We start from the raw sequence: 61,796 nt of genomic DNA on the forward strand, positions 1-61,796 counted from the left end.
TGCTGTCACAATACACCACAACCAGAGTGTCCAGATTTAGCGATTTCACGCCCTTTTGGCGGGTTGTGCGATTATATTATAACAAGATCTCATTTTTTAAATAAAAAATTTGTTGAATCTATTTCATGAATTTTATATTAAAAAAAAATCGAGATTTTTGGCGATTTTTTCCAGAAATTGCGTTTTTTTTAACAATCTGGACACCCTGACCACAACTACTATTCAGCGGCTGCGTCGGCAGCGACAGCGTTCGATAGCTTGAGAACAGGGTAGCCAACTCATTTTTGAGAATTCCGCCGAAATTTCGTAAAATCCTTATTTACAAAAAAAAATTAGTGACATATTGCTGGGCTGTGTTTTCTTTTTTTAATGCAATTCAGCTATTTATGTATTAATAGGCCAAACCAAAATTTTACAATGTTGGTCAACAAATAAAGAAAAAAATGTACATATATGTAATGTTTACACACATACAGTGGTCGAGAAAGTTTCAGTCACGCCAAATTGTGTATATTTTTTTGTTATTAATTTGATTCATTTTTTTTTTTTTTAATATAGTTAATTCTTTTACAAAAACAGTACAAATTTCAAACTTTGTGTGATATTAAAAAAAAATTCTACAAACTTTCGTAAAAATTTGAGCTTTTTAATTTGATAATCTAGAAAGATTTTAAATATGCAGCTTTGTAGCCCACTCAAATCTACTAAGTGCAAGTTTCAAGTGGCGAAAAATTTTTGTTTTATTTTTTTCCCGAAAGTGTTGCGGTTTTCTTCCACATAAAAAAGGTGTGTTTATTCGTTATTCGACAAAAAAAAATCTAAATCAACGGTAATATGTATAATTTGTAGAATTACATAATCAGTACTTTTAGTTGCAGTTGCATTTCTTATGCGACTTTTTTACCTCATTATACAGTCAGTGAAGCAAAAAAGAATAAATTAGTTAACACCTAATTCCTCATAAAAAGCAGTTCATCTCCCGATCTGCACGTAAACTGAAATTCCCCACAAAAAACGGTCTATTCCCCGATTCCCCACGCAAACTCAATTTCCCCTCAAATCCCCAAGAGTTGGCTTCCATGCTTGAGGGTAGTCTTGGTAATGATAATTTTTAACCGACTTCCAAAAAAGGAGGAGGTTATCAGTTCGTCGGAATATTTTTTTTTTTTTCTTTTTATGTATGTTACCGCATAACTTTGGACCACGTCAACCGATAATTCTTTCTGCATCGGAAAGGTAGTGTCTCAGAGGTGGTCCCATAATAATCTGGTTGAGATCCGCTCAGTGGATCATGAGATATATATATATATATTTTTTTTTTATATGGGAGTTGAAGTCGGTTTTTTTTGCTAAAAATTACTTGTTGAATTCTGTAAGTTGCAATTGTTCTATTGTTCTATTTTTCTCTTTTCTTTTTACTCTCCTGTTCTCTACTTTTCCTCTTTCTACTACTTATTCATTTCTTTTTTTCTCTAGCTTAAGATGTCTCCTAGCATTAATTCTAATTTAAGATTAAATGTAATATTTATGTAAATTTGTTTTTCTAAATTTATTGTATTTTTCTTGTTTACTGCTAGTATTAATTTCATCTAAAACATAAATACTGTACATGTATCACGCTCGATGCACTATAAAAAGACATTGTCTTAGATGTGCAATACATTGTTTTCTAATAATAATAATAATAATAATTAGGAGTTAAGAAAGGTACTTATAGATCAGCACATATATGTATTTATATATAAATACCTTCAATATGCCGGTTTTGCTACAAACCCTGCTCAAAGGACCTCTGGGGCCACCCAATCGATCCCCGAACAAGGTGAATTTCTTTATGGCCACTTTTCACGACAAATCCAAGCATCAGAACCAATAAAATATTTTTTTACGGCTAGCCGGTGGCCCACTGTGCGACGCCCAGCAAATATATAAAACTCCAGTTTTAACAAACAGGTTTTTATAATTATTTTTTACGCTTTTTTTATGGAAACGAATCTAACTTGAATTTGCCGAAAATATAAATATAATAATACTAATTCCCTCACAAAATTTATGATATATGTATATTGCGTCCATACATTTTTGCGATAATTTTTCAAGTTTATTGTTTTGTTTTAAGTAAAACTGTATTAAAAGATGTTATGTCCCGGTTGTCAAAGCTTTAAGTTCACTAAGCTACGGGAACGGTATTGCCATAATACCATGGGACTTCGGTAACCCAAAAGCTCACTTAGAAGGTACAATCTAAAATGATACAGGTTACAGGAGAAACTAAGGATCATTACAGGCACTTGTACTATGTATTTAGGAATCTGGTCTAGTGACCTATGTCGCTTCTGTGACGCTGCCAAGGAGACTCCATTACACCTCCTTCTGGTGTGTGAGACCGTCGCTCATAGGGGAGAGGAGCATAGGGCATTTAAGACCAAGGGTAGTAGTGCACTTTACGGGAACCAGGGTTATTAGGATTTTTGATTAATTTACGAGTTATTCGCAAAAAAACACTTGCACTTTGCACTTTTCGCGCCATGTTTTGATGAATTTGATGCAAATAAATGCAGTAAATGAAATTTGTTCTCTGGAAAAGGTATTCAGCCCACTTCTTCGGCAACATAGAAAGGAGAATTCTACTGCCTGAGGGTTATAATCCCTAAGTGCGGCTGAAGGCCGCCTATGCAAAAAGCAGTTGGACGCCTGGTTCCGCTAGAGTGCACTTTTGCCCAAGAAAACACTAATTATTCACTTTCCATACAAAAGTTTCGCATACGTCCTCAGATGTGTTTTCTTTATAAAAAAAAACACTTCAAGAACTAAACACACGTTTTTTGTCTGCAACATATTGGAGTTTTAAAACGAGTTAAATTATACATAATTTATTTACCGCTTGTACACAATTTTGCAATCTTTCCACTCCAAGAATGAGCACATTTTAGGCTTCCGTGCCAGTATGGTAGTTACTAATTCACGAGTTATCTTCTTCTTTACCTTATCGGGATAAGCCATGTACCACTTTTGCAATCGTAATTTGCCTTGTCGGCTAAATAGCAACATAAACAGCATCTAAAAATATAATTCATTGATAAACTAATAACAATAAGGTGACATAAACAGAATCTAAAAATTAATTTCTTTAATATACCGATAACAATGGAAAAGGAGGTGTCTTTGTCTTTTCGGCCATTTATTATTTGGGGTGCGAAAACACAACTTACCATACTTAAAAAGTTCACAAATTTTTCGAAATACCAGTGTAAAAATAATTATATTGAGTACGCGATGGATAAAGTTATTTTTCCATTTGATGCCATGGATAACTCGTATTAAATGGAATGTGAAAAATAATTTCGTATAAAAGTGTCATCGATATTCGATATATCGATATTTCATCAAAAACGTAGAGGACATCAGGGATGGAATTCCAAATTTTAAGAAGGGCCAAAAAGGTGTTCGCACGCATGAACCAATTAGAACAGTAGCTCGTTTCTGTAACTTTTCTCTACCGATTATTTCTCTACTAGTAGAGAATATACGTCATTCTCTACTACTCATTAGCCAAGGCGAATTTATATAAGGTGGTGTTACTAGATCATCTGATTTTGTGTATGTGTTTCGCCGCACGGCGTCTGATGCCAAATTAAAAAATTTTGTTTGAGTTTCTACACACACTCTAACTGATTTGGACAGTTTATGCCGCCAAAGCAAAAACAAAATACATGTAAATTTTTGTTTTTGTACTACTGCTATCACCTTATATTAATTCGCCTTGTCATTAGCAGTAGAGAACAGGGCGGCGAATTCATATCTCAATTCGCCTTGGTAGAGAATTGTTACAGAAAAGAGCTACAGATTTCACCGGTCGAGAAACAGCCATTTGTGATAGCATTTGAGACAAAAAGTTTGTGACGTTCGCAATTTTGAAGTTTGCCATTTCTGTTTTGCTTCTTTCTTAGGCTTTCTGCACATTGGTCGTCCAACCATAAGCCCTGTTCGCGTCGCACTATCCAGTAAATCCAGTACTAAATTTACTGGTTTTTTACTGGATGTCGTTTTCGTACGCAAAAACTTGCAAGAAACTAGCAAAAGAGGGGAAATTGAGAGAGCGAAAATGACAGCTGAACTTGCAAGTTTTACTGGAGCAACTATTTGCTAGTAAGAAAAACACTGATGGCATGATGCTTATTGTAAATCACATTAAGAAAATAATTGTTTGTGGTGATTTTAGATTTGCAGTTGACAAATAAACCTACTTTAATATATAATAAGATGGAAAACACTAGTTTTCTAAGAAAATTGCATCGGAAAATAACAATTAATCAGCTGTTCATAAAACTAGCAACTTCTAGCTGGTTTTGCGTTTTCGTACTTTCTTGTATATTTCACTCATTGGGAGTAAATATTGGGGGTACTCTTTATGAATTTGTACAACGATTTTGGATTATCTCCGAAATTTGGTTATTGGCAAGTTACTGGATATTTTTTGCAGGAGAATACGAAACACAACTATAGTTACTTCGTCACAATCATGATGCAACGATTACATGACGACTACATTTTCTCACACTCGGTCGTGATATTTCAATTCATTTGGCGTCTAAAAATGGACTTGGAGCAGGTATTTTCTGTTTTTCTGGTTAATATTTTCGCGAAATATTTACAAAAACCTGCAGTTTTTAAAATATGGACTGTGCTGCAACAATTCTAGACATAATTTTTCAGTAATATCTCCTCTTTTCTTTTCCTGAAATGTATTTTGTGCATGCACACAGAGACTCTTTACAATTTCGTAATATTTCATAGTTAAAACGCTCGTATTTATTGAATTTTATTGCAATTATCCACTTTTTAATAATTTCGACAGATTTTATGCCAAAAAGGGTTTTATTCAAATATTAACTTTTTCACTAATTTTACCCCATAAAATGTAAACAAACAATGCGTGCACAACGATTAGCAAACGACAGTGCCGTACTTATCCGTTTCTGCATCTTCTACGATTTGCCGATAACGGCAAATGTGCAAATCTCCTTTGAAATGCATGTGCTCTGCTCAAAATTTCAGGGAGGGACGATAACGCAACTATGATTGGACGACAAGTTTGCAGATAGCCTTAGAGTTGGTTGTTCAATGTCTGATTAGCACAAATCAAAGGTAGAAGATCCGGTTAAATACAAGGACTGCTTTATCGATCTTATGTTATATTCATGATGTCGAAGACGTGGATAATGATGTTTAACCGGCAAGTAGTGATAACTAGCCATTGAACAACCGGCCCTTAATGTGTATTTTGTCGGTGGTTTATTTCAGTGATTTTTAAGCGATTTTCAATAACTTTTTTGTGCAAATGTAATTAAAAAGAAGTGCGCGGTGATTGGGAGCAAAAACACGTACAAAAATAATAAATTGGTTAGCACAAACATGTGCTACAACATTGCTTGCATTTTTGGCTTTATGCTTCGTCTTCATATTCTTTGTTTATTTTTCATAGAAAATAGCATGGCGGCGAAATTACAAACGTTTCACAGTTTCTCATATAACAGGTTGGCCAAAATATTGAGCTAAGTTACGGAAATTAAGTCTAGGCTAACGGAGCTTTGACAGAAACAAGCAAGTAAACAGCTGATCTATTTAACTATTGAAAATATTTGGCGCGAATTTTTGTTTATCCAGTTTGACAGATGCTAGTTTCTGCTAAAAAAAAATTTTACTAGCAGAAATTAGCAGGAGAGCCAAACAATATAATAGCCTAAGAACGGGAGAGAGCTGATAGTTTCTGCTAGTTTTTTTTGGTTAAGAAACGCCTTCCAGCAGAGATTAGTGATAATTCGTGATACTTATCTGATAAGGAACAAAGCTTATGTTAGCATTTTTGTGTGCGTACGCAAAGCATTCGTATGACGGATGTGGCATATTACGCATTTAAAATTAGTTTTTATTCTATAATTTTGAAAGATATTTTAATTCTCTATCTTTTCATGTCTCAACTATAGCAAAAAGTTGAGTAATAACGAAGATATTGGTCAAAATAAAAAACTGACACTCACGCTCGCATTGAACTGTATATCAGGCTTAAAGCCGCTTTACTATACATTCTTTCCGATTCTGCTAATAGGTTCATTCCTTATCTTTTTGGACTAAAGTCTGAAAAGTGTCAAAATGCCAGAGCGTAAGCAAAATGCGCTCACTAAAAGAGAGTAACAGGAAAAGTAAAGGAACGCAAAAAACCAAATTTTTAGTCCAAAGAATGGCAACAACAAAACTAACGTCAAATAAGAACAGAAATGTATGTACAAAACACATTCACACAAGCACAAGCACAATAAACACTTGCTATATCAATTATTTTTTGCCTCCTTCCAATTTCAATTCATTTCTTTTACTTTTTAGATTATTCTCACTTTTTGCGTATTCTTTAATTTCCGTTAATTTAAATTCAGTTGAGTTTGACACTTTTCAGGATTTTGCCGGAAAAAATTCTTCTGACTAAATCTGACTACTTCGGACTGATGAGAGTCGCTCTCACTGACTGTTGCTCTCTCATTTTTGCTGTCATTTCCGAGTTAAGGAACGCTTTTTGGACTAAATCTGACTACTTCGGACTTTTTCTGACTATTTCTGGGAGATAAGGAACGCGCATAATGACTTTAGGCCAACATAGTTGCCATAAATTCGTTTGAATAAAAGTATTGCCGCTATATATAATAAACATTCATCATATTTGTGACTTTTATTAATTTTGTAATATTTTCGATAGTGATAATGCTCGATAGTTTTTCAAAAAAAAAAACAAACATCGATAGTATCAATAGTGACATTTATAGCTTGTCACTTCCACATGAATCTACGATATCTGTCTTTTGGTGTGGCAAATTAAACGTCACTTGGGTCTAGATAATTTCATCAGATTTTGCTCCATCCTTGATTTTTCGATATTGATACCAAGTTAAAATGAAAATTAAACTAACAGCTAACATTAATAATCCACCGATAAGTAAGTGTTATGTATATTTAGCATATTGTGTCTTTGGTAATTTTACTCTTGAAGCCAAATCTGATTAGATTTCTATCTATATATGGCATTGCATTAGCTTTTCACATCTTGCAGAAATCGGACTAAAATTAGAATTTTTGTAATTAAAGGTGGCTTGGCAACTGCTCATCTTATCAACGAAACCGTACCAATTGAAATAGTGTGGGGCAACGAAACTTCTTTGAAGTTCCCGGACAATCGACACCTTTTTTGTCACTCAAACAATGATGTGCTGCGGGCACTGGCACGTGCTGCACCGGAATATCAACTATATGGAAAAACTGCCATCGAAAGAACACAAATTGACCACTGGTTATCATTTTCACTGACATGTGAAGACGACATCTCCTGGGCGTTTTCATTTCTCGACAAGTCAATTGCACCTGTAACTTATTTGGTAGCTAACAAATTAACTATAGCAGATTTTGCCCTATTTAACGAGATGCATGCACGTTATGAGTTCCTTTCAAAGAAAGGTATTCCACAGCATGTACAGCGATGGTATGATCTCATAAATGCGCAGCCATTAATCCAGAAAGTCTTGCAGACTTTGCCCGAAGAGGCTCGTACAGCAGCAAAACATGCTAAACGCAGCAATGGTGTTAAACTAAGCGATTGCGAAAATTCAGTTCTGCCTGGGTCAACGAAAACGAATGAGCGCAAACAAGAGGGTAAATTCATTGAATTACCTGGTGCAGAGATGGGAAAAGTTGTTGTGCGTTTTCCACCGGAAGCGTCTGGCTATCTGCATATTGGACACGCTAAAGCAGCATTATTAAACCAATACTATGCTTTGAACTTCAACGGAAAACTAATAATGCGATTCGACGATACAAATCCTGCTAAGGAAACGGTTGAGTTTGAAGAAGTCATTTTAGGAGATGTCGAACTATTGCAAATCAAACCGAATCTCTTTACTCATACGTCCAACTACTTTGATTTAATGTTGCAATATTGCGAGCAGATGATTACAGAGGGAAAAGCATATGTAGACGATACACCTGCGGAACAAATGAAACTTGAGCGGGAACAGCGAATTGAATCAATCAATCGTTCAAATGGTACGTTGCTTAATAATGTTATTATTGTGAGTTGTCTAGTAATGCCTTTAACAAACCATTTTTTGGCCATTTTTTTCGCAGATGTTGAAAAAAATCTATTACTGTGGCAGGAAATGAAAAATGGCACTGAAATTGGACAAAAATGCTGCGTTCGTGCAAAAATTGACATGTCTTCACCAAATGGTTGTATGCGGGATCCAACAATATATAGATGTAAGAACGAACCTCATCCACGCACGGGAACAAAATACAAGTAAATGCCAAATAAGATAGTTGAAAATTATATTCAAATATTTTTTATATACAGAGTGTATCCGACTTACGATTTCGCATGTCCAATTGTCGATTCCATTGAAGGCGTTACGCACACATTGCGTACCATGGAATACCACGATCGTGATGACCAATTCTATTGGTTTATTGACGCGCTTAAACTTCGCAAACCGTACATCTGGGAATACAGCCGCCTTAATATGACAAATACTGTGTTGTCTAAGCGTAAGCTGACTTGGTTTGTCGAATCAGGATTAGTCGATGGATGGTAATAATGGTATATATTGTTTTTGATATTAACTAAACAAAATATTTATAGGGATGACCCACGTTTTCCGACAGTGCGAGGCATCATTCGCCGGGGAATGACTGTTGAAGGTTTACGAGAATTCATAATAGCTCAAGGATCTAGTAAATCAGTAGTCTTTATGAATTGGGATAAAATATGGGCATTCAATAAAAAAGTAATTGACCCAATTGCACCTCGGTACACGGCTCTCAATTATGAGAACCGTGTAGTCATAAATGTTGAGGGCGCAAAAAAAGAAACTGTTGAAGTACCTGTGCATCCGAAAAACGAAAGTCTTGGAAAAAAAACTGTCACATTTGGTCCCCGCGTATACATTGATTATGAGGACGCTGTTACCTTGAAAGAAGGTGAAAATGCTACATTTATAAATTGGGGAAATTTGTTAATCAAAAAGGTGTACAGAGATAGCAATGAAAAAGTAACAAAGGTTGATGCCACTTTAAATTTGGACAATAAAGATTTCAAAAAAACATTAAAACTTACTTGGTTGGCTGAGGAAGACGACGAGTCTGCATATCCACCTACATACTGCGTTTACTTTGATAACATTATTAGTAAGGCGGTTTTGGGCAAAGATGAAGATTTCAAACAGCACATTGGTCACAAAACCAGAGTAAGTCCCAAATCCCACTTAAGATTTGTCTAAAATCTTTACAATAATTTAACAAATAACAGGAGGAATTGAAAATGCTGGGTGATCCTGAACTCAAAAAATGTAAAAAAGGTGATATCATTCAGCTTCAACGGCGTGGTTTCTTCAAAGTTGACGTCGCTTATGCTCCAGCCAGTCCTTTTTCAAATGCTATTACACCAGTCATTTTGTTCTCAATACCAGACGGTCACACCAAAGATATGCCTTCATCAGGATTGAAAATAAACGCTAACTCAAAAGACGTCCGCAAAAATGTGAGTATGACAATTAGGTCAAATCGCGAAATAGACAAATATTATCCGAAGGGTCCGTTATCAATTACTTTCCGCTTTATAGCAGAATTGGATTGCTGGAACTAAGAATAGGAATTTCATGTGAACAAAAGTGCTCAAAATTACAAATCTTCCCAGTTTGTTTTTGTTTTGCTTGTAAATTTTTGTGAACAACAATTTATTCACATGGAATTAGTGAAATGCCAATAGTTTGGGTTTCTTTAGTTTTTGCTTTTAGATTTCTTATAAACATTTTTTATCGAAACACGCTGAAAAAAAAAAATAACATGCTGGCCGCTGTGGTGTAGCGGTTAGCAGTGCGCGCTACAACGACAGTCGGGTCTACGTAACCGGAACGACCCAGATGGATATATATCTGGCCAAGGACTGCCACCACTCCAGCAACACTCCCCAAAATCTCTTTGGGGAATTTGTATGCTGTTACAACAACAACAAAAACCATTCAAGCCCGGTTCAACCCAAAATCCAAGAAATAAAATAACAAAAAAGCTTTTTCCTAATAGCGGTAGCCTATCGGCAGGCAATTGCAGACCTCCGAGTGTACTTCTGTCATGAAAAACAGCTTGGCATAAAAATACAATAAAATAATTGTAATAATGTTGTATCTCGTAAACTTTAAACGGTTAAATAAATGTTTAGAGGATTTGGAACCGCAACCAACTATTTTTAGCAGTGTGAAAATTTACAATATGACTTTTATAGCATGTACCTTGCGAATCTTATAAATATATTTTAACCGTATAAAGTTTACTATAAACAACAATACGCCACCTACGGCTCCAATAGCTACTTGGATTTGCAGTTATGGATAAGCTCCTAATGTCTCGCTAGGACAAAAAAAAGTAAATACGCAGAGTTTATGCCCTTTATTTGCTCAGTTCCGCGCAATGGCAGAGAAGTTTTTGGACTAGATAAAGACGAACTTCGTCTGCAGTAGTCTTTCCATGATCCATGGTTAATATCCCTTGATTTCACAATGGCCAGGGACCCAGATAATTTTTATGCGGAATGTATAACCATATATTTAAGAGTTCGGCGGCATTGAACAACTCTTGAAGTCAGTGATATTTTCGCGATTTTCAATGGCGCATGGTGCCAATTTTATCTACAATAATTTGAATGAAATAAGTTTGTTAAATTTAAAAATATATATCGCTCCTTTGCACTAATAACGCCATATCTAAAAAACCAAAACATCGAGAAAAACGACTTTAAAGTATTGAATTTACGTATGGGCCTTCCAGAGAAGACGACACAACAGTTATTACAAAATTAGTTACATAGATTCTTAAATTATTCTTTAGAAATAGATTTTGATCGATTGATTTTTCACTATTTTCTATTGTTTTTTATAAACATTGCCATAGTGCAACATTCTCTGATATAATATATATTTCATCAAGTTGTTAAGGCATTCCCTATTAAAGGTAATAATGCAAAAAATAATTTTCCCAAGAGAAAGTACAATTCGTGGACCTTAACACGGTGGTTGTTGTTGCTGTTGTTATAGCGGCTACTAAGCCCCGTTCGGGGCGGTTCATCCATCAACGTTGTTGTTGTTGCAGCGGCTACTAAGCCCCGTTCTGGGCGGTTCATCCATCAACGTTGTCGTCAATTTCAGCTAGGGGGAGGCCCAGGAATTGTGCTACTTCCACAGGGGCTGTCCATAGGGACAGGGGCGCTAGCTGAGTGGGGTTCTCAGGGCATGTGAAGAGGAGCGGTGAGTCATGTGGCGACTCTCCACATGCCGGGCATTGCTTGGGCACATCCTCGTTGATTCTGCTCAAGTAGGAGTTAAGCCTGCTGCAATAGCCAGAGCGAAGTTGGGCTATTGTAGTGCGGGTCTCCCGAGGCAGACAAAGTTCTGTCCCGTCCACGTCCGGTGGTTGTGCGCCTAGAACGGCATTCACAGGGCGGGAGTCTACATAACTTGAGACTGATTCCCTGTGAATGCCGTTCAGGGCCTGTCGGTAGGTTGACGGGTCCAGAGGTTGTTTGATAAACCTCTGGACATCGTCCGTCAGTTCGTAAAGATGCCTCCTGACGTGCCGTGGCGAGGGCTCTTCCGCGAGCAGCTGTCCGCTGGGATGGCCACGTCTGAGTCCCTGTGGGAGTGAGGAGGCCTCTATATCTTCTAGTAGCGTTGAATGACTGACAGTGTCGAACGCCTTGGACAGGTCCAACGCTTCTAGAATAGTTCTCTCACAGGGGCGGTTTCGGTTAGGCCAAGAGTTATCTGAGTGTTTATGGCGTTAAGTGCTGTTGTTGTGCTATGCACTTTACGGAACCCATGTTGATACTTCGCTGGGGTCAGGTGGTTCGTAAAGTACGGGATCAGCAGGGCCTCGAGTGTCTTCGCTACCGGGGAAAGGAGAGTTATCGGGCGATAAGACTCTCCTTTATTGGCTGGTTTCCCCGGTTTGAGCAGTGGGACCACTCTCCCCATTTTCCAGATGTCTGGAATGACGAGAGTGGACATAAACAGGTTGAGGACCTCGTTAGGTACGCTACTCCCGCAGGACCCAAATTTTTCAGCATCAATATGCATATTCCGTCGAGTCCAATGGCTTTGGAGGCTTTCGCCTTCCCGATGGCTACCCTTACCTCACCGCTGGTGAAAACAAGAGGCGCACTAGGTTTTGGCATTTTGTGCAGGCTTCTGGTCACTCGACGTTTGGCTTTATCCACCGGAGGATGCAGAATGAACTGCCGGCTAAAATATATCGCGCATCTCTCCGGGTCCGACGAAGCGTGGTCACCAAAGTCTATCTCGAATCTGTCGTCGCGTTTCGTTGGGTTGGACAACGACCTTACGGTTGACCGAAGCTTGCTCTCACCAGAGGCGAAGTTGCAGGTCTTTAAATGCTCTTCCCATTTCTTCCGCTTATGTACGTTCACAAGTTGCCAAATCTCCGAATTGAGATCCCTAATACGGGGATTTCCGGGATCTGCCTGACGAAGGTTGTCGCGCTCATCAGCTAGAACAGCCGCTTCGACAGGAGAATTCGGACGTGAATCCTTAATACATCCTGCTGGGAAGACCCGAGCTGCAGCAGCGGTGACAACCCTGCGGAACTTACGTTCACCTACATGAACGTCGGTTGGTATGGGTAGTGCAGTGAAGGCGCCCTCAGTAACATCCATGAAGCCTTTCCTGTCAGTTTTGGAAAAGTTGACATAAGTCCGGTGATCCACGGAAGCAAAGTCGGCAGGTTTATCAATCGAGATGGCTATGGACAGTTGGTCTGATGCTAGAGTCAGCACAGGTCGCCATGATACGCTGTTTATCAGACCAGCGCTGACAATTGTTACATCTGGCGAGCTGCAGCAGCTGCCCATAATCCTGGTGGGTGCGTCGTCGTTCATTGTGCAGAATGTCGAATCGTCTATCTGCTCAGCCAGATGTATTCCCCTACGATCGTTTGACAGGCTTGAGTGCCAAAGATCGTGGTGCGCGTTAAAGTCGCCAACTACCATACGGTTTTCACCTCTGAGTAGCGCACCTATTTCAGGGTGATATCCTGCCGGGCAGCTGGTGACAGGGTGTATGTATACGTTAAATATTTCGAGCCCAACATCGCCTGACCGGATAGCAATACCCTGACATTCTAGGATGGTATCCCTGCGGTCGATGTCTGCTTCAATGAGACGATACTGCACGGTGTGGTGCGTGATGAACGCTAAACCTCCACCATTATCACGCTCGCGATCTCGACGGTGCACGTTGTATCCGGCGCAATTCAACAGGGTTGAATTGCCGTGCAACTTCGTCTCTTAGACCGCAGCTATTAATATTCCATGCTTTCCCATAAAGACAGTTATCTCCTCGATCTTGCTCTGGAGTCCGTTACAGTTAAATTGTAGTACCTTTGTGTGCCTTGGGAGACCGATTGTGATGTGTGGTGTTAAAGAGTTGTGTTGCCTGCCGGCCCCCTGCTGTACGTGCTGCCTTGTGGTGGTGGTTGGTGGCGTCGCGTGGGAGGGATGCGACGGGGCAGCACAGCACGGGCCCACATAGTCACTCGTCCAATCTCGCGTGTTGCGAAGTCCTGAGTTCGCCCCCTTAAGTGGCATCAGCCGAGGCAAGAGTTGCACTTGACTGATGTCACGTTACGGTATATTCTGGACTGACAAACAGAGCAGATTGTCGGAGGGACTGGGAGCTGCAGGCGGCGGCGGTGTGTGGGTGCTATTGTGTTTGTTTGTGTGTCTATTGTTGTGTTGTGTTGGGGTGTGTTGATTGTGTGCTGCCCAGGCGGGTGGTGGTTTGCCGTGGAGTCGGTCCGGTTCGCACAGCATGGGGCCACGAACGACGTGGTCCATTGCCGGTGCGTACGTAGGCCCGAGCAGTTACGGAGGTGACTCCACCCGTCACAGGCATTGCACCTGACCGAGGTGGAGTTTGTATGCAGTCGTCTCTGGCATACGCAGCAGGTGTAGATTTCTGGCCCTGGGTTTGACTCTATGCCAGCCCTGAGCAGAAGGGTGCGGAGAAGGTGTAGCCCTAGAATCGAGCAACGTTTGATGGATTTCGCCGACCTAAACGGGGTTAGATCGCCGAAACAACAGCCCTTGGTCGGGTAAAATCCCGAGTCATTCCGGTACGTAGAACCGGCTGTTGTGGGAATGTAACACGGTGGTTTATGCGTTCAATGAATTGATTATTGGATGTCCTATCCGTCACAGTAAAACACATATTTTTTAACGTAATATACAAATACTTAAGCTTTTCATTATTCAAATAAGCCCCCCTTATTAAAAATATAATAAACATTCAAATCAAATCAGCAGTGTTCATTTTACTCACGTGCTACATATGTGTGTAATACACACTGTGTATAATAATGCCATCAAAGCATAAAATGGACCTTAACATTCTAACAGTTACATTCCAGAAAACCGCTATGAACGAACGAAATATTTATAGTTTGCCTAACCACGAATGTTGAAACTACTCCAAAAACTCAGAGAATTGGGTATCATCATTGTCCCACCCGTCACTCTTGCAAAAGATCAATTTTCTGTGCGCCAAATATAATTAATTTGCGTACTTTATTGGTTTTGTATTAAGTTGAGTTCTGACTTCAAGTGTTAGCAGTTTCAGAATTGTCAAATTTATGATTAAAGAGAAATTACTTATAATTTGAATAAAACCCAGTTGAATTGTCTCACCCGTCACGTTACGCAGCATACAAAGCTGCAGCGAGCTGCTAGGCGGGCGACAGTTGAGCGATATCTGGAGAAGAAGGGAGAGGTGTATATTTTGAAGAAACGGGAGGCAGAAAGGGGGAGTGCGAAGAGTTGGAAAAGCTGGCGGACAGGAATGTTCAGAAAATATTGAGAAATGGAGGAAACACACCCCAACCAATGTCAGTAGCCAAATTTCTGAAACTATGCCTAAATTTTCTCCCCATGGTGGAAACATGCAATAAAGTACGAAAACGCAAAACTAGCAAAAAAAATGCAAATTTTATGCACAGTCACTACCAAAAATGTATCCAGTAAAAATCCATTAAAACTTGGAAATTCAGTTGTCATTATCGTACAGTTTCCTAAGTGAAAACACTATCAGCTGATTGCCAAAAAATGCCCTTATCTTACACAATTTCTCTCATTTCTATTACAATTTCTGTTATTTCTATTACAATTTATTCAAAATACACTAGCTTTGTTCCTTAACAGATAATTATCTCTTATTTCTGTTAGGAAACGTTTCTTAACTCAAAAAACTAGCAGAAACTACCTTCTCTGCCTCGTTCTTATGCTCTTCTTTTTTTTTGGCTCTCCTGCTAGTAAAATTTTTACTAGCTGAAACCAGCAGCTGTCAAAATGAATAAACAAAAATACACCGATCAGCTGTTTACTTGCTAGATTCTGCTGGTATTGCGTTTCCTTGCTATTTCTTTATTTCGCTCTCTGTAAGCGTAATTCTCCCATTATTCTTCTTCTAGATAATTATCTGCTAGAAAAGAAAAGAAACAAAGCCACTAAAAGTATGTTCCCATATGAATATCAGATTCATGTGTATATGTATATTAGAGTTTTTAGAGTATATTGCGTTTTAAGAATATTTTCAAGAAATATGAATACTGTAGCTGTCTAAAATTTTAAACAACCGCAAGAAAAAGGCTACAAAACTAATAGCCATATTTTAGTTGCCTTCCTTATCTCCCAGAAAAAGTCCGAAGTAGTCAGATTTACTCCAAAGAGCGCTCCTTAACTCGAAAATGACAGCAAAAATGAGAGAGCAACACTCAGTGAGAGTGACTCTCTTTAGTCCGAAGTAGTCAGATTTAGTCAGAAGAATTTTTGCTGGCAAAAAATTGAAAAGTGTCAAACTGAATTTAAATTAACGGAAATTAAAGAATAATTAAAAAGTGAGAATAATCTAAAAGGTAAAAAAAGTGAATTGGAATTGGAAGGAGGCAAAAAATAATTGATATAGTAGGTGTTTATCGTGCTTGTGCTTGGGTGAATGTGTTTTGTATATACATTTCTATTCTTATTTGACGTTAATTTTGTTGTTGCCATTGTTTGGACTAAAAATTTGGTTTTTTGTGTTCCTTTACTTTTTCCTTTTATTCTCTTTTAATGAATGCTTACGCTCTGACATTCTGACACTTTTCAGATTTTAGTCCAAAAAGATAGGGAATGAACCTTTTGCGTGTGCTTTTGGAAATTTATTAGGGGTATTCACGATCCGGTGCATATGGTCTAGCATGGGGCATAGATAGCATAAATAGCATGATTGTGGCTGTTTCATGTATTCAAACAACAACAAAATTAGTCAGTCATGCAATCTACGCACCTTTCTGGACAGTACGCACCGAAGGGCAAATTTTATTTTTGAGAAAAGAAAATGCTATAAGTGTGGCAACGTTAAAGGCCCTACAGTCTCATTGATTTATCTGCGAAATAAGCCGCATGTAGGCAAGTTGGTCAACCTTTAGGAAATGAAAACTGTTTACCTAAAACTTTACGGACTTTTGAAAACTGTCATTTAGTTGGTGCCTTGGTGCCTGCTGAGCGCCTTTTTTCAAAAGTTGGTGCCACAGCCACCAAGAAACGCAACCGCTTAACAACAAAACGCTTTCCAAAATTTTAATACTAATAGTAGGACTGGTCTCTCTTTTCTGTTATTCATGACTAATTAGTAATTTTTGCAGTCTGAGGTGAATAATAAACTTCTAAAGTAATCTTTGTGTGCACTTCTTCATAGAACTATAATAGCTTAGAAAATAAATGAGTACACAAAAAGCTTAATTAAAACTTAAGTAGTACATCAAATATTTAGAAAATGTCAATCAATTAGAGAAACTTCCAATGAAATAAATTTGTATTCATTATATCGTCACCTAAAATTCAAAATCACGTATGACATGTTACTTTTAGTCCTTAAAAAATGGAAAATAATTTTAATATATCTACATATATTTTTTCATATTTTCAAAATATCAGAAATAGACGCCATTTGTTTTTTTTTTATCCGAGCGCACTTGTGCACCAGGGTATATTAACTTTGTTCACATAACGGGTTTTGTAACAGCCAAAACGAATCGAGATGGATATAGACAAATTTATGCATAAATGTTAGAATGAAAAAAGAAGTCGATTAAGCCATGTATGTCCGCCCGTCTGTCCGTCCGTCCGTGTACACGATAACTCGAGTAAAAATTGAGATATCTCAACGAAATTCGATATGTAGGTTTCCCTTTATCCAAGGTAGGTTGGTATGGGCGAAATCAGACTGTAACCACGCCCACTTCCCATAGAACGGTATTTTCGAAAAATGCAAAAACTGTGATATTTCAGTAAATGCTAAATGCAAATTGATGAAAATTAGTATGTGGAGTAGAATTGTGGTGCAAAATAGTATTATGAAATTTTTGGAAAATGGGCGTGACCCCGCCCACTTATGATGTATCTCAGTAGCCGCTTCACCAATCTGTATGAACCTTGAAATCGGGCAATAACTACGCCCACCTATCATATAACGGTAATATACAGAAACCCTAAAATTGCGATAAATCAGTAACTACTGAGTCTAATTAACTCAAAATCGATAAATACAATAACCGCTTAGCAGCCAATTATATTATTATAAATTTTTGGATAACAGGCCTGGCGCCGCCCCCTCTTATGATCACAAATGAGTATCTCGGTAACCGTTTTATCAATTTCTACCAAACTCGGCGCACTCAATACCCTTAGTACAGGGTGGCGCCGAATGAGCTACAGTGAAACCCGCTTAAGTAACTAACATTTTTGGATACCATGCATTTTTTAATGTATTTGAAGATAATCCCTCTCTTAAGTACCTCCCCGCTTATGTACCCAACCCGTCTTAGTACCTCAATTTTTCATGCCCCATTTACAATTTTACTTATAATTTTCCCGTTTTAAGTCCTCTTTTAAAATTCCTTAAAATATTTATGTATTGTGAAACTGAGTAGCCTTCGGTAAAAAAAATTGTAAAAAATCAACGGTAACTTTTAGTCACTTGAAACTTGCACATTATTGCACTAAAATTGAATGTGTTATAAAACTGTATACCCAAAAAACACTTCTGAGAAAAAAGTTTGGAATTATGATGATTTTTTTTAAGTGTTCTACAAAATCTTAAGCTTAGGTTTATATGGTATTTGTTAGGGAATGAACTGCATTTTAGTTGATTGAAAAATCTTAAAAATTAATAAATAAACATAAGGGGCAAACAATATTATTGTGAATTTGGTACAAAATGATATGTCCAACTTTGACTTTTTAAACAATTTAATTCTTGTAAAAATGATATACCATTGCACTAAATATTTTTCTTTAAGAAAGTTTTTCTTTACATGTTTATGTATTTACATAATGCTACGATTTTGGTTTTAAACTATGTATACTTCATTAAATGTTGTTATTCAAGTATTTATGTAAGTTAACAAGAAGATGTAACTACATCAGTAATTATGTCCGCTTAAGTACCCGCATTAAGGTACTTAAGCGGGTTCTTTTAAGTACCCAACCCGCCTAAGTACCTTAAAAAGCGTGAGCGGGTTTTACTGTATATGGTTTAAATGGTTTATAACTTTTTTATTTATGCGATTATTATAATTTTTTTGTTTTAATTCAGTATATTATTGGGGCATTTTTTGCAATTAGCTTTGAAAAATTATATCCTGTACGTGATGTCCCTTTTCTGCTTCGCACATACGTGCTCTTTTCAGCATATTTTCCATAACTTTTCGCAGAATTTCGGGTGTAATGGCCATGATTTCATTTCGAATGTTGGTTTGGAGTTGGAGAATGGTTCTTGGTTTGTTAATGTTCACTCTTTCATTCAAATATCCCCCAAAGAAAACTGTTAAAAAGAATTCAAACCATAAAGCTCATTCGGCGCCACCCAGTATTATAACCAAAAATTTGAGGTTTTTTTGGCCGAAATTACGATTTTTTCAAGGTAAAATGACGGTTTTCAGCAAAAGCATTCGACAACGCTGCCGGCAGGTCATTTCCAGGCGTGGATCCCGTTGGCATAGAGTAAAAAAAAACTGTTATCAAGAATTCAAACCATATAGCTCATTCGGCGCCACCCAGTACAAGAAAGAAATTCGTTGAAAATTATTCAGATCGGACTAAAAGTACACCCACTTAAATTTAAGACATCCGAAAACTCCGATATTTCCCTAATTTACGCCAAGTTAATAGTTAGTCTCCGTGGCACCGCCCACTTTATAAGCTCGGTTTCGCCCGAACTTATACTTATTTACTTGTCTTTGTTTAGAATATATGTAATAAATACCATTAAAAATAAAAAATATGTTAATAGGTCTGATTCCGAATATCATAATGGTTTCTCTGGGTCAGACCTAGTTCCTGAGATATCGGTGAAAATATGAAAAAACCCATAGTTGCGACACATTACGTCACATATGTGCATCGAAAAGTTGTATTTGTCATCCCATCGGTTTTATATCTGAGAGAGATTTGTAAAGGAGACTCCAATAAAAGTTGTTTGTCTTTATAGTTATAAATCACACAAGTGGTTTGGTCACTATAGAAAAAAACATAGAGAAAATGTAAAAAAAATCGTTATTTTTTATAAAGTTTCAGATACGACCGCCTGAAATCAGAAAAAGTGTTCGGACGAAACAACCTATGCTAAAGAGCATTGCATGTATTTTCGATTTTATACTTTTGATTTTCTACATTGCGGAAAATTCAAAAATCAAAAAACTACCATAATTTTTAAGAAACAGCTTAGCAGGGGCGAGGTTAAAACTGAGATATACTACACATACATAAATGTGCAAAAAAAAATTAGGATTTACCATTGAGATTTTATCAATTTCATGACATCCACCAAAATATTTTGGCTAAACTAGCAGTTAATCGTGAGTTGGACCGCGTAGAAAATGTATCTGAAAATTGTTATTTTTTACAGAAGAAAATTTAAATTTCAAAGTTTTCCGTATCGCTAGTGGAAAAAGTTTAAATCTACTTAAAAACTGTATGTTTAAAATAATGATATTTCAAATGCAATTTTACGAAAATTTCGTAACCCAGTTGCCGCGAAAATTGAAATAACTCAGCTTATTAACAACACATATTTGTTATCAATTAATTTTTTGGTGAACTAATCCATTCACATGCCATAAGGTGGAATTGTATCAATGCTTAAAATATTAAAAAAAAAAAAAATAAATTAAATAAGTGCATTCTAATTTAGTACGGAAAACTTGACGAAGACATTTCAGGGATTTCGGACAAAAATACGTGAAACAAACCTAGCGAAATACAAAAAAGTAGTTAAAGATAGCCACATTCTTCACTATTTCCAATCACGCCGAAATCGTCCAATATTATTTGTTTTTAAATTTGTTCAGCAGCATAACATCTTTCACCCTGTTCATCTCTCTTGCACGGTGCACGGTTTGCAAAGCTGTCCCATAGGAAACCCGGTTTTAAAGCTCCGTGTATACCCCTATTATGGATATCATGGCACTGCAAAACATTTTAATGATTTCTCGGTAGTAGGTAGGTATTATAATAAAGTTCACTCAAAATCGGTACGCATGAAACGGGTTATATCTTTTTAATGGGTTTTCATGTTAAAATAAAGGGAAAACATTCCGTTATAGATACATGTTAGCGGTAGTTTCATATTTTGCTTGGATAAATAAATAAGAGACAATTTCTTTGATAATGATAAAATTTTTCTGAACAGCCGTTCTAGAGACTTGTGTAGTCAACTTGCTCTACTAAACTATCTTTAGTTTATGTTTTTTCACAGCTCGCATATCTCTACTAATTCTGTATGGATGGTTAGAATACTTGTGGTGTAGTGGTAAGCAGAGCGCGCTAAAATTCCGCAGGGTCTGGATTCCGAGCAACATAAAAAAAAACACGAAAAAAAGCTTTTTCTAATAGCGGTCGCCTCATGGCAGGCAATGGCAAACCTGCGAGTGTATTTCTGCCATGAAAACATCTTCCCATAAAAATATAATCGCCGTTCGGAGTCGGCGTGAAACTTTAGGTCCCTCCACTTTGTGTGACAACATCAAGGCGCACGCCACTCTTATTTATCCAAATTTTTAGGTAATAATAAAAAATGTTCAGTTTAAATGTTAATTTTCGTCGTAGTCGTTTTTTCAAATGTATGGCTACTACTCATATGGGTTTTGCCTAAATATCCCAGAATTTTATTTAAAATGAGAACTGTTAACTTTGAGGTGGCATAAAATGAAAAAAATACCAATAATTTTTTTTGGTATAATACGTGTCTTCTTATTTTTCATAACCTATCAGAAACATACTATGAGACCTCAGGGATTGAACATTTTTTTCCATTTTGTTGCACTGTGTCATCTTTCCAAACGAACTTCGCGCCTCATTAGTACACCGTAAACGATCGGCTTTCTTTCTTATATTTATTAAAAGCTCTTGCTCAAGCTTTTATGCTTTTATTGCCATAGCTTAGGCTAACAACTATTCCCCAGTTCAGGTTAGTTTTAAAATTTGCTTCGTAAATAGTATAGTAAAAAAGTGACGCGGAAGAAAAAGCAAAGGAGAACGAATAACCAACTGATCGTTGTTTTTGTAGCAAACCAGTTGGTGGATATACGCAATGACATGCTGACGTTGACTTAGCACAATACATTGCTTGGATTTGTATCTACGTGTACATATTCATATACATACATACATATGTACAGAGATACAGTATTGGCCAATACAATAGCACCCCCATTTCAAAGTCATATTGTTTGCCACTCATGTTTATTTATTTATTTTTAAGAATTTTCAATTAAAATACAGTTCATTCTCTCACAAATCTCACATAAACTCAAGTTTAAAACTTTTTAAAAGACCGCAAAAAAGTGCAACAAATTTTCACCCAAATATCAAACTTTTTTCTCAGAAGCGGTAGAATTTTTTTGAATACACAGTTTTATAGCCCATTCAATTTTAGTCTAATAATGTGCAAGTTCCAAGTGGCTAAAAATTACCGTTGATTTTTTAGAATTTTTTTCGCCGAGGATGTTGCGGGTTTCTGCCATATAAAAATAAATTGTGTTTAGTCGTTATATGGAAGCAAATGAGACAAACAAAATTCTAAAAAAATCAACGGTAATCTTTAGCGACTTGAAACTTGCACATTATTGGACTAAAATTGAATGCGCTATAAAACTGTGTACCGAAAAAAATTCTAGAGCTTCTAAGAAAGAAGTTTGAAATTTAAGGGAAAGTTTGTTGCGCTTTTTTGCGGTCTTTTAAAAAGTTTAAAACATGGGTTTATATGGGTTTTGTTAGATAATGAACTGTATTTTAATTGAAAATTCTTAAAAACAAATAACTAAACATAAGTGGCAAACAATATCGCTTTGAAAGGGGGGTGCTATAGATATATCCAATACTGTATATTTCTTGCGTACATACTTGGGAAATAATTTTGGATTTATTTTTGTTATATTTACAGAACGATGTTTTATCTGCAGTCCGGACCGACGACGCCTCTACATTAGATCAACAGATTATAAAGCAAGGTGAAAAAGTACGCGATCTTAAAGCCAAGAAAGTTTCCAAAGATAAAATCGATCCAGAAATACAAAAGCTTATAGCTCTTAAAGCTGATTACAAAGTAGCTACAGGCACAGAATGGAAACCAGGTCAAACAGCGGCTGTAAACATTGCTAATACAGGTTGTACTGTTGAGAAATCAGTCAGTGAAGATATTGTCAAGCTAGGAAATCTGATACGTGATTTAAAAACGAAGAAGGCGTCAAAGGCTGAAATAGACACTCAAGTTAAGGTGCTTCTTGATTTAAAGGCCAAATTCAAAGCATTAACTGGTAACGAGTGGAAGCCAGTTAATGTAGTTTCACCTTCTGCTCCACAATCAAAAGACAGTTCAGGTGTTGAGGAAGTACTCAAAAAAAATTAATACACAAGGCGATAAAGTGCGCCAACTTAAATCACAAAAAGCTGACAAAGTGGTGGTTGAAGCGGAAGTAAAAACGCTACTAGCTCTTAAAACCGAATATAAAGAACTTACAGGAAGCGATTGGAAGCCAGGTGTTGTAGCACCAGCGACTATTAAGAAGGAGAAGTCTCCAGATCCACCATCAACTGTTGCAGTTAGAGATTTGCTAACGAAAATCAATGCTCAAGGGGATAAAGTGCGCAGACTAAAGAACACTAAAGCGGAAAAAAATTTAATAGAAGATGAAGTCAAGCTGTTATTAGCACTCAAAACAGACTATAAGAGTCTTACAGGACAAGATTGGAAACCTGGGACAGCGCTTCCTCTTACAGCAGCTGATGGTCCCGTTAAAATTGACTTAACGCGCGACGAAAGCCCAGACGCCAATGCACTTCTAATACGAATTCAAGTTCAGGGCGAAAAGATACGAAAATTAAAATCCGAAAAATATCCAAAGCAAACGATTGACGCTGAAGTGCAGTCGTTATTAGCACTAAAGGCGGCTTATAAGCAACAAACCGGTACAGATTGGACACCCAACACCAAAGTTCAACCTAACGCAATTTCTGTCGCCCAAAAATCTCCAGTAACTATGTCTTCTTCACCAGAAAAAGAGCTACTCACAAAGGAGATCAATGAACAGGGAGATAAAGTACGTGCCGCCAAATCTAATAACCTTCCTAAGGAGATGATTGATGCTGAAGTGAAAAAATTGCTGGCGCTCAAAGCGAAATACAAAGAAGTTACTGGAACTGACTTCCCAACCGCTGGCGGACGTGGCAGTAGCAGCTCCTCAAAGAAAGGAAGTGAAAAAAAAGGCTCCAGCTACAAAGAAGGAAACAACAACATCAAAAGAAGAGACTGTTGCGAATGTGGCGGGGCTTAAAAAACAAACCCGTTTGGGACTTGAAGCTACGAAAGAGGAGAATCTTCCCGACTGGTACTCACAAGTATGTAATGCTTTGTTTTTTTTTATATGTATATGTAAACACAGCACATCGTTCAGTCCTAAAGCTCTAACCAAAATTGCAGCGGACGATAGTAAAGCAGCCGACGGTTAACCGCTGTCTATTCTGTTCGCTATGCCAAAAACTTGTACAAGTTGGTACCAATTGTTACTAAATCGCGTTCGTACAATTTTGACCTTTCATTTAGAGGAAAAGCTGGAAATTCGTGGTGGGAAAATATTTGGCAGCAAGAATTTGCAAGCAAGATTGTGGCCCAAGGTTGTATTTTTGTTACCAATAATTGGAATCAACAAGTTCGTTAAATTTAAAAATAAACAATCTTGCCGCGGTTTAGTATTGAAAGAAGTATGTAAATTTTGTTGTCGACACCACTGTCGATGTAGGAAATCCGACAGTGATTACAACAAAGAAATTCAAACGTATGTTGAAGAAGTCCGAATAAGAAGAAATATACAGGCCGTAGAGCTGGCCGAGTAATTGACGAAACTGTTTTCAAAATTTTTCTAACACCCTCAATTTCTTAACTTATTCTTAAAAAACCATTTTCGCATGACTTTCGGCACTAAAAAGTTTTTAGATCGGTTATTTTTGAACCAATTTTGAGTTTTTTTTCTTTTTAAGGAAATATAAAGTTTGGTAAGTGCATTCTAATTATATGAAAAATTTGTCGAATCAATATAAAATTTGCACTAATTTTTATTATTTTTCCCACTTCCACAACATTTTTTGCCAAAATTTCAAAAGAAAGTAGTCTCTTTTAGTCATTACTTTTAAAAGAATGTTTAATTCCGAGTAAAACTAGATACCATTCATTAAAATCAATAAACAGATTATACAGTTATGACATTTTTTTAAAGAGAAAAATTCAATTTAAATTTTTCTGTATAATTACATCGAAGTGATTTTGGAAAAATCTTGAAAAAATTCATAACATCCGAAATTGTTTATTGATTTTTTTAAACGGTACCTAGTTTTACTCGGAATCGAACATTCTTTTCGAAGTAATGACTGAAAGAGACTACTTCATTTTAAAATGTTGGAAAAAAAATAATGTCGAAGTGGGAAAAGTAATAAAAAGTTGTGTTAACTTGAGACTTAATCCAAAAATTTTCCACACATTTACAATGTACTCACAAAACTTATTATTTCTTTAAATATTACAAATATTCTTCTTTCCAAAGCTATATAAAAACTTAAAATTGGGTAAATAATAACAGAGCTAAAAATGGTTTAATGCGGGAAGTCATGTGAAATTGGTTTTTTTAAGAATAAGGTGAGAATTTGAGGGTGTTACACAAACTTAAAACGCAGTTTCGTGAATTACGCGACCAGCCCTACGACCATGGAATATAAACATATTTTTGTATGTACGATATCTTAACACTTACATATTGCTTTGCAAAAACATTAAATTAGAAAGCTTGTTTGATTTTAAAAACGTTCTACGCCAATATTTTGCCTGCCCCTAACAAAAAAAATCGTTTGCAAAGAATTGAAGCAGCAACAATGCAAAAGCGTTTTAAAGCGTATCTGTAAAGACCGGTTTTTACGTCACACGTTTGTGCCAAGAATATTTGGATCGCAATCCAAAATAAGAAATAGTAGCACTGACAAATTTAGTTCAATGAAAAGACCGAACTAGTGCACTAGTTTATTGAAATGAGCTAGTTCTTTAGTTCATTTAGTTCAAGAACTACCCAAGCCTAGCCCACTGTATTTTTGCGCAGAATTTCTTTCTCCGTAGGCGGCCCACAGTGTGGAAATTGAACTTTTTCGTGACGAAATCTAATACCTGACAACCAGAATAGGTAACCAAATAACGGTAGCGGTATTTTAAAGAATTTGAGACGCAGAATTCAGAAAAAATTGTCTCTTTGACCTTTAAAACATTGCACTGAAGGAAACTTTATAACCCTGGAAATAGGCTTATTGACTCAAAAAAAAAAAAAATGGTTACAACCTTTTGAAAAGTTCATTCCACATTTTTTTCAGTTAAAAAACAAGCCCGCCGACCGTCCCTTTAACCATAGCCCATATAGAAAAGCCAACCCAATTAATCTTCAAACTGAATATAAGGATTATTATAACGAAGAGAAAAAACGAACAATCGGCAAAGCGGATCACGGTTGCATTTTAATATTGAGAAACATTTCCGGAAATTTATTCCCTGTGTGAACCGCCAAAAAGTCTTCAGAGATTTCGCCTTTCGGAAAATAAAAACCTCTTTCGAAAGATACTTTGCATGCAAGGTGTGACTCCTCATGTTTTCTGATATTTCGCATTTTGACAGCGTTTACGAAATATATTAGTTCTGTTCGCTATGCAAAAGCCAGTAACAAAATTTAGAGAATAAGGTATCTTTCCCTCCCAAAGGGAGAAACTTGCTAAATTTTGCGTGAGCAGGAACTAGCAAACATTTGCAAGCTCCAGTGCCAGCTGGCGTCCACGGTTTCACTACGAACATAATATTTTTTTTAATTATTTCAAGTGGAAAACAAAACAGGACTTTCTTTCAGGTTTTTTTCTTTTTCTGACTTTCTTCAACATACGCTTTAATTACTTCGCGGAAGTCACTATCGGATTTCCTGTATCAACAGTGGTGTGGACTGCGTTAATTAAATTAATTGAATATACAAATATTTATATATGTAGCTACTTCTTTCATTAGTAAATCGCAGCAAGATTGTTCATTTTTAAATTTAACGAATTTGTTGATTCAAATTATTGTTGACAAAAATGCAACGGTGTGCCACAATCCTGCTTGCAAATTCTTCTCAGCACGAATTTGCAGCTTCCCCTCCAAATGAAATGTCAAAGTTGTTCACTCTCCTTGCAAGTTTTACCGGTTTTTTTGCCAAACGAACACGATTTGGTAACAATTGGTACCAATTGCCGCGTCAGACACGCTCTATACGTGTGAGCAAATTGAAAGCAATTTTTTTAACTTGTTGAACGCAAAGTCTCGTTTGTTTTGTTTTACTTGGACTCTACAAGCAGGGTTGCCACTGACGAAAAAAAATACTTACCATCCACTTGAAGAAAAAAAACCAAATCTGGAAAATATCTACCAATAACGATTTTTTAGTTAATTTAATAAAAACTATAGTTTTGTTATTTTTTAGTTGTTTCAATAAAAATGAAAATTGTTTTTAAGGAACTTTTAATTTAACTAGTTATACACAACACAACAAAAAGCGAAAGTGATGAAACTACAGGCAACAACGAAACTTCATCATTTGAAAAAAATTCAACTGGAGTTTTTATAGACAAATACAGTGACTCAAAAAACGCTTGGTGATTTTTTTATATTCACAATGTTTTTCATGTAAAAATCAAGAATTCAAGCTAAATACAACATTTAGAAAAATTAAAAAAAAATGCAGGAGGAGCATAATTCCTTTTAAACTTGCTTAAATATTCTTTACCATACGTATGACCTGTCATGAAACGATTAATCAATTTGATGTCATAAACATTTAAAACGCATTTTTTATCCCTAACCCATGATGGATTTTTAATGCCTTCAATGTTATCCGCAAAAAATCTCCCTTTCGTAGTACTTAGCACAGTGAACTCATTTTCGCATTCCAACCAAATTTGCTTACGGATTTTGCATAAAACTTCCCCCAATGTTAATTCATCTTTACAATCGACTCATTTCCAACAACGGCCTTAGCATGGAAATCGGCTTTTTCATTTAGACCAATGCCTTTATGACTTGGCACCCACATAACCCTGGCACATTCACAAACTGAATTTGCAATCCTGCTGTGAATTGCAGCCATAATGAAATTAGATGTCATACTCTTATCTAGTAGTTTAATAGAAGCCATACTGCTGATGTTATTGGCACCGTCTCACAGTGTATCATTTCCATATTCTAGAGAAGATTAATTCCATTATTTTGTGTCGCCAAATTTGAAAACAACGTAAAGAATGTTTTTAGAAATGCCTGATAAATACGAAACAATGACAACTAAACAATTTTAATTAAAGTGTATGGCGTGACGGGGTTTGATTTGGAAAATTACCGAGCACAATAATATTTAAACTTTTATATTTGAAACCGAATCTCAATGTTTATTTTGTCGGTGTTATGTGATTTATGCAACAATTACTAAAATACCATTTTGGTCTTATTTGCTTGGGTATGTTCTTTTTAATGAATATACATTTTTGGGATTTTAGTAAACTAGGACTGAGTATTCCATGTTAAAGTAAAACGATGTTAACTTAAATTTATTTTTAGCAATTTATTAATTTCATTAGACCCGCAAACTCGTTATCCGTCACTATTCGTTCGTAAAGTTTGTATCTCAGTTTATTTGCCACTCCTCTTAGACTTTAAACAACATATACTACGTTTATACGCACAGAATAATCGACTTAATTTAAAGCGCATTGACACCGTACATATTTCGCTCTAGTGTTTATACTTACGGCTTTATTACTACGTTTATACGCACAGATTAATAGACTTAATTGAAAGCGCATTAACACCGTACACATTTCGCTCTAGTGTTTATACTTACGGCTTTATATCGGCATCAAAGTAACCGTCTTCAAAAGCAAACAAAATAAGCTGTTTTCATTTGACATTTTATAAGTTAACATAACGGAAAGTGATAAAAATCTAGTTTTATTCGGCATTATAAAATCGTGGCAAAGAAAAAGAACGATTATTATTAATCAGCTTTTAAATACTGATGCGATTATTTGGAATTTGAGCGGAACAGCTGATCTCCCATTCGCTTTGAGTGAGAGCGGTGTTTATACACTCTTTCTAACTGTCTGAAAAATAAACTACCGATTTGAAATGGAGTGTGAGCCAAAACACTTCGCTCTTTCAAAGCGAATTGAAATTCAGTTTATACATATGTTTTGAATCGCGGCGAAATGAACTAAAGCGACTTATGCATGCGTATAAACGTAGTAATAATTTTAGCTGCTGGAAAGTGCAGGTTTTGATGAAATTTTCTTTTTTCTGGCCTACTGGGAATTTCATTTTCTTCGAGTAATTCATTTGCATTTTATCTCGACCGAGACAAATTCTTATATTTTCGTTTTGAATAGAGAAAGCCTGATTCATTACCTTTCCAATGGTATCCCATTTTTTGTAAATAGAGTAAGAAATATTGAACTTATAACGGAATTTTGTTGACCCAACTTGACTTTTTTATCGATATTTTCCACGCCCATAATTAAAAAAAATATATATTTATTTTTAAGTCCATTTCTGTCAGTTTATAATATCTTGTTATAGGGAAATTCTAAATATCAATTTTGGGCATTTTATCCTTTGTAGTTAGTTAAATATTTCAGTTTTTGCATTTTTAAAAATTGCAGTTATATAATAGGGTGGCATGACAGTAACTATAAATTACCAATTTTTTGTAAAAAGCTTCGCCTATCTTATGACGTACCTTGGGCAAAATTTCATTAATATATCTTCAATAGATTTCGAATTACAGAATTAAAAGCAGCTAGATGGGTCAAATCTTACACTGTGCGTCTGAGGGAATCATTGAGGATACCTTGCATTTTTTTGTTAAAACCAACAGGAGCATCAGCGTAGGTTGTATCAGAATATTTAGCTTTGCTTCTCACTTATGACTTGTAAAAATTTATCGGCTTTTTAGGCTCCAAACCCCCCTTAATTGTAGTTAACTTTTTAACTAGATTAATACTTGACGACGCAGTGCTCTTGACATTGACATGTTCCTTAATGGAACCGTTTGCACTTATGACTCTACCAAGCCACTTCAACCATCTAACCTGTAGGATATCCCTGCGACTAAACCTAAGATTGAGCTCATTGTTTGCAAAATAGGTCAAACACATATATTTAATTTTGTTTACGTTAATCCGCAAATTTAGTCCCTCAGACTACCTTCCAATCCATGGACAGCATCTTTCATACGATCAAATTGCATGTCCCAGATTCTAATTTTTAACTTAGTGCGAACATTTCTGTGATGACCTCAGAAAACGGCTGATTATCCAACATCGTGCTTTCTTTCTCGTAAGCCTGCTGCATTTTACGAGTTGGTTTAGCATTATATGAGCCTACAGCCTATTTGACTCTGGCGATTTCCATAATCTATGATTAACTTCTTATAATCTTTTCCTTTGATATGGCTTTATTATATTTTCCTTTAATAGGACTTGCGGCTACAGAAGTAGATGCAGAAGCTTCTAAAGATTCACCCCTCGCCCTTCCTTACCTCACATCACTTAATTCTTCTGTTTTCACTCAATTGCTTTCGTACACCCATCCTGAGTATTGAGAAGTCGCGAGTGGGTTCTGTGGTTTCGGCCTCACGACTGTTACTGTTACGGATATCCATTACGGCGTCGTTGAGCTTATTTGCCCTGTCTTCTAACTCCAATCACAGAAATACATAAGTTACTTTGTTTATAAAGTTAACTTTTAGAATACATCAAACATTTTATTTCGCTCCTCATTTTTTAGGTCATTACAAAAGGGGAATTAATCGAATACTACGATGTCTCTGGTTGTTATATACTACGTCATTGGTCATTTGCAATTTGGAAGTTCATAAAATCGTGGTTCGATGCTGAGATCACCAAAATGGGTGTGAAAGAGTGTTATTTTCCTATTTTCGTTTCGCGAGCGGCACTCGAAAGGGAGAAGACTCATATCGACGATTTTGCGCCAGAAGTCGCATGGGTGACGAAATCCGGCGACTCTGACTTAGCTGAACCAATTGCTGTGCGACCTACCTCCGAAACCGTTATGTATCCGGCTTACGCAAAATGGATTCAATCCTACCGCGACTTGCCTCTTCGCCTAAACCAATGGAACAACGTTGTGGTAAGATTATTCTAGTATTAATACAAGTTTTTTTTTTTTTTGTTATAATCTATATAGTATAAATTATTTATATTTTTGCGACTCAAATTGAACGTTATTTTCAGATTTTAATTGCGAGATTATAAATAATTTTAAGCGATCACAAGAGCGTAATACTATGTTCACGTTGAAAAATTAACTCGAGTTTAACGTTTTGAGTTTATGAACAACTGTCAAGTGTTCTCATTTTGGTGTTTAACAAACTTAGAATTTAATTTGACATTTGATTGTTTACTTTTTCTTATTCACATTTAGCCTTTTCCCGTACTCCAGTGGCCGTGGTGTAGAATACCTACCGTTTAGCCAAAAAATAAAAAATAAAAATTGTGACTCGATAGAAATTTTCATGCTGATTTCAACCATACCAAGATTATTTGGCAAAAATAAAAACCAAATCCAATAAAAGGGTTGAAGTTAAAATTTTCTATTTTACAACGCTTTTATCAACTTGCAATGTTGTGTGTCCAGCAGAGTTGTGAAAATTGCATTAATTTTTTAATGCATTAATGGTATTTAAAGCAATAATGTTAATGTAAAAAATTAGTGCGTTAATTTATGAAATTTAATGCAAATGAATATTTCATGCATTAATTCTGAAAAATGTAATGCTAGTGAAATTTTTTTTTTCATTAAATTATCCAAGCTAATGCTAATGAAAAAATTTTAATGCACTAAAATGCTTAATACTTTTGCTCGTTTGCATTATTAAAAACCATTAATTTTTTTTTCTAGTAAAATATAAATAACCCATTTTGGAAGGACTTGGAATAATTACTAATAGTTTTTTCAGCTTCATTATATTATGTGTATTTGTAGAAAGATTCTTCTAAACATTGTTAGATGTTTTTTTGAAAATGAAAGCCAATGTGCATTCAACGCAGAGTGCTTTTATAGATTTTTATGTTGATTGTTGATGCATACCGATTACATATATTAAATATAAGCCAAAAACGGACAGATAGCCAGTTTAGCAGCGCATGTACACGACTGAGCACCTACTCTGATCTAAATCAATCAATAACCCGTTTTTTAGTTCCATTTGATAATGTGATTTTACGTTTTTAACGACAAATTCCATCGAACTTGACACAGTGATAACCAGCCTTAACGTCCGTCACTATCTTTTTTGATCTTAAAATTCTACCCTCAACGTCAGCAAAGAGTTTTTACTTTCAAAATAAAATTAAAATGGGTTTTTAATGATTATTATAATTTTAGTGCAATAAATTATTGCAATAGCATTCATTTACACATTTTAATGTTAATACAAAAAAAAATCATTATCATTATTTCTTCGGAATTAATGCATTGCAATTTTCATTTACATTAAATATCAAAAATTAATGCATTAATCTTTTTCATTTACATTAAAATGCTATGCATTAAAAAATTTAATGCATTTTTCACAACTCTGGTGTCCAGACAGCTATAAAACCTTTGCTTTGCAAAGTTCCTATAAAAAGAGTCCAGACATAAACTTCGTCGGTTCAGAGGTAGATGTCGCCCTATGCACTACGTACGCTACAGCGGAAATGGACGACACGGCATTTCTTTAAATGAAATTAATTGGTGCTCGTATGTATGTACATTAGACTGCATCACTCCCCATACAAAAAAAAATCGGCACTGTTTTTCCATTGGAATTTTAGAATCTATTATATTTTAAGACCTCCACCTATATATTTCGGAAAAATATTAGGATTTAAGCGAGCTGGACCGATTTGAAAACACCTCCAAAAATTGAGTTTTTTATGAATAAAAATAGTTTCTTAAAGATGTTTTTTGAAAAAAATGCTCTCCAATGACAAAACGGTTTAAGCTTCAAAAATTACATTACATTACATAAAAATATTAAAAAAAAAATATTTCAACGGCATAAGAAACACTTGAATAACTGAACCTAAACTCTTCCGATTTAGACTTGTGAGGTAAAAGTATTTTCTCACTCTTTTTATTTCTTTGCTAATAAGCTCATTCAAAGGATGAAAGATAAAGGTAGGATGAACGAACATCATTCAAAGTTTAATTAAGATGTGTTGGTATTTGAAAAAAAAAATGGGACACAAATGACTTTTTTTTGCACATAAATAAAAATAGTGGGAAAATACCTTTCTACCGAGATCCCATAAGTCTAAATCAGAATAGTTTCGGCCCAGTTATTTAAGTTTTTCGTAGATCAATCTTTGAAAAAGGTAAAAAAAACAGCATCAAATATCTCATTATTACGATTCCGTTGAAAAGATTTTTAAATATTTGTATGCAGATTTTTTAAGCCTAGTCTGTTTCGTCATCTGAGGTGACTCTTTTCATAAAGTTCTTTAAGAAACTATTTTCATTCATATATATATATCCATTTATAGAGTTATTTTCAAATCGGTTCAGCCCGCTTAAATCTTAATATTTTTCCGAAATATCTTGGTACATTTTCGAGATTCTCGAATATCATGACGAAATAAAAAATAGGTGTCTTCTGTTTTTCGATAAAGAATGTAAAAAAATATATTTCACCCCAAAAAAAATATTAAGGTGTAAATATTGTATGGAATGACCCATATGTATGTATGTATGTGGATATATGAATAACGGCCGCTTAAAATTGTTTATAATGACTTGCTAAAATTTCAAAATCAAAAGTTATCAAAACAAATTGTATGGCATTGAAAAATATTATTTTCTACTTTTTAGTCCAATTATAAAAAAAGCGTTATTTATTAAATTTTTTTTTTATATTATTTATTTTATATACTTATAATATCTCTCACCGATCACAAAGGTATTGAAGCTATTTAAAGATAATTTAAATACCTTTAACGCGACGGATATAGTATAACCCTTTTTAAAACAAATTTTAAATAAACGCCATTTAAAAAAAAAAATATATATTAATATATAAGTTTTTTGGTAGTTAGGTGTTTCTGGCTTAAAAATATAAACAAAAGGAAAAAAATATGCCCACTACGTGAAATACCCCCTAATTACCTTTATTTCGACGTCATTGGTTTTTAATAGGTTATGTTGTTCAGAATATATTAATATTTAAACATCTCTAAACAACACCACTCTGTGACTGCCAAAATGTAAATCAGAGAGCTGTTTTGAGTATGATCGAGCCTTTTTGATAATGTGTGTAACTAATGAAACGGATACTCGAACAGTGTTGCCACGGACAATTTTTTTTTCCTACCAAGACCAACCATACCTACCAAAAATGTGTTTAAGGTTTTAAATTGTTTTTACCAATGCCAAGTTTATTACAAATGTAGACAACATAACATTTAGTAAAACTAAAACACAGCTAGTAGAATAAAACAAATTGACTACGTATAACAATTAATTTTACTGTACAGACTTACACAAATGTTTATCTCTTTACAGATACATATTATTATTAGTATTATTATTATTAAGTCGAGGATGCTCGCGCTGCGACCTAAGAAGATCTATTGTGCTTAACCCTACCCCAGACTATTTAAGAAGTCAGGAGGAGGACGCCATGTTTCAAATTTTGAATAAAGAAGACAATCGTCCCCTAGTCTGCTATCTATGATACGTGGACAGTCACATAGAATATGCTCTGGGGTTTCCTCACAAAAGGCTAGGGACCATGCAAGCGCATTTGGGCTCCACGCTTTGCGAGACACTCAGCCTTTTCGTTGCCTTCAAACCCTTCATGTTCCGGAACCCACCAAAGCCTTAACTATTGTGGATTTCCAAGCAGTTCAAAAGAGCTTTTCAGCTGTCCACAACCCTGGTGCCGTTTTAAAAGAGTGTAAGGCCTTTAACCTGCCTGACTATCCGACATAATATTTATTTTGGACAAATGGGGTTCTTTACATAGACTTTGATTGCGAACACTTCCGCCTGGAATATAGTTGGGTATGTGCCAATTGGCAGAATTTTCTGGAATCTTGATCCAAATACGCCTGCCACAATACCCCGAAGATCTCCAATTTTATTTCTGGTCATATTGGGCAGTCGTTAGTAGAGCGCTCCAGCAGGCCTCTTTTTCAAACCAAATAGAAAAACGAGGAGGAATGCCTTAAATGAAACCAAGGGCATCCGTTGGATAGGTGCCCTTAGCTTCTATGATAGGCCCGCGGACCAGTCGCAGCCGTCCATTCGAACGACATGACCAAGCCAGCGGAGCCGCTGCATTTTAATTCGCTGCACTATGTCCATATCGTTGTAAAGCTCATACAGCTCATCGTTCCATCGTCTGCGGTACTCGCCGTCGCCAACGCGTAAAGGCCCTTAAATCTTCCGCAAAATCTTTCTCTCAAACACTTCAAGAGCCGCCTCATCGGATGTTGTCATTGTCCATGCCTCCGCGCCATACACCAGCACAGGCATGATGAGTGACTTATAGATCGTGGTTTTCGTACGTCGAGAGAGGACTTTACTCCTGAATTGCCTACTCAGTCTAAAGTAGCACTTGTTGGCAAGAGTGATTCTGCGTTGGATATCAATGCTGACATCATTATCGATGTTAATGCTGGTTCCCAAGTAAACGAAATTCTCTACTTTCTCGAAATTGTAACTGTCAACAGTGACGTGGGTGCCAAGGCACGAATGTGCTGACTGTTTGCTTGATGACAGGAGATACTTCGTCTTGTCCTCGTTTACCACCAGACCCATTCGCTTTGCTTCCCTATCCAACTTGGAAAAGGCAGAACAGACTTCGCGGTTTTTGTTACGGATGATGTCGATGTCATCCGCATACGCCAGCAATTGCACGCTCTTATAGTAAATTGTTCCTGAGCGGTTCAGTTCTGCAGCTCTTTGTATCTTCTCCAACATCAGATTAAAGAAGTCAGATGAAAGGGAGTCGCCCTGTCTGAAACCCCATTTTGTGGCGAACGGCTCGGAGAGGTCTTTTCCAATTCTGACGGAGCTGGTGGTATTGCTCAACGTCATTTTACACAGACGTATGAGTTTTGAGGGGATGCCAAATTCAGACATAGCGGCGTATAGGCAACTCCTTTTAGTGCTGTCAAAAGCGGCTTTAAAGTCGACAAATAGATGGTAAGTGTCGATCCTTTTCTCGCGGGTCTTTTCCAAGATTTGGCGTACTGTGAATACCTGGTCTATGGTGGATTTGCCAGGTCTAAAGCCACACTGATAAGGCCCAATCAGTTCATTGACGGTGGGCTTCAGTCTTTCTCACAATACGCTCGATAAGACCTTGTAACCTATGCTTAGAAGGCTGACCCCGCGGTAGTTGTCGCGAATGGCGAGGTCACCTTTCTTGTGTTGGCTAAAGGGATCCTTTAAGAAGCGAAAACCGTTCACAGTAATGGCGTGCACCCCAAGTTCCTTCTTTATTTTCAGACGGAATTTGGCCTTCGCCCATGCACAACATTAAGGTAGATTCAAAGGGAAAAGTTATAAACGTTTAAAAGTACTTTGAGTAAAGGAAATCCAACAAAACCAAATGGAATCTACGTCTGAACGGTAGTAAAATACGTAAACATTTTTGTGAATATCAACACTGTAACCCATATATGTAATACTTCTATATTGCTAGAACAATATGATCGCAATGAGTTTTCCATTCGATATCAAAGAAAGACAGCCTACGAAAATTTTTGTGATTGTGGAAGTATACGTGTGTATTTGTAAACTACTACATCCCACTGGGAAAATAGGTAAGCACCTTACGAGGTAAGCCATGTTTTCTTTCAGTTTTTAGTACCAAAATTGTCATCATGGCCAATGTCATCTACTAGTAAAGCACAAAATGAACACCTCCAACGACACATTACGTTGTCAGTTGCAAAGTAACGTGCAGCCGAAGTTATCTCCAAGCGCCGAACTACTCCGAGCGACTTCTCTGCATTACACGTAACTTACTTTGTAAAGCGGCTCAGAAGTATGTCTGATACCAAATGTACATTCTAAATTCCTACTTACATAAGGCGGCCATGCCTTTGTAAAAGTAAGGGACGTTCGGCAGGGAAATGGCAATGACTGCCAGGTGAAGAGTAAGTTGCTAATAAGGTATTATTACGTGCTCCTAATTCCCACTGGGATAGAATGAAGTGCCATATCATAACAGGGCCGGTTCAGGAAATTCAACAAACAAACACAAATTTGACGGTCTCATGTTTCCTTCAAATGTATATCGAGCCCTAGCCGCGAAAATGAAGTAAGACAACTTTTTTCAAAATTTAATTTTCATGCATAAATGCCTCTTAGAGCACCTGCATCAAAAAGTAAAAAAAAAAAATATATATATATACATTATTTTAGCGGTTAGGGCTCGGTATGACGAATTTCTCCGATACTACACGATATTTGGAAATCTGAAAAATTGGAAGATAGAAGATCTTTTCCTATATATATGTTATATGTTGGCCGAATCCAATAAAGCACGTTATTCGATTGCCTTCTATGGTGATTGACGCCAATTGGAAATGCCAACTGATGCCAAGTCCTTCTCTAACTGGTATTTTTATCCTCTGCCACCACCAACGGCCGCAGCGCTTCTCATAGATTTACAAACATTTTTTTTTTGTTAATTTTTCATAAGAGTTGTTTTTAAATAAAAATTTGTGAAACCGCTCCTGAATTTTGAAAAGTAAAATTGTCATTCTGAGTACATTCTCTTATCGAATACTAGCAATATAGAAGTACTACATATATGCTGTAACCGAGTTTTTTTTAGAAATAGAAATATAATGTTTTTTTTTGTTTTTTTTTTTAACCAAATTTGTGTTGTTAAATGAAACAGTAATAACACGCTGTCGGATGCAGCCTTTAAACCTATTGGAGCTTCCTTAGGAAAGTATTAGCTACTGAATAAAAAAAAATCAGCTGCTCAAATCTCCCATTGAAATTTTAATATATTTTTTTAACATGCTTTTATTAGCTTCACCCGTATGTAAAAGTTTTGAGCTTTTTAATCAAGGCCTTGTTTTTAATTATGTAGATTTCACAGAAATATTCCGAGTATGCAGTTTTGTGGCAAAAACCAAAACATCAATTATTCTTGATAAACAAGTAATTTTTAAGCAAAAAACAAAATCGACTTCAATTCTCATATAAAATTTAAGCGGTTCGTTAATTTCTTCATAATCCAATTATTCCTACGAATTGATAACCTCCTCATTTTTTTGAAGTCGGTTAAAAATCATAAAATCCTCATACCAAATAAAATTAAAATCCATACATACATACATACATACATATGTATGTAAACATTTGCGGTTTCTTTGTTTTTAATGACTTCACTAATTCATAATTTCTAAATTTAGCGCTGGGAATTCAAACATCCTCAACCATTCCTGCGTACGCGCGAATTTCTCTGGCAAGAGGGTCACACAGCTTTCGCCACTAAAGCAGAAGCCGATCAAGAAGTCTTAGAAATTCTAGATCGTTATGCGCAAATCTACACAAACCTCCTTGCGATCCCTGTAGTCAAAGGTCGTAAAACTGAGAAGGAGAAGTTCGCCGGTGCAGACTATACCACGACTGTAGAGGCTTTTATTTCGGCATCAGGCCGTGCTATTCAAGGCGGTACCAGCCACCACTTGGGTCAGAATTTCTCGAAAATGTTCGAAATTGTGTATGAGGACCCGGAAACGCAGCAAAAGCAATTCGTATACCAAAACTCGTGGGGTATAACAACACGCACTATAGGCGTTATGATTATGGTACATGGAGACAATCAGGGATTGGTATTGCCGCCACGTGTTGCTTGCATTCAAGCCATTATTGTGCCTTGTGGTATAACGGTTAACACTAAGGAAGAAGAACGTGAACAACTGCTGCAAGCATGTAAAAAAATCGAAAACCAGTTGAACACAAAAGGCATCCGCTGTGAAGGAGACTATCGGGACAATTATTCCCCCGGGTGGAAGTTCAACCACTGGGAATTGAAGGGAGTACCACTGCGCATTGAACTTGGTCCGAAAGATATGAAAGCCAATCAGTTAGTGGCAGTACGTCGTGACACGGGTGAGAAACTGATTTTGGCTTTGGAAGATGTTGAGTCTAAGATCAGCCAACTGCTAGAAACAATTCACGATAGCATGCTGGCGAAAGCGAAAAAGGATATGGTTGATCATACGAAAATTACAAAGATTTGGATAGATTTCTGCAAATTTTTGGACGCTAAACACATTCTCCTTTCACCATTCTGTGGCGAAATCGGATGCGAAGAAAAAATCAAGGCTGATAGTGCAAGGTTAGTAAAAAAAAATTGTTTTGTCGCTCCTAGTTTCTCTACACCATAAAATACTTTGCAGAGACGAGGAGTCCGAGCCCGGAGCACCAGCTATGGGCGCTAAATCGCTCTGTATTCCTTTTGACCAACCAGCGACAATCACTCCGGCCGACAAGTGTATCCATCCAAGTTGCACTAACAAACCTAAGTTCTATACGCTATTTGGCCGCAGTTACTAAACACAAATTGAAATCTAGACAAACTTATAAGAAAACGCTCAATGAAAGAATTGAATAAATATTATTACGAATTGTTTACTTTACTTTATCTATAATACATATAATACACATGTGGTCCCTAAAGTGAATATACGTATATGAGACATTCTTTTTCATATCGGACACCAAATTTGGCTTCAAATTTTTTTATGGGCTCTATACATGAAATAAGCTAACACGAGTTCGAGGATTTTTTTTATTTCATAAAGAAAAATATTTTAAAAATAGTTCTTGAAAACCCCCAATTTTTTTAGCTGCGTTTTTTATAGAGAATTAAACAAGGATTACGATGGTATAATTTTAAATCCCTGATTCACTGGTCTTCACTATGCAAATCAATTTCAAAAAGTTCAACTGTTAATAGCTAAGTTAGATTTAGGACAATCTTGACCATCTTTTTTATTGAAATGTTAAGCCAGTTTCTTAGCTTTGAAATGACGTTAAGATGAAGTCTTTACGATCAGCAGAACCCGAGATATAACGATTTGAAGAAGTACATGATTAGTCAGAATCAGGAAAAAATGCAAACTTTGACAGATCATAGCTCCGAAGAAAAAAAACCAAAAAAATTCCTCGAACACGTGTTAGCTTATTTCATGTATAGAACCCACAAAAAATTTTAAGGGAATCGGAGACATGACATAATTTTTTTTACGAAATCCGTCCGACTTAAAAAAGAATGGCTCATATATATATAAACAAACTCTGATCGTTTAGAGTAGTTCTGGGCATTCTCTTGATGTTGTCGTGGGCCTGTCGGGTTGTCGTTCAATCGTTGTCGTCAAGCTTAACTAACGAAGACGGTTACTAGCTGAATGGGTTTAAGGGCCTGTTACTCAATGTCTGGTTAACGCTAATCTGCGGTTAAACATAGTTATCGTTAATCCGGATCAGCGCTTCCGTCTATTTAAGCTTTAAGATAGCCCTTGAAATTCTCAGGTTATTAGCCGTCGGTGTTGGTGCGGCGGTGAAGGTTCCCGCTCCTTAGGGCTATCTGAGAAACGAGGTAGAAAACTGCAATATGAGCAGTGGCGAATCGCTTAAGCTTCTTCATGGTGGTCATTTTCCTTGCAACCCTTCCCAAGAGGAAGTATACGTTGGGACAATGTATGTAGATTGCGCTTCCTCCCTCGACCTTCGGGATGATAGTAACCTTGCTTGGGCGGTAAACTCAAGTCCCCGGAACTCAATGGCGTCATACTTGCACGGCTCAAAAGACTTTGGAAGCATCGTGAATTACTTAAGGGCCATTAGGTACATCCCCAAGGCTTGGTGAAGAGTGAATTGGGGCACCTAGCACGTTCCCACGACAGTCAGGTCTACGTAACCCAGATTTATGTACTATATGTACCAGAAATGTGAAAAATTCATTAATTTTTTAATGCATAGCATTTTAATGTTAATGTAAAAAATTAATGCATTAATTTTTGAAATTTAATGTAAATGAAAATTTAAGTGCATTAATCGCGAAAAAATAAAGCAAATGAATTTTTTTTTTGCATTAACATTAAAATTAAAAAAAAATGGTATTGTAATTATTGATTGACATGCGGTGCCTCTTCCGAGACTTGAAGTATACTTGCAACCAATGCGGTGTAAGTATGTCCGGTGATTATGCATTTTAAATTAGTTTTTATTCTATAATCCTGAAAGATATTTTAATTCTCTATCTTTTCATGTCTCAACTATAGCAAAAAGTTGAGTAATAACGAAGATATTGGTCAAAATAAAAAGCTCACGCTCACGCTCGCATTGAACTGTATATCAGCCAGCAAGCATTTCAGTAAATGTTTTTAAAAATAACTTAAAGTAAGTTTGCTATAATAAGCGTTAAATAAGCATGTTTAATTAATTAAGCTTATTAAAAATTTTTTCAAATAAACCTTTAATAAGTTTTGAGATCGAATGTTTATAAATAACTTAAACTTATAAATGAAATGCAAATGCCAACGACATGAAGTAGTAAATATAACATTTTTTTTCAATCGTAAGTGACGTGTTTACGTTTTTTAAAATATATTATTTAAAGAAAAAATTAAATAAAACCGATGCGGTAAAAAAAAATCCAATCCAGGACCCGCAGCGCTAATCGGTGGAGCATTCGAGTCTTCAAATGATGAGTTCTCCTTATCCTTTCTTAGTTTAAAAATGTATTAAATTTTTTTCAGAAAAGTTCATCAATGAGAATGGCGGCGAGAAGCGGAATATATATGTAGCTGCATCGATGTCGTTTTCCCAATTTGCCAATAACCGCATGTAATTGAAAGCACGCAACAAGATGTAATAATTAACTTACTTTTCCTTAAATTTTGTGTGTTATCATGAATTTGTATGCTAAAATATCTATTCCCTATTTATATTTTCGAGACTGTAGATGAGTCCGCGAAAATGCGCATTTCTTTTAGTTTCTAGATGTTAAGCAATCTATGTATGAGTTTTTAATGAAATATCTTTAAATAAAGGGTTATAAAAATGTTTATAAAAAGCATTATTTTGAAAATTTTTAGTAAGTTTATATTCATACGCTTATAAACAACTTTTAATCTGTTCCAATAGCAGTCCGGTTTACAGGATTTAGTCAGGAAGTCGTTCCTATTGACATAAAACCTGTAGGTGGGAACACTTTTGAGAGAGTAACTGAGCAACTGTTCCTAGTCAGAAGTTGCAGGATTTAGTCCGGATTTTTTTTCCTGTTCATGAAAAGTGTCATGAAAAGTGTCAAACGATCAGCTGATTTACATGTGCAAACAAAAACAGAAAGCGGTGAAAGCAAAGAACCTTATATTTGTTAAAAAATGGAAGTAAACAACGAAATATTTGAATATTTATAGATATAGAAATATTTGAATATGTATAGATTTTTATAATTATTTAGTGATATTTCAGCCAAATCAGTGTTGTACCAATGACATGTAAACAAACGACTGACGTTTTTACAGGAAATAGTGCTTTTTGCGTTCCTATGCACTTATGCATCTGTTCTCCTTTTACTCTCACTTGAGAGAGTAAAATTGTAGTTTGACAGTTCCACAGGTTTTAGTCCGAAGTTCACAGATGCAGAAGTGCATAGGAACGCAAAAAGCACTATTTCCTGTAAAAACGTCAGTCGGTTTGTTTACATGTCATTTGTACAACACTGATTTAGCTGAAATATCACTAAATAATTATTAAAATCTATACATATTCAAACATTTCGTTGTTTAATTTCATTTTTTTACAAATATAAGGTACTTTGCTTTCACCGCTGTTAGTTTTTGCTTGCACATGCAAATCAGCTGATCGTTTGACACTTTTCATGAACTTACAGGAAAAGAAACTCCGGACTAAATCCTGTAACTTCTGACTAGGAACAGTTGCTCAGTTACTCTCTAAAATGTGTTCCCACTTACAGGTTTTATGTCAATAGGAACGACTTCCTGTAAGTTCTGACTAAATCCTGTAAACCGGACTGCTATTGGAACAGACTACTAATCTTCGCGGCTTGCGTTTTGGTACGCATGCCGTCGAATTTGATTTTTTGCGTCACCCGAAATTGACTTGCATGCGTTTGCATTTGATTTCATTGAGCGAAACGTCAAATCAAAATGTCACGCAGAACAAAAATTGGAAATTGAGTTAGCTTCATACGCACGCCGTTCAATTTCGGTTGATCTCATACAAGTTGCATGTGCATGAGAAATTTTTGACAATAAATTGGCGGCGTGCGTGAATATTAGGCACTCGGCACATTACGCGCCTAATCAAAGTAGAGTAATCGTTTCATCATACCGAAACGAATGCATGACGACTCGACTTCTGCACACTTGCACGCCCTGCATAAGTCACCAGCTAATAAACACTTAAACATAACAAAGTTTTTGGCCTTCTTTCGCAACACGCACTTCCGCAAATTATTCCGCTCCGAAATATTGCATAAACGCTTGTGGCTTAATGCCATTTGCACGAATTTTAGCACGAAATCGTTCATTTCCAATTATTTTCTATTGAATTGACAAATAAATTTTATTTCCAACACAAAAAAGTAAACAAATGACGATTTCAAAACTGCAAGCGCCTTACAATGTTGGGCGCTTCGATTCATGAAGCTTTAATGATTAGGCGCAAACATGATTTTGAATCGTAATCTACAGAGCTTCATTGAAATACATGGGTTCGGCATAAATGCTTTATACTTTAGTATGCCGAAACGATTACACTACTGTGATTAGGAGCTTAATGTGCGGACTGCCTTAGGTTAGCCTGTAAGTGGCATTTTTGGCGAAATGGCACTGTTGCGAACAAAGTTGTATGAACGATCTATCGCAACTCCGGATTGCACATGTAAATTTTTTCGAAAGAAAAAATTAAAAGTAAAATTTTTACAACTATACTTTGAAGCTGCCTTAACTGATATACTTTTTCTTGGAGTATTTTAAGACAATAAAACAACATGTGTTTCGCGGGTTTGACTTTGCAATGATTACCAGCTCAAATACTGTGGCAATGTCGCAATTTTGTCACAAGAAAGTTTGCATACAAAAGTAATCAGCTGTGTCGCAAGGTGGCAAATTTCGCGACAAATGCGACATTTGCAGCAACTTAGTGACGTTTCATTAATCCCACTACTGTTAAAAATTATTTCCCAACGTTTCGATGTTCGAAAAAAATATCATCGATACTTCGATATTTAAGCGATGAAAACATCAATAGTTGCGTTTATTTGGGTTATCCAGCTCAGTATCACGATCATTTCTCACGGAAACGGTCTGGATATTTTGTATATTACTAGCACGAGGAAGACGAAATTATAAAAATGAACTCTCTAAATGGGGAAAATTACATTTAAACTTAAACAAGTATTTAACATAAAGGAAATTTATTTGAAGCAGGTTATAAGAAGCAATGGCAGAGTATTCGTTTGAGTATACATTCATTTGTCAGTGCTACCAAACTGTACTGCCATATTATCAGTGACATAAACGAAAAAGAGCGGATCATAAAGTGAACCTGATCTCTATCAGGATCATATCATGGCTGTTGCATTTGTGTTCAAGTTTCTTATACGGATCCTGATCATTGTCCACGAAACACAGCAAATGTTTTCGATACATCGATGAATCATTAGAATCCTATTTACATGCCGATATCGAAAAGCTATCAATACTGTCGATAAACCAGGAAAGCAAAAATTCAATTAAAGGCAACTCTACTGAACAATAAATCGCCGCACAAAAACTAAAAAAGAAAATTGGCGGAAAGAGAAATCATACTAAACAAACGCGTGGAAGTGAATTTTATATATTTGATTCAGAAATTAAAAATTTACTCTACTAAAAAGCATAATGGGAAAGGAAAAGAAACAATTTAATATTGGCGACTTGGTATTCGCTAAGGTGAAGGGCTACCCAGCATGGCCAGCAAAGATTACTAAGTACAACAATAAAAAGTACAGCGTGTACTTTTACGGAACGGGAGAGACTGCAAACATCAAAGTGGAGGATCTTTTCCTATATGCGGGAAGTAAAGAAAAGTTTGCTACCGACAAAAATCTTAAGCGTTCAAACTTTCGTGAGGCTATTGAGCAGATAGAGGCGGCATTAAACGGAGAAGATTCGGCTCCTATCGATTTACCGGGTGCTGCAGCGTTGGGAGACGAAACCTTAGATGATGGCACTGAGGCATTCGCGGATATCACGGCTGAAGATTGCCAAATGGATGAAAGTGCCATAGTTGTCGGAATAGAAGAAGGGAAAGATGTAGCAAATCAAATTGATGAACAATTGAGGGCACATAAAATAAAAGAAGATAAACAAGTGCCACTAGTAACGTCTACGACGGATAACCCGGAATTAGTCAGCCGCAGTGGTCGCAAAATTAAAACAAAGCGATACATTGATGAAGTACAGGATGGACCCTCTTTATCTCATTCACCACCTTCGAAGAAAAAAGTACCAGCAGAAGGTAAGTGCGTGTATATCATGGAATTTAACGTGCGCGTTCGTTGGTGTGGCATGAAGGAACACAATGGAAATAGAACAACGTAGTTTTCTTAACACTTACACTGGCGATTAAAAGTGAGTGCATTGTGTTTCTTCTCAAAAATTTTAAGTACGCGGATAGATCGTGTTGAATGATCTCTTTATTGCGTATGGCTTCTGGCACTATTTAGGGATGGGCTTTAGTAGTCAGCCGCACCTTGTGTTTTAAGAAAACCAGGTGGAATTAACAAATGAAACTTGGTCAGGATGTTAAGGGAGGTATGCTCTAAACCGTGTATAACTAAAAAATATAAATTATATGTTTTATTGTCCGATCAGTTCGTAATTTATTAAATATTATGTTACCAGGCTAGTCTGATCTATGTTTTTAGTGACAATAAAACTACATTATTCCACTTTCTGGCCCAACGTTTCGTTAAAACATTTTTAGCATCTTCAGGGGCAATCCAGCTTTATTAAATCTGCCACAAACCAAAAATACAAAGGCACATTGTAATTAAAAATTAATGAATATAGCATACAAACATACATATACATATATGGAATTAAAAATTATAAACAACAATTTGAGGACAAAAAACTCACAATGTTTAAGAACTTTGATTAACACCTAAATACAGCGCATCTGTACCATCTTTTGTGGTAGCTTTGTCAATACTAAAATAATAAACATTTTTATTTGTAATCATAAACAAGAAATGTAAGCGGCCGCAATGTTGTCCGTATCTTCTTTTCTGATCATTGTCTTTTTCCTTCTTTGCATTATCCTAAGGCTTTCTAGTGTATATCGGGTTGACTCCCTTCTCTTCCACTTGATTTCCTTATCAAAGAGTGCATTTGTCACATACTTTCATGTATATAAATGCACATAACACTACCTAATAGGTTACACACTTTTATCTTATTTTATCTTGTATATAATTCACTTTAATCCAACTTGTATTAACTTGTAATTACATTACATTGCACCCATATTTACAATCATAGTTGCGATCCCGTACGAGTCCGGATTAGTCAGAATCAGTCAGATTTTACTGGAAATCGATCCCGTACTCGGTTCTCTGACTACTGAGAGGACAAAACAGAGAGTAAATACGGTTCTCTCTCTGTCAGAAGGTACCAGTTTTAGTCCGAGAATTTTTTGCTGGTAAATTCTGGTAAATATGTCAAACGATCAGCTGTAGTGTGTTTGGCAACCAAATTGTAAACAAAAGAAAAGTGCACTCTGCTAATTCATGTTGAAAAGAATTTAATTACTTGTTTAAGTGGATTCTAATGAATTTGAAAGTATTTTTGGTTATTTACATGTGTGAGCTGAGTGTGTTTACATACAAAATAAGCAAAAATTTACAACCAAAATTTGGAGGTTATGTTGAAGTTGTCAGAAGTTACCATTTTTTACTAGAAAGCGATCCCGTACTTTTCAATGTTACTCTCTCGCTCTGAGCGAATTTTTATTTTTTGACAGTTTTCTAGTCCGAGTCCGAGGAAAACGGGATTGTACCTCATGATACAATAAGTCCCCTTTCAGACACGTCAAGTCTTGAAAGCAATTTTTTCGCATTCTCTTTTGTGTTTTCTATTTGCTTCCACACGCGTCAACTTTAATTGAATTCAAGTCCTTGGTTCTTTAAATGGGAAGCAACGAAAAGAACAAAAGAGACAAGAAAACTTGAAACGAATTGACGGTACGGAGGTATCTGTACTCTTCCCCTCTCTTCTCACCTCCTTCGCCTACGAACGAGCAGACTTGAAAGCAAGACTTTACGTGTCTGAAAGGGGACTAACACACAGTATACAGTAAACCAGCCATTGACAATATACTTATTTGAAAATTAATACATGAAATATTGGGCATGTATAGGATTCTTTTGTCATTAACCCATAGGCAATGACTGGTGCAAAAGTACCCAGAAAAGTTTGTTGATATATTTGAAATGTAAATTTTGACAGCGAAACTCGTAAAAAAAAAATAATAAAACAAAAATATTGTTGATTACTACATGGGAGGTGGTGGTGGTGGTTATTGACAGGTTTCGCAAAAATTTAATACTAACCTAAATTATACCAAAGGCAACTTTGGCACCGACTTTCGTTAAAATATCTACATAAATTTTGTTCGAGTTAGCGTGTTTACAAACAGACACGACTGAACCAATTCATTTCGTCATTCTGAATATTTTGATAAATATGTATGTAAGAATACATATGTGTATATACATTTTATACGGTTGAAAAACGGCCTCGCTAATCTGACTAAACCTTTTTTATTTGCATTAACTCATGCGTTATCCTTTTCAAATGAGAATAAGCGGCAGAACAAGTGCATACAAATTTGTTCGAACGTCGATATATAACTTTGTGTACATATTTCATTACCTTTAAGTTAAGTAATACTTGTTTTACCCCCTAATTTATGGGACCATTTTCCAAAGTCAGCCCACCGTTATTCACTCAAAGTTGTATTCGGAACACGATATGACTTATGTAGGAACGGCAACCGGTTATAATCGCTTACGCTGCAAGCCTGATTTGCTTTGAATTTTGTTTTTCTCGTTGTTTTATTTTATGTGACTTGAAAATAATTTTCACTATAAGAAAATATTGAAATTCATTTCATTTGGGTTAAAGAAAACGACAACTGTGAAAAAATATCAACCAATACATTCAAATAAATTGTCAAATAAGGATACCCACCATGCAAAACACGAGAAATAGGCAACAATCGTCAATGGCAACAAATTGGCGACTCACCGATTTATTGCTGTGGTGACAAATCGGCAACATCACTTCGTTCATGACAATTTTGAATAAAAAAGTTCTCAAAAATTCCGAAACTTATGAATATGGCGTCAATATTATTGGCCAAAAGCATCTAAATTATGCCCAAGAACAAGATTGAAGAAATAGGAAGCCTCACAGCGAGAAAATGAATTAATTCCGATTGTAAGTTGCGATTTGGTATACAAAAAAAATAAATGAAGCCTTAAAAAGAATAAAATTATTCCAAATATCGCCTGAAGCGATAAGAAAAGGACTCATTCAGGTAATAAGAAAACGACTCGCCCATGCGAGTTGCCTTCGGCGGACTTCGGGCTTCGATTCGATGGCAATATTACCGGCAATAAATTTGTTTCCGAGGGCGCCACGTTTTCTTATTGCCGGCAACAGAAATTGTTTGGTGGGTATTTACATTTTTTGTTTTGCCTATTTGGATTACTGTATACTGTGCAATAACACATTGTTGCGAACTGACACATAAGATGTGTTGCCATACCGTACAAAACAATACAATAGAAAGAATTCTACGTAGTGAGGGTTATAATCCCTAAGTGCGGCCGCAGGCCGCCTACGCAGAAAAGTGTTCTCTGAAAAAGTTGTTCGGCCCCCTTTTTTCGGCAACACAGAAAATTCAAAAAATTTAAAAAATGGTAGAAGTGATAGCTATTACTAGCACTTAATACGGCCTCGAGCTCATAAAAATTGTTGAATATAATTGTTATAAAGCCATAAAAATAACAAAAACAAATAACTTAAGGACGAGCACACCTAAAAGTTAAACATTCTAATAATAGAAATATTAACAAAAACCAACAACCACATGATCAAGTGAATTGCGCTTGATTGTAGTTGGCTTAGCAAAGTGAAATAGTGGAAAATAAGGAACAAGAATTAACAAGACAAACTTAGCACAGTGCGTAGGCAACTGGCTGGGTCAGTGGTGATCGTCGGTTCGAATCCTACTGAAAGAAGTCTGATGAGGAAATGTGGTGATTTCAGAAATAGCTACCACTTCTACCATTTTTTCAAATTATTGTTGCTTTTCCACAATAAATTTGCACTTAATACGGCCTCGAGCTCATAAAAATTGTTGAATATAATTGTTATAAGGCCATAAAAATAACAAAAACAAATAACTTAAGGTCGTGCTAGTAGTATAAAGTTAGTGATACTGAGGTCTATAACCAAAGAAAACACGACTATTGTCGCATGTGTAAACGGAAAGATAGTGTGGGTCGTTCATGTAACAGAGTGCGTAAACGTATAAGATTATCTGCTTGAAATAGTTATCGGTTTGGATGAATACCACTAATAAAATGTGAATAAAAAGAATGAATTGCATCCACTAACTTTACAAATATGGGTTTTCTGCTAATTTTTGGCATTTTCAATTTTATTTTAGCCAATGGAGACAAGAAGGCGGGTTGTTAGGGAAAATACTACGAAACAAAAACTATTTCACAAAATCTTGGTTGATCTGTCAAACAGTCACTTTACGCACCTGTTTACACATTTTGCTATAAAAGCCTCGTAAACTTACCGAGTTTTACACAGTTTACGACTTCACGAGTTTAAGGAATCCTATAATTTTGTTGTATTGTGTTGTGATGTGTTGTTTCATGTTGTGTTGTATCGTATTGATTTGTGTGTTGTTGTTGTTGTAGCGGCTACAACAACCCCGCCCAGATCGGTTGATATCTCAGTCGATGTCGTCAAGTTTCACTAACGGCAGACCTAGGAAGCGTGCAGCCTCTATCGGGTCGGTCCACAGGGACAAAGCCGTTAGGGTTGTCGGGTTTCCCGGACATGCAAAGAGATGTTTCGAGTCATTGAATCTACTCAGGTATGAGTTTAACCTGCTGCAGTAGCCAGAGCGATGTTGGGCTATTGTTGATCGTGTCTAGAGTCTACATAACTCCAGACTGACTCCCTGTGAATGCCGTTCAGGGCCAGTCGGTAAGCTGACGGGTCCAGACGAACCTCTGGACTTCGTCCGTCAGTTCATATAGATGCCTCTTGACGTGCCTAAGCGAGGGGGTCCTCTGCAAGCAGCTGTCTGTTCGGGTGGCTCCCGATCAGAAACTGCTTGTGTGGTGTTGTGTTATGTTATTTTATGTTATGTTATGTTGTTATGTTCTTTTATTTTATGTTATGTTATGTTCTGTTATAACATGTTGTTCAACGCATTTCACCTCAATTCACTTCACCTCCACTCAACTAAACTCTACTCGGCTCAGGCCAGCCCCCCTCAACTCCCCTTAATTTAAAAGCTTGAATTACAAACGCTAGGCGAACACTAGTATGCTAAATAGGGGAAAATTTTAGTAGACGGACGGCAAATTCTAGAAAAAGGGGGGAAGAGGGGGATAGAATAGGACCCCCCGATTTCAAAAATACCCCCCTTTTTTCTAGCAACCCTATAGTTCTTATATAATTTATTGTTAAAGCTTTCATATAAACGATGAATAAGATAGTAAAATAACATAAAACTTGGTGCTGCCAGACTGAAATTCTGAATAATAAAAGCGGATTTTTAATTCGAAATTTTCCTTTAGTAGAATTACTCCTTTATTGCTCGTTCGGGAGGAATATGGGATGTTTTCTATGTGCACTCCCTTGTTGTCTTTTCTGGGAGGTAACTATGGGAGTACTCCCGATTGCTCGTTTAGGAGGTAAAAGGGATTACTCCCCCTCCTACGACATCCAATGTTAAAGGAAGTATACAAAATTACATGCTTATAAACAGAAGCATAGGGAGCAATGGGGAGCATTCGTATACTCCCAAAGGAGTACTCACCGAGCAATCGTACGATGCTCCCAAGTTCTACTGGCAATGTATCGTCACACACACAATGGAAACTAAATTAAAGTTAAGTCTTAGTCTGTAAGAATATATACTCTGTAGACGAACTGAATTGAAATAAATAAATAAATAAATATTATACTTAACCTACATTTTGTTCATAAATAACACATAATTATGTATATTTTATCCTCGGAATGAACTTTTTCTAATCATGAGGCGAAATTCCCCACAGTAAGTGTTGCCGTGCGCGCAAAACGAAAGCGCTGCACACATCCCAAAAGTACTCCTCGGGGACCAAATGGTGAAAAACTGCGAAAAGGTTTATTACTGTATATACTGTGATTGCGCCGTCCTGGTCGGTGACATTTGTGTACCACAAGTAAACAAAGAATAGAGAGAAAAGAAGAACGAATTGAAACTGCCAAAACAGTTCACTTTACAGCGAAGAACGTGGTTTAATTTTGCTAAAGCGAAAATATTGCATTTTCACATAATAGGTGCGTTCGACAAGTCAAAAATTTGTAATAGTTTTCCAAATTTTTATTGGATGGCGTTCGATCCAACACACAAAAATTTTGATGCAAGAGAAGCGTTCATTTGTACTGGCAAAATTTTAGTCAGCAAAAATTATCCAACACGAAAACATATGATCACAAAACATATGGTTGCAATTTTTGTAAACAAACGAAATTGCATTTTTCGAGTTTTGGTATTTATATGCTTTCTGGCTGCCTGCTATGTGATTTTATGATAGCGCCAACTAGATTTTACTTCTAGAAATGTTCCTGGCGAACATTGAACGTTCACTTTCCTTTTTCTTCTATGGAGGCAAGATGAATTTCAGTTTGTTTACAAATAAAACATAAACAAAGTCAGCTGGTGTGTCTCTTCTTCCGGTTTTTGCAAGTAATGGCTAATTTCCTGTTCGTTCGTTCGTTTTTTGCTTTTTCATCTCTTTGGGAGAGAATTTTCGCTTACTCTCTTGATTTTGATTGTTGGCTGGTGTTGGCTAATTTTGTTATCGAACGCAACTAATCTCGTAGAGAATAGTGAACGTTAGTGCACTCGATTGCTTTGCAATCGAAGCTGCTCCAGCAAACGCTTTAGTGCACTCCATTGCTTTAGCCATTCAATTTTTTTTTCGAGCAAACCTACGTGAATTGAACCCAAAAGTTGAACGCAAAATCGCCTGGTGCGAACGGCCTTTTAGGGAACGCAACTATTATTTTGCAAATTTGGATTCATTAAGTACTAACTACATATTCTATATTAAGAACTTATTTAAAAAAGGAAATATGAAAATAATTTAATAATTAATATTTCCAGGTGTATCTTCTGATGCGAAAAAATCTGCCAAGAAATCGGGCAGCTCCTCTAAGCCAACAGCTACCATTACGCCCACCGTTAAGCCCTCTGGCGGCAATAAGAGTGAATTATTTAACAATTTATTACTAGCTTTTGTGCCGCCAGCCAAATGTGTTGGAATCAAGTTGGACTTCGGGAAACCGGAGTCATTTCCAAGTACGGCTGAGCGAACTAAATGGGAAGAGAAAGCTCGAAAAGATGCTGAAGAATTAAAGGAGAAGCTAGAGATTGGCCAAATTAAACTAGAAGCTGTAAAGGATCGTGTGATCATAAATCCTCCTCGAGCAAAGATTCATCAAGATGCTGCAAATAGATTCACCAATCAGATGATAGAGCAGGAGGATGCGCTTTTCGTTGAGCGCGACTTTATACAAATATCACAGCAATTGCGTGAAAGCTTGGGATTGAAAAGTGCTGACGTAAATCGTTGTGTGGACCTACTCAAGCAATATAAAGATTTCGAATTAACACAGTTAATGTTGTTACGTAATCCAGATTGTGTGGACATCATAAGGCGCTTACGCCGCTATGTTGGAAATTTGAAAGAATGGTCACTGAGCGCCGACGAAGAAATTGAATTCAAAGCCAAGGCGGAAACCATACGCAACGAAGCAGTTATTATATACAACTACTTTAAAAAACTGTTTAAAATTTCAGGCGATCAGCAGTTTTGGGAACCTTTCTGTGATCAAGTAAAAACGTACAAAGAATGCACGAAACATATTAGTGAGCAAAATCGCATCACAATGAGTGAGAAAGCGTATATGAATATTTGTGCTAATCGCAATAGAGATGAGAAAAACTCAGAAAATAAAGAAATAGGGTCAAAAAGTACTGTTGAGAAGGAACACTTGAACGAAGAATCGGGCATAACGATGGAAAGTCAGAAACAAGGGTCAGGAATGATGGAAGGCAATGCTGAATTGGGTACGGAAGATTCCCTCGTCATCGCTGAAAGCAACGTACTTGAAACGCGCGTGGAATCCTAAATCTCTCCTTAAAAAAGTCAAATATTCAAAGAAATTACACGATTTATTGGCTTCAATTTTCAAACTTTGCGTTACTAATTCCATGGTGGCACAGAATATGTAAAAAACAAATACCAAAACACGAGTTTATATACATATATATGTTTAATGTATGTATGTATGCTTAGGTACTGATTAACTAAACAGAAAACATGCTACTGGTATAATTGATATACATACATATGTATGTATATACATATTTGTATATTGTTTTTTTTTTTTATATTGTGTTTATGCCAAAACCATTACGAGGTGTGTACAATAAATATAAAGTATTTTTCGTTTAAATTCGCACTTGTTTTTGGAAAGTGTTTTAACCCAAAATTTACCATTTGTCAGGAAGCACAAAGCCTACTTTTTGCAAAAATTACAAAAAAAATAAAATATTGCCTTAGCTTTTGTTTACAGGTAAATGTCTGGACCCTTCTAAATAAAAAATTTTTTGTAATGTTTACAGTTTGTACATTTACTTCTAACAAAAGCAATAAATATATCGGCCCTATCGCGAATTTCACATATTCCCAAAAATTATAAGCAAAACAAAAACAAAAAATTGGCGATAGGGCTGATATAAAAAAAAAAAATTAGTGTGCTACAAAAAACCAACATCAGGCGGTTGCAGCGACCTAGAATAGGTCAATTCTTCAATCGACGTCAATCTAAACTAACGGTATGCCTAGGAATGTACTGTATCACAAGGTCCGACCTTTTCAATTGACCCCTTGATGGGGTTTGTTTTTTAGTGTTTTCTGATAACTAGAAAATTTTGTTAATACAATTTCGAATAACGAGTACGATATACACGTGTATAGGTTATTTTTCCTACTAAAATTGCATCACTTAACACGATTCAGTTTGAATTTTGTTTACTGGTTAACTGCATTTGTGAAACAAGAACACCAACCAAACTATCTATGTCCCATATGTACATACATGGCTCATGAACACTTATAAGCGATCGAATTAGTTTGTATAAATTTAAACGCTGCGAATGCACATACATTTCTAGTTGGTCATTTTCAGCAGTACATACATACAATAAATCTATTCATATCCGTAAAATTCCACGTATACGTAGAATGCAAAAATTCAAACGCCAATGCTTTTAATTTGTGCATATCATCGTGTCCTTGTTTTTATTACTAATAGGTAAACATAATATCTATATATACTATCTTAAATTGATCAACTTAGCCTATTCAAGAACGCATTCATTTGCTCTATTCTTTTGCATCGCCGATTCCATCGGGCAATATTGCAAATGTAGCTTCACTCTCGGGTAGGCATGGTGAATCATATATTTTGCAAATCCGCGTTTCCCCGCGTCCTTTTCGGAAATAAAGTCTCGTCGTGGAGGCATGCGCGATAATGTTGCCGCCAATGGGTTTCTTGGTATCTGCTGCGAACATGGCAGGTCCAGTATCTACATTGGCGACCACCTGATTCGTTATGATTACAGCGACACCAAACTAAAAATTAATATATATACTAAAATATGAACACATGAATTTACTAATGTTGAATACCTCATCTGCTAATCGCAACAAAAGGCGCAGAAATCGTGCAAGGTGCATCTGGCGTGCTGACAACTCACCACGACCTGTATAATCTGTCCGGTAAAGTGCTGTTGCACTATCAACTACTAAAAGTGCATACCTAATAAAATAAATTTAGATTTTTTCATTTAAGCATCCAAATGTATTTTAAACTCACCGTGATTCCACCATCATAGCTGCAGCCTGCGTCAGTAATTGCGTTTGATGATCTGTGTTATAGGCGCGAGCGCAGGCCACGTTGTCCAAAACCTTGAATATACATAATATTACCAATTGTAAAAGCACTATTACATTAATATTTCTTCAAAACTGCACCTCTTCTTTTACAAGTTTGAAGCGTTCGGCAATTGCGGTCAAACGTTCCGGCCGAAATGTTCCTTCTGTATCAATATAGAGGCATTTACCCTCGCCACCATTCTGACTTATTGGCAATTGACAAGTCACAGCTAATGTATGACACAACTGCGTCTTACCACTACGGAATTCTCCAAACATTTCGGTTATTGAACCCGTTTCGATGCCACCGCCCAGTAACTTATCAAGCTCTTTTGAGCCAGTCGTCAACATGACTATCTCTGAACGCTTTTGATAAATAGAAGTGGCAGTTGTGAAACCCATTGGGACAAGTTTAATAGCTTCAGTTAGAATTTTATCCGCTTTTGCATCGGAAAATCCTCGAATTTGCAACAAAAGTTTCTTTGGTGAAAATGCTATAGATTCTACTGTATGAAATCCAGCTTCCTGCAATCGTTTAATATCATTACTTGATATCCCATTGACCTACATAAATATGAATACAATGAAATAACAAAAGGCGCATATTTTTCTTTACAAACCTCAAGCTTCGTAATGGATACCGGTCCAAACTCGTCTGCCAACTCCACTGAACAGTCAGCTATGGTAGCTGATGCCAAGGTATGTTGTCTTCCCACATAAGACATAATAATTGTAATAACAAAATTGGTCCTTCACGTAAAACGAAGTCGACTAAAATTTTTAAACTTGCGTAGATAAATATATGTGTACAAATTTAAAACCGCGCTCTTTCCTCAGAAATATGTATGTACGATTCAAGTAAAAACGAGTATATACTCGATACTTTTGCTTCGATACCAACTAGTTTTTGTAACCCAATCGTTGTTCACCTACTTGGTATCGAAAAACAAGTACTTGTATGGGCCCTGTCACACGGTCAGTAGTTATTGACGTGATCCAAGTATCGCGATATTTATTGACGGTGTAGCATACAGTAATGATGGATCGCAATCCATATCGCAAAATTTCTAAAAAATTTGAAATCTGGATCTTGGATCCCAATACCGTCATTAAATATTGAACGTGTAGCACTTTCAAAACGCGATCCATACATTTCGTCAGTACATCTTTTACTCTCATAATGCGAACATCGGCTCTGCCTTCGCTCTTGAGGCTTAAAATCTTTCAACAGTGGAAGTTTTAAAATAATTGTGGAATGCATTATCTGTAAACTATACGTACAAAATAAAAATACTTTCTTGCATCATAATAAGCTTTCAGCACAAAAATTAAGCAAATACTGAGGCGATAAATATTGAACATGTAGCATTCGTGCGCGATCCATCAATCCATCAATATGGATAGCGATCCAAATATCGTGATAATTCATGAACCAATTAGAACAGATCTAATCGGTTGAGAAGCAGCCATTTGTAATAGCAATTGAGAAAAAAGTGTGTGACCTTCGTAATTTTGAAGCTTGCTATTTCTTTTTAGCTTCTTTCTTTATGTGTAATTTGTCTGTGGTTTATTTCAGTGATTTTTAAACGATTTTCAATAAATTTTTGGTGCAAATGTATTTAAAATGAAGTGGGCGGTGATTGGTGGTAAAAACACGTACAAAATAATAATTTGGTGAGCACAAACATGTGCTGCAAAATTGATTGCATTTTTTTCTTTATGCTTCGTCTTCATATTCTTTGTTTACTTTACAAAGAAAATAACATGGCGCCGAAATTACAAACGTCAGCCAGAAAATTACTTTTTTCTTTTGCTTCATCTTGTCAGATCTTGTGTAGCTGGATCATGGTGATAATTACTGACCGTGTCACAGAGCCCTTTTGACAGTTTGACAGGTTTTATTCAGAAAAGTTGGGGAACGCAACTAATTTCACAATTAATCACGTAATAATCGCTTAGACAACCACAAAAATAATCGATTAATTGAACGAAATGATTAATCGCTGTCATTCCTACATATGACTTAAAAAATTACATAAAAACAAATTGGTTGGTTCTTTATCTTCCTGGCCCTTTTAATGAATTATTAATGCAAAGCAAATTAGGTTCTTGCTACAAACTAAAAAGGCTATGACAGGCTATTGCTATTTGGACGTAGAATTGTGAGTGCAGCACTATCAATTTAATTGGGAAATACATTTACTTGACGGTTTTTTTGTACGTTTTTCGGCATCCTGCAATAATAGGAAATTACGCGACGAAGAAAAAGCAGTAGTGACGCCTGCTTACTTTCTAGGGAGCATAGAAGATTCATTACAGAGTTTATTCGGCGAAATTGGTGGGCAAACTGATTTGGAGCTGGTAAAGTTCGACAACACACAAAAACGTGCAATTCTCAGAGTTCAGAAAGAATTCCTTCCCCGCACGCGTGCAGCCATTACGCTTATTGGGCATTTTCAAGACATTCCTTGTCATTTCATGTTGAGAAACATATCTGAGAAAAACTAAAATTTTAAGTCTCTTACACACATGCACTTTAGTCAAGATGTCGTACTGTAAGTCATTTGGCAAAGACAAAGTTTGTTTCGTTACAAAAGAAGATCATGCAATACCAAGCACTGTTGAATTGCCGCCACCAGAGCCTGCACAGGGTCTTATAACAAGTGATGGTGAAATAAATTGGAGTTGCCCATGCTTGGGTGGTATGGCAACTGGTCCATGTGGTGTGGAATTTCGGGATGCGTTCTCATGCTTCCACTATAGCAAAGCAGATCCGAAAGGCTCTGATTGCTTTGAAGCTTTTCGAGCAATGCAGGATTGTTTTGTTCAATATCCTACAGTATACAACAAATCAGCCGGAAATGATGATGAAGATGAACCTGGGTTGAACATCGCCAACTTGGAAGATGCTGCTCCGCAGGAAACATCGAGCGCTTCTCCCACTGCCGTAGGAGTTGAAGTACACCAAACCTTAGCAAAAAAAGAAGATTGAAGAATATTAAAAAGAAAATGTCGATAAAAAAGTGGTAAAAACAGATTTTCGTATTTAAAAAATAAAAATTAATATTTAAGCGTTCAAACAATGCATCATAGTTTCTCTTTTATCTTGTCTTTCTGTTTAGAGAGTCGAATAATAAAAACTTCAGGAAAACAATATCATACACCGTGCAGATTCTCAGTTAACCATGAAAATGCAACATTGAGGGCCGGTTACTCAATGTCTGGTTAACACTAATGTCCGGTTAAACATTGTTATCGACGTATTCGACTCCATTCATATATAGTCTGTTCCTTTGAACTTCGGACTAAAACCTGTGGAACTGTCAACTACAATTTTACGCTCTCAAATGAGAGTAAAAGGAGAACAGATGCAGAAGTGCATAGGAAACCAAAAAGCCATGATTCAATAATAACGGTTAATAATAATAATAACGGAGAAAGGGGAAGAATGAAATCTCTTGGTGCGAAAATGGTAGTAGAAAAGTACGCAACGTAGGCAATTAGCAATGAAATTCCTTTTGTAAATTCTAATGTATTTGCAGGAAATCTGGCATTTTAAACGAAATGTTGAACGTGATATTGATATATCTACGTGAATTACGTAATTTTTGTGCTCTTTAGCTGTATAAAAACTGCAAAATGACTCAAAATTAAAATAAGACTACTAAGAGATTGATGTAAACATCCAATTTAAAAGCAGTTTATGTTTTCATCAGTTAAATATGCTTCATGTGCATATACAAATAAACATATTGCACAAAAGCTTATACTTTTATTTCACACCAAAGCTGCACTGTTTCCATGTGAATTTGCAAAGAAGCAACACGGTGCCACTGCTAAGGGAGCGGTGCGAGAGAGACAACTCTCAGTTTATCGAACCTTGTATTATTGAATCATGGCAAAAAGCACTATTTCCTGTAAAAACGTCAGCCGGTTTGTTTACATGTCATTGGTACAATACTGATTTGGCTGAAATATCACTAAATAATTATTAAAATGTATACATATTCAAACATTTCTTTGTTTCCTTCCATTTTTTTACAAATATAAGTTTCTTTGCTTTCACCGCTTTCTGTTTTTGTTTGCTTATGTAAATCAGCTGATCGTTTGACAGTTTTCATGAACTTACAGGAAAAAAACTCGGGACTAAATCCTGTAACTTCTGACTAGGAACAGTTGCTCAGTTACTCTCTCAAAAGTGTTCCCACTTACAGGTTTTATGTCAATAGGAACGACTTCCTGTAAGTTCTGACTAAATCCTGTAAACCGGACTGCTATTGGAACAGACTAATAACAGGGAGTTGGTAACGTCGATAAAGATGTTTAACCAGAGATTAGTGTTAACCAGAAGCTGTTTTTCATGGTAGAAATACACTCGGAGGCCTAAGGGCCGGTTGTTCAATGTCTGATTTGCAGAAATCGGAGGTAGAAGCTCCGGTTAAATACAACGACTGCTTTATCGATCACATGTTATAAGCATGGTGACGAAAACGTCAATAATGATGTTTAACCGGCAAGTAGTGATAACCAGACATTGAACAACCGGCCCTAAGAACCGGTTACATAGACGAGACGGAGCTTCATCTGCCTCGGGAGACTCGCACAACACTTGCACAACTTCGCTCCGGCTACTGCAGCAGGTGGAACTCCTACCTGAGTAGGTTGAATGAGGATGTGCCGAATGAGTGTCCGGCATGTGGAGAGACCCCACATGACTCGAAACATCTCTTCGCATGCCCGGAAAACCCAACAACCCTAACGGCCCTGTCCCTGTGGACAAACCCCACAGAAGCTGCACGCTTCCTAGGGTTGCCGTTAGTGGAACTTGACGACAACGACTGAGATACCAACCGTCCTGGGCGGGGTTGTTGTAGCCGCTACAACAACAACAACCGGTTACTCAATGTCTGGTTAACCCTAATCTGCGGTTAAACATCGTTATCGACGTCCTCGACTCCTTGCATACAACAGGGAGTCGGTAACGTCGATAACGATGTTTAACCGCAGATTAGTGTTAACCAGACATTGAGTAACCGGCCCTAAGTATTTGAAATTTATCAGAAGCTTATAATTCATGTTAACCATCGATAAAATTTCATTACATTCTTTAATAATATTTCGATGCAACCCTGAAATCATCTTTCGTTGATTATCCATCGTCGTCGCTGATTCGGTCAATTACCAATAGAGATGCAAATTTTGGAGGGTAACATCGATACATCGATGTTTCGATGCATCGGAAAATGAACATCGATGCTAAAATACATTGCCAGAAATACATGGATATATCGAGGGTTTCCGATGTTTCACAATTTGTTAGGTTGTAGTCACATTAAAAGGAAAATTTAAAACCCTTCAATTCCAACTCTCTGTAATTCAATTAGAAAAATACTTACATTTGGATGTATTTCCCTTTATTTATTTTAGGAGCATATTGGGTAAGTTGAATTCAAGTCTGAAGCTGAAATTAGTCAAGAACGTAAATCTACCGGTACGTAAACCCGGGTAAGCTGACACCGATCTGTCTTACCAAAGCGCCATCTAAATGAAAACTCAACAACACAGACTTTTTCTGTAGTTGTAGCCCGTAGCGCAGAAATCTGCGGAATTTGGATTTTTCCGTGTCAGCTGATTTCTTCCTTCTTTGGATGGTTGCCGCTTCGTCAGTTTTGCAGATGGTAAAAAAGTTATAAGTTCCTATTCAAAATATGTTTAAAATATTTGAAATTTACTATTGAATAAGGTTTTTTGTTGAAAACAAAGTTTTTATATTTAATCTGTTAAAGCTCGATAAATTGTAGTTGCATTGTAGTAAGCAACACTGAGGGCTCCAGTAATAGATAAAATTCTTCGTATACAGACTGCGTTTAAGTATACGTTCTGCGTTATTGACGAATTTCAGCTTGAGTCACACTGAAGTCGGTGTTTAACCATCGTTGAAACTGGCATCGATGTATCGTCAATTTAGTGATTTTGGGCAACTGTAAACATCGATGGCAAATATCGAATTTTGAACCGATATTATCGATGTTTAAAAATTATCGATATAACGTTTGTATTCCTAATTATCAATGTCGAACATTTTAATTATTTTTTGGTACCATGTTCGCCATTAAATCGAAAATAATGATATGAAAATTATTTGTGTTATTATAAATGTCATTTAAAATGTTTGTAAACTGCGTTAAGTGTAATCTGCAGAAGAGAAAGGATTTAAAAAGTGTTTTGGTGCATAAACTCAAAGTGCAATATTGCTATAGGTAGAGCAAGACAGCAGCAGTGGAAAATTTCTAATTTGTAAAGTGGGTAATAAATAAAAAAAAACATACATACGATAATATTTACAGCAGTCTTGGGCATCCGTGACAAAATTCCACATTCATTTCATCCTTTTGGTACTGGAGAGTGCGTGGCAATTAAATCTAGAGCAATAGTGCGAAGGAAAAAGAGAAAGAAATAAAAGTAAAGTTAATTTCCAACAGCCACCAGCGTTGTGAGTGTGGAATATCTTTCTTCTCTTGGTTAAAGTTTGCTCCAGAACTGAGGACAGTGCTCCAAATAAGCTAAAAATCGATCACCGATCTTAATCATATGGGAGGGTAAAACCGACTTATTGCTTGTAAACAAATAAAATGTTATTGACTTTCTACAAAGAAAATCGACTGTAATCTTAAAGGGTCAATGTTGAATTTTTTTTT

General features: G+C 36.3%; 7 protein-coding genes across 15 annotated transcripts in view; 5 read left to right on the forward strand and 2 right to left on the reverse strand.

The window, feature by feature from the left end:
- Positions 1 to 2,852: 2,852 nt before the first annotated feature.
- Positions 2,853 to 3,221, reverse strand: LOC118738361 (AP-1 complex subunit sigma-2-like). The gene is made up of 2 exons (XM_036469284.1): positions 3,213 to 3,221; positions 2,853 to 3,060 (listed from the first exon to the last, which is right to left on the reverse strand). The coding sequence occupies exons 1-2, from the start codon at positions 3,213 to 3,215 to the stop codon at positions 2,878 to 2,880; spliced, it is 186 nt and encodes a 61-aa protein (XP_036325177.1). The 5' UTR covers positions 3,216 to 3,221; the 3' UTR covers positions 2,853 to 2,877.
- Positions 3,222 to 6,740: 3,519 nt separating this feature from the next.
- On the forward strand, positions 6,741 to 39,412 carry LOC118736759 (bifunctional glutamate/proline--tRNA ligase). Its single transcript, XM_036466776.1, is given in 12 exon segments — positions 6,741 to 6,988; positions 7,138 to 8,088; positions 8,170 to 8,341; positions 8,396 to 8,629; positions 8,681 to 9,284; positions 9,347 to 9,577; positions 22,581 to 23,032; positions 23,034 to 23,898; positions 23,900 to 24,034; positions 30,525 to 30,887; positions 38,180 to 39,111; positions 39,173 to 39,412. Coding segments are annotated over 12 exon segments (5,139 nt in total). The 5' UTR covers positions 6,741 to 6,945; the 3' UTR covers positions 39,330 to 39,412.
- Positions 39,413 to 44,413: 5,001 nt separating this feature from the next.
- LOC118736760 (PC4 and SFRS1-interacting protein) lies at positions 44,414 to 54,388 on the forward strand. Its single transcript, XM_036466777.1, has 2 exons — positions 44,414 to 45,308; positions 52,260 to 54,388. Exons 1-2 carry the CDS (start codon positions 44,690 to 44,692, stop codon positions 53,285 to 53,287), a joined length of 1,647 nt encoding a protein of 548 aa, XP_036322670.1. The 5' UTR covers positions 44,414 to 44,689; the 3' UTR covers positions 53,288 to 54,388.
- A 41-nt stretch (positions 54,389 to 54,429) lies between these two features.
- Positions 54,430 to 55,986, reverse strand: LOC118736761 (DNA repair protein RAD51 homolog 1; the record flags this gene model as incomplete). Its single annotated transcript, XM_036466778.1, is given in 5 exon segments — positions 54,430 to 54,795; positions 54,853 to 54,982; positions 55,040 to 55,131; positions 55,198 to 55,662; positions 55,719 to 55,986. Coding segments are annotated over 5 exon segments (1,041 nt in total). The 3' UTR covers positions 54,430 to 54,546.
- Positions 55,987 to 57,118: 1,132 nt separating this feature from the next.
- Positions 57,119 to 58,103, forward strand: LOC118736763. Its single transcript, XM_036466780.1, has 2 exons — positions 57,119 to 57,260; positions 57,345 to 58,103. The coding sequence occupies exons 1-2, from the start codon at positions 57,229 to 57,231 to the stop codon at positions 57,604 to 57,606; spliced, it is 294 nt and encodes a 97-aa protein (XP_036322673.1). The 5' UTR covers positions 57,119 to 57,228; the 3' UTR covers positions 57,607 to 58,103.
- Positions 57,345 to 58,103, forward strand: LOC118736762 (mitochondrial intermembrane space import and assembly protein 40). Its single transcript, XM_036466779.1, has one exon. It carries the CDS (start codon positions 57,644 to 57,646, stop codon positions 58,088 to 58,090), a length of 447 nt encoding a protein of 148 aa, XP_036322672.1. The 5' UTR covers positions 57,345 to 57,643; the 3' UTR covers positions 58,091 to 58,103.
- Positions 58,104 to 61,200: 3,097 nt separating this feature from the next.
- LOC118736765 (protein similar) overlaps positions 61,201 to 61,796 on the forward strand; it is a 259,354-nt gene continuing 258,758 nt past the window's right edge. For 6 of the 9 annotated variants that reach the window (XM_036466781.1, XM_036466787.1, XM_036466788.1 and 3 more), the window contains exon 1: positions 61,201 to 61,697. The gene's annotated coding sequence lies outside the window, so the exon portion shown is untranslated. The remainder of the gene's footprint in view (positions 61,698 to 61,796) is intronic. The other 3 variants (XM_036466783.1, XM_036466786.1, XM_036466784.1) reach the window with 2 other exon arrangements.

The sequence above is a fragment of the Rhagoletis pomonella genome, unplaced genomic scaffold (assembly GCF_013731165.1).
Source record: "Rhagoletis pomonella isolate Grant_MI unplaced genomic scaffold, Rhpom_1.0 Rhpom_scaffold_00004, whole genome shotgun sequence".
In the NCBI taxonomy this organism is placed as follows: domain Eukaryota; kingdom Metazoa; phylum Arthropoda; class Insecta; order Diptera; family Tephritidae; genus Rhagoletis; species Rhagoletis pomonella.

Coding starts and splice junctions, on each gene's coding strand:
- LOC118736760 (XM_036466777.1), top strand. CDS start 44,690: ATGGGAAAGGAAAAGAAACAATTTAATATTGGCGACTTGGTATTCGCT. Junction 45,309..52,259: donor GAAAAAAGTACCAGCAGAAG/GTAAGTGCGTGT, acceptor TAATATTTCCAG/GTGTATCTTCTGATGCGAAA.
- LOC118736763 (XM_036466780.1), top strand. CDS start 57,229: ATGACAGGCTATTGCTATTTGGACGTAGAATT. Junction 57,261..57,344: donor TGCTATTTGGACGTAGAATT/GTGAGTGCAGCA, acceptor CTGCAATAATAG/GAAATTACGCGACGAAGAAA.
- LOC118736762 (XM_036466779.1), top strand. CDS start 57,644: ATGTCGTACTGTAAGTCATTTGGCAAAGACAAAGTTTGTTTCGTTACA.